Consider the following 72,089-nt stretch of genomic DNA (forward strand, 5'->3'; position numbering starts at 1 on the left):
CAACCTCTGGTTCCTTGATCTAAGTTGATTTTAATTTCATGCAATTTACATTTCTGCTATCAACCTCTGGTTCCTTGATCTAAGTTGATTTTAATTTCATGCAATTTACATTTCTGCTATCAACCTCTGGTTCCTTGATCTAAGTTGATTTTAATTTCATGCAATTTACATTTCTGCCATCAACCTCTGGTTCCTTGATCTAAGTTGATTTTAATTTCATGCAATTTACATTTCTGCTATCAACCTCTGGTTCCTTGATCTAAGTTGATTTTAATTTCATGCAATTTACATTTCTGCTATCAACCTCTGGTTCCTTGATCTAAGTTGATTTTAATTTCATGCAATTTACATTTCTGCTATCAACCTCTGGTTCCTTGATCTAAGTTGATTTTAATTTCATGCAATTTAAATTTCTGCTATCAACCTCTGGTTCCTTGATCTAAGTTGATTTTAATTTCATGCAATTTACATTTCTGCTATCAACCTCTGGTTCCTTGATCTAAGTTGATTTTAATTTCATGCAATTTAAATTTCTGCTATCAACCTCTGGTTCCTTGATCTAAGTTGATTTTAATTTCATACAATTTAAATTTCTGCTATCAACCTCTGGTTCCTCGATCTAAGTTGATTTTAAATTCTTGCAATTTTATTTTTCCGCAATTTAATTTTCCTGCTATCAACCTCTGGTTTCCTGATCTAAGTTGATTTTAATTTTCTAAGTATTCTAACTTCCGTTGCCAATTTCTAGGTCGTTAACTTAGGTACACCTAATCGTCCAAAATATGAGTCTGAATCTTTACATAATTCCTATACGGAAATTTTCCTTCAATAGAAATTATGTAAAGAGGGGCAGCTGTCGACACTATATTTTGGCCGATCCCCAAAATCAATAAAACTTTGAAGCCGATCTCCGGTACTAAGTCTCCTCTGGACAGTTAATTACATTTCCGATCCTTCCTTGATAGGTAGTCATTATTCCGATCTCTCCTTAAAAGGAAGTGAATCAACGCTAAGTCCTTACATTCGTCAAAGCTCCCGATCTCTCAAAACATTTACCGACCTCTCAAACCCGTTGTCGAACTTAGGACTGTCAAGTATATTCGATCTCTGTTGATAAATAAAATGAGCGGCACGAGATCTTTTCCTACAGTTTATTGCCGACCTCCTTTAGAAGGTTTAAGAGCTAAAGTTTTAGTTCGATTTAATGAGGATTCGATCTTAAGTGTTCAAGTTAAATTTTCAATCAAGTTAGTTCAGCATTTCTTCCCTACCGATCTCATGCTTAAAGTGCTTTCCGATCTCTCATACTTAGATTAATAATCACATTTAGTTTTTGTTTCTTTGTGCTCATACAATCAAATACTCGGACAAACAATGGTTTAAAATTTTCCGATCACAATCATTCATTGAACAAAGAGGCATTTCATTTCATGTCATAATCAGTACAAGTTATTGGTGAGGATCACCCCGGCTGATCTACATTGGATCACTCTCCTCTCTCCCTCACCTTGGCTTCCTCCTCACTATCTTCGCCTTCGCCTCGGAGCCGGTCATCCATCCGGAGAAGTCCTCTTGAGTAGCGCTTTTGGAGTTCGGCCAAGAGATCCTTATGAGCATTCACATAGGCTCGGCTATTCGACACCATCTCTTCATCTTTCTCCTTAAGCTCTTGGCCTTTCTCTGTAGCTCCTTATCCTTCGCGTTAAGCTCCTCTATAAGTTGAGCGACCGAGCGCCGTTGGCTGAAGTGCTGGACTTCTCTAAGAGCCCGTTCTCTTTCGGCCAGTCACGAGACTTCTCGGCGGTGGTCTTCATGGTACTTCGCTGTCCCTCGACTTGAGATATATAATCCGGCGGATGAGAGTTGGGATCGGAGGAAGCCAATTCATCATTGTTCTTCCCGACCTCCTTACCCAGACGTTGAATCTTTTCCCGAACCATGGTGCGCTTCACGGACACTCCACATTCAAGCTCATGGTTCGAGTCAAGATATCATCGAGACCATTCCGGATAGCTGTCGATCCTCTTGAAAGAAGATGGTAGATCCGGGACTTTGGCAAAATCGGAGTTCTCCCTAACGATCGGTTATTCTTCAAGCGATCGATCAAGATGTCGGCGCCACGAGAAGAGGTCCTCCCAGAAGATTGAGAAGGCTCCCTTTCCGTGCTTGGAATAACTGAGAGAGGCGGGTGCTGCTCTTAGATCTAGGAGGAGATCGGACGACTCGATGGTCGGCGGACAGAAGGTTGAGGCGGGTCTCTTTGTATCTCCCAGTTCGTGACCGAGTGTTTGAAGTCGTTCAACGCTTCATCTCTTTATCTTCGGAGATCTCTCTTTCTTTCTTTCGTTTCCTAGAACCTTCACCACCCGCCATACACGCAGTAAAAGAGGTTAGTGAGATCGCTAAGGTCACGAGCGAGATATAGAAAATACCAATGCCGAGTCGAGAGAGCGGAAGTTCGCGATCTCGGCGTGATCGATTGCATGGTCCAATGGTGCGATTCGCGATCACCGCATTTGGGCGAATATTTTAGAGTGGCGGCGACTTTTCAGCTCCATCACTATTAAGCTTTCCTCTTGACTCGGGGTAATGTGCCTCGAGCGAGGGCCCTGGTACCACCAAACGAGGAAAGTCCTCAAAGCGGCTCGGATCTTTACTCCTCGGAATGAAGAACCAGGTTCTTCCAATTCTTAAGGGATGAGGCGGATCGAAAAAGAGTCCGCAATGAGGCTTACTGAAAGAACCGATGTTCGTCATCCTTTGGCGAGTTAGTGCATGCATTTCGGCGAACACCTTAGCCGTAGGTCTGATTCCCTTAGCTCGGCATAGACCTCGGAAAGCTACCAAGATCCGCCACGAGTTGGGGTGGATTTGAACAATGGATGCTCGGTGAAGTTTTAGGACCTCCTTATAGAAATCGTCTAGAGGGAACCTCAGACCGGCCTTTAACTGTTCCTCGTACACCATAACCATGTCATCCTCTTCAAAAGAATGATCGACACGAAGATCGCCATGGCACTTGATCAGCTCATATGAATCAGGACAAATATTGTATTCTTGAACAAACGATTGCAGATCGGATTCTCGAAGAACCGACGGAAGCTCGTCTATAGGAAGGGTCTCTCTCCTTGAAGTAGGTGCAAGCCTTGATGGTATGACCCGCCCCCGACCTGGAGCAGAGACCCTAGGGGGTTTAGGTTGCGTGCTTGGCCCGACTACCTCTTCTTCATCGGAAGACCATGAGAACTGAATGGAAGGAGGGCTCGCCGCTCTCTGACCTTCGGCACCGCTCATTTTCAAAAGAAACAAAGAATTTAAACTAAAAAAAGGATCAAAGCCCTTACCGGAGTCTGATCGGCGTCGGAAGAACTTGAGAAAGCGAGAGAACTTCGAAGTTGTGAAAGGGGATTGAAAATGGAATGAGAGAACAACTGGCTAACCCTCCCACCCCTATTTATACTAGCCCGAGCATTTAATGCTCGCGAGGTTCTAGGCAGCGCATCGATTGGTGGGACTCGACAGCTGTTCTGACACTTCTCTCAAATATCCGAATGTTCAGAGATCGGATTAATTGGAGATCGGCATAATAAGTTAAATAAAGGATCAGTTAAGTGTCATTCAGATAAATAACCAGATCGGACAACCACATTAGAGATCGGAAAATAATCAATACAAAAATAAGATGATAGCCGACAAAATAAAGTCTTTATTTTCAAAAGATCAGATTACATCATTTGGGCGATCTCTAGGGATCGGATTACACTAAAATTGGATCACATCCTTTCTGTGATCTCAAGGGAACGGACTACAATAAAGTTCTAACTACATCATTTGGGCGATCTCTAGAGATCTGATTACATTTTAGGATTACATTATTTGGGCGATCTCTAGAGACCGGTGGAACATCCTATCTAAAAAGCCTATGTCAAAGCCTAGTCTCGTGGCTGAGTCAGAAGACGTGTTTGACCAGGAGACCGGCTATTGACATCGGATAGATGTACAGCTCAGATGGGGTGATTATGACTCCCATGAAGATGAGAGACATCGTCACCGATGTTACCACTCGAAACCGACCCGCTGTCGGAACACCCAATGTGGAGGAAAAACACTGTCGGAACACCCAATGCGATGGGAAGCCGAATGAACTCAGTTGAGCGACTCGAGATCGGTACAACCAAAGTCCGCAATATAGATCGGTCAAATCCAGTCCTTTCACCACCATCAGTAAAGGTCATTCGATCACCGAGATCGTGAATTTTCAGTCGGTAAGTAAAGAAGTTCATCGGAAAAAGATCAAAGCCACGATTATAGCGAACTTCCACCGAGGCGGCTAGAAACGAGGAAAGTAAGAAAAGAAGAGAGGAAAGTCAGATGAAGAAAATGTCTCCGTCGACAAGGGTATATATAGGGGGAAATGGGCATTTAATGCTGAGCGGAAAACGAAGCGGACGCTTCGAGAATCGGGATGTAATTAATGCTTGGACCGAATCGTGATTAAGGGATAATAGAGATCGGAGATAGGAGATCGGCATGAGAGATCGAGAATAGGAGCTAGGGGAGGATCGGAAGACAAAAGAATAAGACAAATCCCAATACCGTCGCCGAGAATCGGAGCGAGGTAGTTAAAGCGTGGCGACGAGATCTCCACCGCACGCCTAAGAATCGCCCGCATAATCTTGACAGTGCCGTGGTATGTCATGTGATCTGTACATCCCAATCTCCACCGTTGATCCCACTTGTAAGGACAAACCGGAACCCTTAGATCAAGAGAGAAGACGACAATACTGGCGTCTTTCGCTCTTAACCCTCGGTCGTTAGGACAAGGAAATTTGGGACCGTCGGATGGAAAGAAGAAAAGGACAAATATTATGAAGAGTGATCTCAACCATTCATTTTGATTCTCTTTAATTCCTGAACCTCCGATCATGTCCTTCAAATCTTGACCCTCCATCTCCTCAAAATAAATTGACCCTTCACGAAGAGCATCCGATTCCTATAAATACCGCATGAAAAAGCTGTTCAAAGGCGGACGGAAAAATAGACGAGAGGTATTATTATAGCAAGAGGAACTCAAAATTCATTTAGTTTGTTACTCGCTATTTAGGAGTGTTGATTAAAAGGACTTTGGAAACTAGTTTTCCAAGTGTTTTCTTGAAGAGATTTTGAATACTGGAACTCTATATTTCCAGTTTGTTCATTATCTGGTCATACTCTCACTTTCTGCCTTTTATTATCTCTGTTTTCACTGTCCAACCTCAATATCACTCGTTTCTTTTGATCGATTGCATTTTAGCTAAGTACTCTCAGTTCCACGAAGAACACGCCCTCAAAGCTAATCGGTCCTTTATCTTATCCCTGTTTGCCACCCCATAACTATTTTAGCAGATCCGGTTCCTCACAGGTAAGAGTCCATATTGCTGTTTACGTTATTTTCCACACTTTCTTTGTTCTTTATACATTCGTAACTTTCTTCAAGGTTATTTTGTACAAGAGAACCCAAGAGAAATGTTATTGTAAGAGTTCATGCTACTGTTTTATTAAGTGTCTACGTTTATTTCCCGCATTTTCCTTGTTCTTCTTACATCTGCGGTTTTCTTCAAGACCATTTCTGCACAAGCAAATCCCAAAGAAAGTCACTCTCAAACCATCTTTTAGTGATCAGTTCATTTTATTGATCTCCGTCATTTCTGAAAGCAAGTTTTCTAACTCCTAGTAATATGTAAATGGTTGGGTAAATGTAGGTAACTGCAACTTAGAGGTCTCCTTTAAAAGAAAGGACCTGAATAACACGTCTGGAAGATAGTCAAACTATTAGGTTGGCGTAAGCGACCACTCGACAAAGATGTCATAGAGTGGAATAAGACCAAAGTAAACAAGCGGAATAGGTCGGGCGTCAATAGATCTTTGGTAAAATGAATACGTGAGAGGTCGGTAAATCAAGTCTAGTTTTCCCCATCTAGCCAAAAGGTATTGAGAAATCTTATCCTCAACATCTTTAAACTTCAGGACCCTTATTTTTAGGTTCTTAGGATACCAAAATTCGGGACATCGGAAAAATCCCTTCCAGGCTCCTGTTAATCTGAAAGAGATCGGAAGAGAGTTCTTGTCCAGTCTCAATCCAAAATTTTAATAAACGTAAAAAGAGATCGGAGGAGAGTTCTTATCCGGTCTCAACTCAAAATTATAATTTAAAAGAGATCGGAGGAGAGTTCTTATCCGGTCTCAACTCAAAATTCTAATTTAAAAGAGATCGGAGGAGAGTTCTTATCTGGTCTCAATCCAAAATTTTAATAACTATTAAATAGAGATCGGAGGAGAGTTCTTATCCGGTCTCATCCTCAAATTTTAAATAAATAGCTTAAAGGGGATCGGAGGAGGTTCTTATCGGTCTCCTCTCAAAATACAATAAATAACTTAAAAGAGATCGGAGAAGAGTTCCTATCAGGTCTCAACCCCAAATTTTAATAAGCGTCTAAAAGAGATCCGAAGAGAGTTCTTATCCGATCTCATCCACAATTTTAAATAAATAACTTAAAGGTGATCGGAGGAGAGTTCTTATCCGGTCTCACCTCAAAACTTTAATAAATAACTTAAAAGAGGTCGGAGGAGAGTTCTTATCCGATTCTCACACTGCTCACTAAGGTTGTCTCATTTACTTATGTATCAGGTGATCCAAATTTAGTGAAAAATCAAATATTCCTTCTACCAAAAGGATTAACATTGCTGTCTAAGCCCTCCTAACTAATTTATAAAGGACGCAGAATTAAATCTACTTACCCTTATTAAGGGACGAGGTGGGGTGCCTAACACCTTCCCCACCCGTTTACGGACCCCGAACTTAGAATCTCTGTTTTGAAGTGGTTTCATTTTTAATTTAACTTCTCAAATGGTTTTCTTTAGTTTCCTTTAAAACTAAGGTGGCGACTCCTCACTCTTTCCCACTTCGGTGAGTGATCGTCCAGGCGACCGCAAAATCCCATTGCGACATGTAATATTCTCGATGTTTGTATTATAAGCTACAGATTACAGTATCGACATGGGATTGTTATATAGAGCTACGTGCTTCCTCGTGGTACAATAAACTAAGAATATTTATAAGTAATCTATAATTTGATACAGTTGTGCCCGAATAGAGTACTATTATGGGAAATAAATGTGAAAATTCTAGTAAGAAATTTCAAACTTCAGAACTAGCCTATCGAAAGACTACACTTGTAAGGTAGCTAGAGTCAGTGACTCAGTTCCATTAATGTGAACTAACTGTACCACAGTAATTGCTATAAGCTTAGAGATATCAGTACGACTTATCATCCTCAGACGGATGGACAGTCGAAATAAGTGATTTAGGTAGATTTTGAAACTCATTGAGTTTCTATAAATAATGAAATGAAATGATAATAATAACCTGTAAAATGTAATGAGCCCTCGAGAATATACTGAGAACTTGTGTCCTTGAATCAGAAGGAAGATGGGAATGATACCTTCCACTAACGAGAATTTGTATACAATAATAAGTGTCAAGCTAGCATACAAATGGCACCCTATGAGACATTGTAAGCGAATGGATAACTATGGATTTTGTGATGAGACTTCCGAAGACACAGAATAATCCTGATGTAGTATGGGTTATAGTTAATAGACTAACCAAGTCTTCTCACTTTTTGCCAGTTCGAATAGACTATAGTTGGAGAGATTGGCCAGATTGTACATAAATGAGATTGTAAAACTACATGGAGTGCCAATATCGATTGTATCAAACAGAGATCCTAAGTTCCTTTGCTAAATTCTAGGGTAGTCTTCAGAGAGCCCTAGGAACTAGATTGAACTTTAGCACGACATTCCACCCACAGATAGATGGCCAGTCAGAGAGGGTAATTCAGATATTGGAGGATATGCTACAGGCTTGTGTGATTGAGTTTGAAGGTAGTTGGGATACACATTTGCCTTTGATTGAGTTTGCTTATAACAATAGCTACCAATCAAGCATTGGGACGCCTCCATATGAAGCTTTGTATGGCAGAAAGTGTAGAACTCTCCTATGTTGGGATGAAGTAGGTGAAAGAAAGATGATTGGGCCAGAAATTGTTCGTGACGGAGGAAAGATCAGTTGATCAGAGATCGACTCAAGGCTGCATCATACCGTCAGAAGTCCTATGTTGATATGAAGAGAAGAGATATTGAATATGCAGTGGGTGAGAAGGTATTCCTCAAAGTTTCTCCTTGGAAGAGGATTATGAGATTTGGCAGAAAGAGGAAACTGAGTCCTCGTTTCATCGGACCATATGAGGTTCTAGAAAGAATGGGTCCTTTAGCATATCGGTTAGCATTTCCTCCAGAGCTAAAAAGGATACACAGTGCCTTCCATGTGTCCATGTTAAGGAGGTACAGATCTAACCCATCTCATGTACTATCGGTTGAAGAGATTGAGGTAAATCCAGACCTCTCATATGAGGAAAAACCCATAGAAATTATTAAACTGAGATTTTGGAGTTATGATCTGCAGAAGTGTCTGAAGTATTCAAGGTTATCACCTCCTCAGCAATGCATGTAGAGAGAGCCCATCTATTGTATGTTGTATAAAATGCTTAGTTATAGTATTGTAATATAGATTATGAAAATGTAATTAATAGGTATGTGATGTAAATTAATAAATCGGTTAGTTCATAAGTGATTAAATTGTATATCATGTAAATTAATAAAAATTAAAATTTTTTATATATGAGTTGAGCATGAATAGGAATGCATGGAAATGGATATGAATGAAATTGTATGGATTTCAATACGGAATTGAAATATATAGATGATGCATGAAATGATAAGATTTTTATTTTAAAATAATATGTTGAATTTCAAATAGGTGAATAGTGAAATAGGTCAAACGATAATAAAATAGGAGAAACTCCGCTGGTTTCTCTATAGAAAAATAATTAATATTAAAATATAACGAGAACAAAATTTTTAAAGGAATAAAGTAAGATAAAATTGGGTGCTCCGACACTGAATATAACATGCCTTGCTCGACTACACTATAGTCAGGTGAGGGTGTTACATTTGCTTATCTAATTGTATTTGGTTGGGACAATTTTAATTGCATCACTTGATGTCATTATTTGATTTTAATTTCCATTTAGTTTATTTTTCTTTCTTTTCTTCACTACTCATTTTTAATTTCCTTTTTAGCAATGTTTATTCATATTTTATGTCATATAATTTATTTACTTAATTGGACAAGTTGGTTAAAAATCATCTCTGAAGACAAAATAACCAAATTGCCCTCCATTTGGTTTAACGAGCTAAAATTGTGTGTACCAATTGATTAAAATTTCCTTGTGTTTTCTTAGCAATTTATTGTCATTGAGACCCCAATAACCCTTTCCTGAAATCTCAAAAATTATTTCATAGAGTTTTCCCAGTCTAGGGTTACTAACGTATGTAGTCACTTCTGTTAGGGTCACTCATCACTGTGGCTACGGCTCATTTAACCTTAGTGTATTTCATTTCTAAAAATTGTCCTTAATTTTTCTTATCATTATTTGGTTTATTTATAGCTCCTCACTCTAGTCTAATTATAATTCATGATATTTTAGCTGCTCGGACCGACATTGGTCACCTAAACAAGAGAAACGTCTGAGACTAGCTAAAGTGAGGATGTTATAGCTCTTCCTCTAATAAAAATTTCGTCCTCGAAATTTGCACGATGCAAACAGATTGAGGGAACTGTTGCCTCATCATCTTTTCACTTTCCCAAGTTGCCTCCATGGTATTATGGTGCCTCCAAAGTACTTTCACCAGTGGAATTTGTTTATTTCTCAGTTCCTTCACTTCCCGAGCTAGGATCCGTATGGGTTCTTTTTCATATGTCAAATCCGGTTGTACTTCAATTTCTTCCATGGAAATGACATGTGAAGGATCTGAGCGGTATCTTCTCAGCATGGATACAAAACACATTGTGGATCTTGTCCAGCTTTGGTGGTAAAGCTAGCTTATAGGCCACTGGTCCCACACATTCAATGATTTCATATAGGACAATGAACCTAGGGCTCAACTTACCCTTTCTTCCAAACCATAGTACCTTCTTCCACGGTGACACTTTGAGGAACACTTTGTCACCAACTGCATATTCTATCTCTTTTCTCTTCAGGTTAGCATAGGATTTTTATCTGTCTGAGGTAACCTTAATACTGGCTTTGATTAACTTTACTTTCTCCTCAGTCTGTTTCACCAAGTCTGGCCCTACCAGTTTATCTTTGCCCAATTCAGTCCAACACACTGGGGTTCTACATTTTCTCTCATACAATGCTTCATACGGGGCCATTTGGATGCTAGCTTGGTAGCTATTGTTGTATGCAAATTCTGCCAATGGGAGGTATCTATCCCAACTTCCCTCAAACTCAATGACACAACTCCTCAGCATATCCTCAAGGACCTACCATATATTTAATGTTATTATTATCATTTCAGTTCAATATTTGTATTAATTCAATTGGTTTCATTGTTTACTTAGATTACTTTTTCCGATTGCCCATTCGTCTGAGGATGAAAAGCTGTGCTAAAGTGGAGTTGTGTACCCAAGGATTCATGCAACTTCTTCCAAAATCTCGATGTAAACCTTAGGTCTCGATCAGATATGATGGAAAGTGGAATTCCATGCAGTCTAACTATTTCACTGATATACAATTCTGATAACTTCTCCAGTGAGTAGTCAATCCTAACTGGCAGAAAGTGTGCTGACTTCGTCAATCTATCCACCATCACCCATACTGCGTCATGCTTCTTCTAGGTGAGAGGTGTTAGTAGTATTTCTTAGAGCATATCATTTAGTATGTATCTTGCACATATTTTTATTAATAAAAGGCATTTCCACTTTTCCATTTACATAATATATTTATGTGTAATAGAAAATGTCCATTAATATTTTGTTAGAAATTCTATTCTTAAGTTGTTAAGAATATGAGTGATAGTATTTCTAGCACAAAGTATCATAAATAGGTTCACAATCGAGGATGTTTCATAATAAGGACATGACTTATCTAGAAAGATTGTATTCATGTTTGTTCCCAAGTTATTTATATGAGATATAGATAAGATGGAATGGTGAGTCTCCTGCCATATAACAAACATGATAGGCACTTATACATGATAAGTAGGCCGAACCAGTAACACTTATGACAAGCACATGGAGTTTACTCTTGTCAATGCATTGTCATAAATCATATCAGTGCATATAATCTTTAGATCTGAGATAGCACAGTTATCTTGTATATAGGTGGTTTGAGTTTGATACTACTTTCATACTTGTACTATGTATGGGTATATGGGCATGTGTTGGCTCCTACTAGTTATATATGGAGGTAGGTGTTGATCAAGATGGAATCTCTTCCTCTAAGTAAATAGAGATAAAATCCTATGTTCATTTAATTGTTCTTGATGTTTCAAGTTCTTGGCTAGGACAGATAGATTTAATCAGAAAAGAGTTTCTGATAAGAAAATCTTTTTAATCAAGAACTAGAATTAAAAGAGAACATAATATTCATAGCAAATGGAGTTTGACATAAACCATAACTCCAGCTTGAGTTGGGATTTTGTAATAGAGAGATTCTAGTGCATGGTAACATATGATTATAGGTTCATTTAAGGTAAACCTTATTACTAATTAGGTGGCCATGGCATGCTATGCTAGGTGTTAACCGTGGTCTATGAGTTGCAAAAAATGATTTAGAAAAATCATTTATGGTAAGAAAAAGTTCTGATGATATTAAGAGTTGATATCATATCTCATTGCCAATTAGTGATGAGCCTAGTAAGTCACACACATAGACAAGTTATCACATAATTAGATATGATTTAATTAATTAATTAAAGAGTTTAATTGATTAATTAAATAGGTTTAGCTTGCAATTAGATTGCAAAGTCCCTAGCATGACTTGAAACCAAAGCTAGGTTATTGGATGTACAGTATAAGTTAAATTTATATTTAAAGTATTTAAATAAGAATTTAATTAATGAGAAATTAATTAATAAAGATTAATTAATTAATTTATATTTGATATAAATTGATTAGATGAAGAGAAATAATTATTTTGGGTGGAGAACTCAAAATTAAGACATAGGGGCATTTTGGTCATTTCGTAGGGTGACATGTGGCATCTGAAAGAACGGAAGCGTGAAAAACACAAGATTATACCATTGAATTCAAAAATTTTCACCTAGGGTCACATGCACCATGCAAGATTTATTTTTATCTATTTGATTTCAATGATAAACAACATATTAAAACTCTTTTAATATGTTTTTGGATCTGTATTTGCCATTTAAGATTTTAAAATTAATCAGATTAATTTTAGAACCCTAGATTAAATCAAGAACGATTACACTAACCTCTTGATGTGCTGCAGCGTGTCTGCGCCTTTGAGATTCATCTTCAGGACACCAGATGTTGTCCCTCTAGTTTGTCCACACCAAGAACACCTATGGCAGCCCTTGAACAACTTCTAAAGCCTTTTCTATTAATTAGAAATTCAAGTTCTGCCTTTTAAGAGATTAGAGATGCAAACAGGACACTAGAAACAATTTCTAGCGTTCTTAATTCAAGAGATTGATGGCTAATCTCTTTGAATTGATGAGAGATGAAGAAGAATGGCTGGAGAGGCTCAAAGTGGCGTGACATATGAGAGGAGAGGCTGCTGGTTATGTTTTCTTTTCATAACCACACTTAAATAGCTAGGTTAACACATTAAACCCTAGCCACATGTCACCTTTTGATTAGCTCTAGGTTTAAGTGACCCAATCACATTGTGCCAAGTGTCAAACCTATATTTAATCTTGATTTTAATCATCTTACATGATTAAAAATATTTGTAAGCTTATGTGTTATGCCATGTGTCACCATCTCATGGTGCCACGTGTCACACAAAATGACCAAAATGCCCATGTGTCTTAATTTTGAGTTCTTAACCCAAAATAATTATTTTCTTCTTCTAATTAATTTATATCAAATATAAATTAATTAATTAATCTCTATTAATTAATTTCTCATCAATTAAATTCATATTTAAACACTTTAAATATAAATTTAATTTATACTACACATCCAATAATCTAGATTTGGTTTCAAGTCATGCTAGGGACTTTGCAATTTTATTGCAAACCAAATCTATTTAATTAATCAATTAAACTCTTTAATTAATTAATTAAATCATATTTAAATAGGTGATAACTTGTGTATGTGTGTGACTTACTAGGCTCATCACTAATTGGCAATGAGACATGATATCAACTCTTAATATCATCAGAACTCTTTCTTACCATAAATGATTTCTCTAAATCATTTTATGAACCTCATAGACCATGGTTAACACCTAGCATAGCATGCCATGGCCACCCAATTAGTAATAAGATTTACCTTAAATGAACCTATAATCATATGTTACCATGCACTAGAATCTCTCTGTTACAAAATCCCAACTCAAGCTGAAGTCATGGTTTATGTCAAACTCCATTTGCTATGAATATTATGTTCTCTTTTAATTCCAGTTCTTGATTAAAAGATTTTTCTCATCAGAAACTCTTTTCTGAATAAATCTATCTGTCCTGGCCAGGAACTTGAAACATCAAGAACAATTAAATGAACATAGGATTTTAACTCTATTTACTTAGAGGAACAGATTCCATCTTGATCAACACCTACCTCCATATATAACTAGTAGGAGCCAACACATGCCCATATACCCATACATAGTACAAGTATGAAAGCAGTATCAAACTCAAACTACCTATATACAAGATAAGCGTGCTATCTCGTGTCTAAAGATTATATGCATCGATATGATTTATGACAAAACATTGACAAGAGTAAACTCCATGTGCTTGGCATTAGTGTCACTGGTTCGGCCGACTTATCATTTATAAGTGCCTATCATGTTTGTTATATGGCATGAGACTCACCATTCCATCTTATTTATATCTCACATAAATAACTTGGGAACAAACATGAATACAATCTTTCTGGATAAGTCATGTCCTTATTATGAAGTATCCTCGATTGTGAACCTATTTATGATACTTTGTGCTAGAAATATTGTCACTCATATTCTTAACAACTTAAGAATAATATTTCTAACAAAATATCAATGGACCTTTTCTATTACACATAAATATATTATGTAAACGGAAAAGTGGAAATGCCTTTTATTAATAAAATATGTACAAGATACATACTAAATGATATGCTCTAGGGCATACTACTAACAATCTCCCACTAGCACTAGAGCCATTCATTACAATACCTTAGACCCATCTTCTCAAGATGTCGGTCTAAGCGAGCTTGTGACAAAGGCTTAGTGAATGGATCACCGGATTTTCACTAATGTTATTTTTTCTGCATGGCTATATCGCCTTGCCCAACTATATCTCTGATAATGTGGTAGTGCCTTTCTATGTGTTTGGATTTTTGGTGAGACCTTGGTTCCTTAGCCTGTATGACTGCTCCATTGTTGTCACAGTGTAGTGGAACTAGCGACTCAATGGAAGGAACTCTGTAAGTTACATCACGAACTTCTTTATCCAAAGCGACTTCTTTTGCGGCATTTGATGCGACAATATACTCGACCTCGATGAGTGGAATCTGCGGTGGTGCTCTGTTTGGAACTCTTCCAACGATTGCACCTCCATTACAAATGAACACATATCGGTAGACTTTCTATCATCGATATCGATTGGAAATCGAATCGGTATAACCATCCAATTGCAAGTCTCCACCTCCATAAATCAAGAATAAATCCTTAGTTCTTCTTAAGTACTTAAGAATATTCTTGTGACTATCGATGTTCCAAACTGGATTGGATTGATACTGCTAGTCAAACTAACGACATATGCGATATCAGGCCTAGTACACAACATTGCATACATTAAACTTCCAATAGCGAAGCATATGGAATCTGGCCCTCTTATCTCTTTCTTCAGGTGTCTTTGGAGACATCTCTTTAGAAAGGTGGATACCATGTCTCACTGGTAACAATCCTCTCTTGGAATCAAGCATGTTAAACCTCTTTAATACCTTTTCCAAGTATAGACTTTGGGATAAACCAATTATTCTTTTCGCTCTATCTCTATAGATGCGAATCCCAAGAATATAGGTTGCCTCCCCTAAGTCTTTCATGGAGAATGTATTTGACAACCATACCTTTATAGTCGTCAACATACCTGTATCATTACCCATCAACAGTATGTTATCCACATATAAGACAAGGAAAGTGATAGCACTGTCACTAACCTTCTTATATACACATGGCTCATCCTCATTTTTGATAAAACCAAAAGATTTAATGGCTTCATCAAAACGGATGTTCCAACTCCTCGAAGCTTGTTTCAACCCATAAATGGATCGCTTTAGCTTGCATACCTTGGAACCATCTTGGGATTCAAATCCCTTAGGTTGTTCCATGAAAATGTTTTCTTCAATGTTTCCATTAAGAAAATCTGTTTTGACATCCATCTGCCAAATCTCATAATCATAGTATGCAGTTATTGCTAATAAAATCCTAATTGATTTAAGCATGGCAACAGGCGAGAAAGTCTCCTCATAGTCTATTCCTTGCCTTTGGCGAAACCCTTTCGCTACTAGCCTTGCCTTATAGGTCTCTACCTTTCCATCAGAACCAATTTTCTTCTTGAAAACCCATTCGTTCCCTATAGGTACAATACCTTTAGGTGGGTCAACAAGATCCCAAACTTGATTCTTATACATGGAATCAATCTCGGATTTCATAGCATCAATCCATTTTGAAGAGTCTATATCTGATATAGCTTCTTCATAGGTAAGTGGATCATCTCCATGATCTACTTCTTCATGAGTAGACAACTCTTGTTCTTCTTCATGAAGAAAACCATATCTCACTGGTGGGTGAGATACCACAGTTGTTCTACGAGGAGCAGTGTAGATGTTTCATCAATGGGTATAGGTTGACTAGATGGATCTATATCCATCGATGCATTGGTTGGTTAGAATTCTCCAATTCTAACTCTATTTGCCTTCCTTTGCCTCCTTCTTGAACAAGTATTTGTTCAAGAAATGTGGCATCTCTACTGATCCCCACCTTTGGTGAAGTAGGCAAATAAAAATAATATCCAAAACTATTTTTTGGATATCCCACAAATCGACCTTTTTCTGATCTGGTCTCCAATTTATCAGTGTTGACTTTTTGATATAATTTGGACAACCCCAAATCTTAATATGCTTAAGACTTGGTTTTCTTCCATGCCATATCTCATAAGGTGTGGAAGAAAGCGATTTTGATGGAATCCTATTCAGAATATACAAAGTGATTCTAATGCAAATCCCCAAAGGAGATTGGCATATCGGTATAGCTCATCATACTACGTACCATATCCAATAGAATGCGATTTCTCCTTTAGATACACCATTCGGTTGTGGCGTTCTGGAGGAGTCGGTGAGAAACAATGCCATGCTCTCTCAAGTATTCATCAAATTCAGTACTCAAATATTCACCTCCACGATCTGATCGAAGAGCTTTAATATTTTTTTCCTGTTTGATTTACTACTTCAGATTTAAATTCCTTAAACTTTTCAAAGGATTCATGTTTGTATTTCATCAAATACAAATACCCAAACCTTGATTTATCATCAGTAAAGGTAATAAAATAATGAAAGCCCCCTCTAGCCATTTCTTTAAATGGACCACATACATCACTATGTATTAGCTCCAAAATATTTTCAGCTCTTAGCCCTTGTCCAACAAAGGGTGATCTAGTCATTTTGCCCTGAAGGCAAGATTCACAAGTTGGAGTAGGCTCAGAGCCCAATGAGGATAGAATCCCCATTTTCTCCAATTTTGCAATCCTATCTTCTGCAACATGACCTAACCTTAAGTGCCAAATATATTTTGAACTTGAGTTGGTTTTCACCATGGCATTGCATTCATTTAGATTGCTATACTCTGGCCAATGGAAACACTTTCTTACTGGCAATGGAAACACTTTCCTGTTGGTAATGGAAACACTTTCTGTTGGCGGTGGAGACACTTTCCTTTGCCTTTATCGACTTTAGTCTTCCTTTCTCTGTTTAGCTATTTTCTTGGAAGGACCAGAATCGAGGTTTCTTTTTCTTATTGCCCTTCTTCTTGTTGGACTTTCCAGTGAAGAAGATGCAACCAAAGCTACCTCTTTTCCTTTAGTGCCCGGCATATTCTTTTGGGCAATAACCAGTATGTTGAGTAAACCAGCTAAGGTGCATTCCTGTTTAGTCATATGGAAATTTGTCACAAAATTCCCAAAAGACTCAGGAAGGGACTGAAGGATCAAATCCGTCTATAGTTGGAAATCCATGTTGAAGTCAAGATGTTCCAACTGCTCAATCAGCCGAATCATCTTGTGGACATGATCCCCAACATTACATCCCTCGGACATCCTCATCTGGAATAGTGTCTAGATATCTCATACCTAGCATTCGTGCTGTGCTCACCATACAACTCTTGTAGGTGAAGGAGGATCTCACTCGCACTCTGCATGTTCTCATGTTGCTTCTGTAACTCATTACTCATGGAAGTAAGCATGTAACACTTAGCTCTCATATCATGCTCCTTCCACTTGTCCAAAGTTTCATGTTCCTCTTGTGTGGCCTCTGGAGGTAAGGGACTAGGAACATTTGAATCTAGAACATATCCTATATGTTCAAGGTTCAAGACAAGTTTCAAATTTCTTAGCCAATCGCAGATTAGGTCCTGTCAACCTATTGCGATCAAGTATGCTTGCAAGGATATTGGATGGTGGTAGTTGTTCTGTGCTCATTATTATCAGAAAATTAACTGCAGAAAATAACCAGATTAATTAGTAAATGTATCATATAATTAACCAAAATGATTATGGTCTTTTAATCAAATTGGTCCTCCCACTAACTTAGCGAATCCTACACTTCCAAAGTAGAAAACGGAAATCCTAGTTGGATGGATTTCTAGTGGGTGATTGAATTCTTATAATTCTATTGATCATCCTCAGGTACATCCATTATTGGAATTACAATAAACTATAAGTGAGCAACTCCTTGCCCATCACATCTCATGTGAGGTTCAATCCTTTTACTAGCCCCTAATGCTCAAAATCTCAGGTACATCCAATATTGACTTATCTTGCATTAGTTAAGTTGATCCCATTGAGCGATAATTATGCAAATAATTTTAATGTCCTCAGTACATCCAATATTGGCCACCAAACCATTTACATATTTACAACATCTCATGCTTAACAATTATTCTTAAGAAAATCTCTTAAATTAATTGCATCTCATGCAACTATTTAAAATTTCTTAAAATAATTGCCCCAATGGAGGGCTTATGTTATAATTACTTTAATTATAGCATTTCCAACTTAATCATTTGTTTGGAAGATTTTATAGCCATCCTAATTACTATTAAGGTCTCACTTTGCACATTATCCATTTAGCATGCATATATCATATAATTGCATACATTCCCATACATCTCATGCATTCATGGATAAGCAGTAAATATGGTATGATCATGGACTTTCTAAGAGATTCAATTCTGAGCCACCAAGAATTGAATCTGGGCATTCCTAGGTGCATTTCATTCATTCATTTTACAAGAGTTGCTGAAGGAGTACATAATCAACACTTTATATTGAATTCCTCCTTGGTCCCACCAATGCTCTTGACCTCCTTGAACTTCTTGCAATCCAATATTACATAGTAATCCTTGGCATACCAAGGCGAATTTACAAGAACTTAAATAAATGAAATTACAACCCAAAAATATTACAAACTTAATAATACATGCCCAAAATAAATTAAAATAAATTAATTGATTTACAATCCCAAAGAAACATAAAAGAAATAAATCCAATCACATTGGTCTTTTATAGTCCATGATCATCCATCATGCATATCACTATTTAACAATTAAATAAAATATACATACTTAAATTAAATTGAATATCTCATATTCAACTTAAAAATCAGATTTGAATATGATTCAAATAAATTTAAAAATTCAGATTTGAATCTCATTCAAACAAATTTAAAAATTCAGATTTGAATCACATTCAAACATCTTCAAAAATTCAGATTTGAATCACATTCAAATATTTTTTAAAAAATCAGATTTGAATCACATTCAAATATTTTTTTAAAAATCAGATCTGAATTTTATTGAATCAATTTTAAAAACTCAGATTTAAATATGATTCAAACAACTTTAAAAATTCAGATTTGAATCACATTCAAACAACTTTTAAAATTCAGATTTGAATCACATTCAAACATTTTTTTAAAATTCTGATTTGAATCATAATTTAATTGTGTGATTAAAACAACTAATTAAACACTTTAATTAGTCAAAGAATAGGCCTTAGATCATACAACAATTGCAGAATTAAAAGCCAAACCTTGAATCACCCATGGAACCATTGTTGCCGCCACCATTGGTGGCTTCACCATGTGTGACGCCACACCTCTTAATCCAACCAGCAATGAATCAATCATCTTATGATCAAATCACACAATTAAATCATATAATCAACAATCTAAATGGCAAATATAGTGGCTCGATACCAATTGAAAGAACAGGCGTGAAAAACACAAGATTATACCATTGAATTCAAAAATTTTCACCTAGGGTCACATGCACCATGCAAGATTTATTTTTATCTATTTGATTTCAATGATAAACAACATATTAAAACTCTTTTAATATGTTTTTGGATCTGTATTTGCCATTTAAGATTTTAAAATTAATCAGATTAATTTTAGAACCCTAGATTAAATCAAGAACGATTACACTAACCTCTTGATGTCTTTGCAGTGTCTGCGCCTTTGAGATTCGTCTTGAGGACACGGATGTTGTCCCTCTAGTTTGTCCACACCAAGAACACCTATGGCAGCCCTTGAACAACTTCTAAAGCCTTTTCTATTAATTAGAAATTCAAGTTCTGCCTTTTAAGAGATTAGAGATGCAAACAGGACACTAGAAACAATTTCTAGCGTTCTTAATTCAAGAGATTGATGGCTAATCTCTTTGAATTGATGAGAGATGAAGAAGAATGGCTGGAGAGGCTCAAAGTGGCGTGACATATGAGAGGAGAGGCTGCTGGTTATGTTTTCTTTTCATAACCACACTTAAATAGCTAGGTTAACACATTAAACCCTAGCCACATGTCACCTTTTGATTAGCTCTAGGTTTAAGTGACCCAATCACATTGTGCCAAGTGTCAAACCTATATTTAATCTTGATTTTAATCATCTTACATGATTAAAAATATTTGGCAAGCTTATGTGTTATGCCATGTGTCACCATCTCATGGTGCCACGTGTCACACTGCAAAATGACCAAAATGCCCCTGTGTCTTAATTTTGAGTTCTTAACCCAAAATAATTATTTTCTTCTTCTAATTAATTTATATCAAATATAAATTAATTAATTAATCTCTATTAATTAATTTCTCATCAATTAAATTCATATTTAAACACTTTAAATATAAATTTAATTTATACTACATCCAATAATCTAGATTTGGTTTCAAGTCATGCTAGGGACTTTGCAATTTTATTACAAACCAAATCTATTTAATTAATCAATTAAACTCTTTAATTAATTAATTAAATCATATTTAAATAGGTGATAACTTGTGTATGTGTGTGACTTACTAGGCTCATCACTAATTGGCAATGAGACATGATATCAACGCTTAATATCATCGAACTCTTTCTTACCATAAATGATTTCTCTAAATCATTTTATGAACCTCATAGACCATGGTTAACACCTAGCATAGCATGCCATGGCCACCCAATTAGTAATAAGATTTACCTTAAATGAACCTATAATCATATGTTACCATGCACTAGAATCTCTCATTACAAAATCCCAACTCAAGTGAGTCATGGTTTATGTCAAACTCCATTTGCTATGAATATTATGTTCTCTTTTAATTCCAGTTCTTGATTAAAAGATTTTCTCATCGAAACTCTTTTACGAATAAATCTATCTGTCTGGCCAGGAACTTGAAACATCAAGAACAATTAAATGAACATAGGATTTTAACTCTATTTACTTAGAGAGCAGATTCCATCTTGATCAACACCTACCTCCATATATAACTAGCAGGAGCCAACACATGCCCATCTACCCATACATAGTACCAGTCTGAAAGCAGTATCAAACTCAAACTACCTATATACAAGATAACTGTGCTATCTCAGGTCTAAAGATTATATGCACTGATATGATTTATGACAAAACATTGACAAGAGTAAACTCCATGTGCTTGTCATAAGTGTCACTGGTTCGGCCTACTTATCATTTATAAGTGCCTATCATGTTTGTTATATGGCATGAGACTCACCATTCCATCTTATTTATATCTCATATAAATAACTTGGGAACAAACATGAATACAATCTTTCTGGATAAGTCATGTCCTTATTATGAAGTATCCTCGATTGTGAACCTATTTATGATACTTTGTGCTAGAAATATTGTCACTCATATTCTTAACAACTTAAGAATAATATTTCTAACAAAATATCAATGGACCTTTTCTATTACACATAAATATATTATGTAAACGAAAAAGTGGAAATGCCTTTTATTAATAAAATATGTACAAGATACATACTAAATGATATGCTCTAGGGCATACTACTAACAGCATCATGAGATGGTGACACATGGCATTACACATAAGCTTGCCAAATGTCTTTTAATCATGTAAGATGATTAAAATCAAGATTAAATATAGGTTTGACACTTGGCACAATGTGATTGGGTCAATTAAACCTAGAACCAATCAAAAGGTGACATGTGGCAAGGGTTTAATGTGTTGACCTAGCTATATAAGTGTTATTATGAAAAAACAAAAATAAAACAACCAGCCACTCCTCATCCTTGTTGGCACCACCCAAGTGTCTCCCTTCTCTTCCTCTTCATCTCTCATCTATTCCAAGAGATTAGCAAGCAATCTCTTGAATTAAAAATACTAGAAATCGTTTCTAGTGTCCTGTTTACATCTTTAATCTCTAAAAAGGCAGAACTGGATTTTCTAAATAATAGAAAAAGTTTTAGAAGCTGTTCAAGGGCTGCCATATGTGTTCTTGGTGTGGACAAGCTAGAGGGACAACATCTGGTGTCCTAAAGACGAATCTCAAAGGTGCAAATACACTGTAGTGTATCAAGAGGTTAGTCTGTTTGTTCTTGATTTAATATAGGGTTCTAAAATTAATCTGATTAATTTTAAAATCTTAAATGATAAATACAGATCCAAAAACATATTAAAAGAGTTTTAATATGTTGTTTATCATTGAAATCAAATAGATAAAAATAAATCTTGCATGATGCATGTGACCCTAGGTGAAAATTTTTGAATTCAATGGTATAAACTTGTATTTTTCATGCTTTCGCTCCTTTAATTAGTATCAGAGCCACTATATTTGACATTTAGATTGTTTATTATATGATTTAATTATGTGTTTTGATCATGAGATATAGATCCATTGCTGGTTGCAATGGATATGTGGTGGCCTGATTAAAGAGCACCAACATGGTGTGTAAGGTTTGTGGCTTCATGGGTGGTGCAAGGTTTGGCTTTTTAATTCTGCAATTGTTGTATGATCTAAGGCCTTTCCTATGACTAATTAAAGTGTTTAATTAGCAGGTTTAATCACACAATTAAATTTTGATTCAAATCAGAATTTTAAAAATTATTTGAATGTGATTGAAATCTGAATTTTAAAAGTTGTTTGAATGTGATTCAAATCTGAATTTTTAAAATTGTTTGAATCATATTTAAATCTAATTTTTTAAAGTTGTTTGAATAATATTCAGATCTGAATTTTTTAAAATTGTTTGAATGTGATTCAAATCTGATTTTTTAAAAATTGGTTGAATGTGATTCAAATTTGAATTTTTAAGGTTGTTTGAATGTGATTCAAATCTGAATTTTTAAATTTGTTTAAATGAGATTCAAATCTAAATTTTTAAATTTATTTGAATCATATTCAAATCTGAATTTTTAAGTTGAATATGAGATATTCAATTTAATTTAAGTATGTATGTTTTATTTATTTGTTAAATAGTGATATGCATGATGGATGATCATGGACTATAAAAGACCAATGTGATTGGATTTATTCTTTTATGTTTCTTTGGGATTGTAATTTAAAATAATTTATTTTAATTTATTTTTGGGCTTGTATTATTAAGGTTGTAGTAATTTTGGGTTGTAATTTCATTTATTTAAGTTCTTGTAAATTCGCCTTGGTATGCCAAGGATTACTATGTAATTGGATTGTAAGAAGTTCAAAGAGGTCAAGAGCATTGGTGGGACCAGTGGGAGGAATTCAAGATCAAGTGTTGATTATGTACTCCTTCAGCAACTCTTGTAAAATGAATAAATGAAATGCACCTAGGAATGCCCTAATTCAATTCTTGGTGACTCAGAATTGAATCCCTTAGAAAGTCCATGATCATACCATATTTATTTATTGTCCATGAATGCATGAGATGTATGTGAATGTATGCAGTTTATGATATATGCATGCTAAATGGATAATGTGCAAAGTGAGACCTTAATAGTAATTAGGATGACCATAAAATCTTCCAAACAAATGATTAAGTTGGAAATGCTATAATTAAAGTAATTATAACATGGGCCCTCCATTGAGGCAATTATTTTAAGAAATTTTAAATACTTGCATAAGATGCAATTAATTTAAGAGATTTTCTTAAGAATAATTGTTAAGTATGAGATGTTGTAAATATGTATATGGTTTGGTGCCCAATATTGGACGTACCTGAGGACATTAAAATTATTTGCATAATTACTGGCTCAATGGGATCAACTTAACTAATGCAAGATAAGTCAATAATGGATATACACAGATTTTGAGCATTAGGGGCTAGGTAAAGGATTGAACCTCACATGAGATGTGATGGGCAAGGAGTTGCTCACTTATAGTTTATCGTAATTCCAATAATTGATGTACCTAAGGATGATCAATAGAATTATAAGAATTCAATCACCCACTAGAAATCCATCCAACTAAGATTTCTGTTTTCTACTTTGGAAGTGTATGATTCGCTAAGTTAGTGGGAGGACCAATTTGATTAAAAGACCATAATCATTTTGGTTAATTACATGACACATTTACTAATTAATCTGGTTATTTTCTGATTAATTTCACGATAATAATGAGCATAGAACAACCATACCATCCAATATCCTTGCAAGCATACTTGATCGCAATAGGTTGACAGGACATAATCTCTCTGATTGGCTAAGAAATTTGAAACTTGTCCTGAACCTTGAACATATAGGATATGTTGTAGACTCAAATGTTCCTGGTCCCTTACCTCCAGAGGCCACCCAAGAGGAATATGAAACTTTGGACAAGTGGAAGGAGCATGATATGAGAGCTAAGTGTTACATGCTTGCTTCCATGAGTAATGAGTTACAGAAGCAGCATGAGAATATGCAGAGTGCGAGTGAGATCCTCCTTCACCTACAAGAGTTGTATGGTGGAATGCTAGGTATGAGATATCTAGGCAATTTGTTTCGCATGAGGATGTCGAGGGCGAGAATGTTGGGGATCATGTCCACAAGATGATTCGGTGATTGAGCGGTTGGAACATCTTGACTTCAACATAGATTTCCAACTACAGGCAATTTGATCCTTGATCCTTCACGAGTCTTTTGGAAATTTTGTGACAAATTTCCATATGACTAAACAGGAATGCACCTTAGTGGTTTACTCAATATGCTGGTTATTGCCCAAAAGAATATCTTTGGGCAATAAAGGAAAAGAGGTAGCTTTGATTGCATCTTCTTCTCTGGAAAGTCCAACAAGAAGAAGGGCGAAGAAAAGAAACCTCGATTCACAGTCCTTCTAAGAAAATAGCTAAGCAGAAAGGAAGACCAAAGTGACAAAGGAAAAGGAAAGTGTTTCCACCTTAGCGGAAAGTGTTTCCATTGCGATGAAAGCTGTTTCCAGGCTAGAGAAGTATAGCAATCTAAAAGAATGCAATGCCATGGTGAAAACCAACTCAAGTTCAAAATATATTTGGCACTTAAGGTTATGTCATGTTGTAAAAGATAGGATTGCAAAATTGGAGAAAATGGGGATTCTATCCTCATTGGGCTCTGAGCCTACTCCAACTTGTGAATCTTGCCTTGAGAGCAAAATGACTAAATCACCCTTTGTTGGACAAGGGCTAAGAGCTGAAAATATTTTAGAGCTAATACATAGTGATGTATGTAGTCCATTTAAGGAAATGGCTAGAGGTAGTTTTCATTACTTTATTACCTTTACTGATGATAAATCAAGGTTTAGGTATTTGTACTTGATGAAATACAAACATGAATCCTTTGAAAAGTTCAAAGAATTTAAATTTGAAGTAGAAAATCAAACAGGAAAGAGTATTAAAGCTCTTCAATCAGATCGTGGAGGTGAATATTTGAGTACTGAATTTGATGAATACTTGAGAGAGCACGGCATTGTTTCCCAACTGACTCCTCTAGGAACACCAGTCCTAAAAATATTTTCCAGGGTTCCCCGCAGTCCAGGGCTAGTCAATGGTCCACGCCGTGACTTCCCGGTGCGGTCACCCATCGCTAGGGTTCTCGGCTCGCTTAACTTGGTTACCTTTCTTTGCTATTATTTTTCCTTTGTTTTTCTTGTATTTTCTTTTCTTGTGTTTCATTATTTTATGTCTCCTCACTCATAACGAAGTGTAGTTCTAGGCATCCTAGCTGTCCGGATAACACTGGTTACCGGAACAGTAGAACGCACTACCGAACATAGGGGTGTTACACAGTTCATCAACACTTTAATCTACCATTTACATGCAAGGATAACTGTTCTTATGGAGTTTTCATGGCTGCCAAAAATATACATCTCCCTTAAAACATCAAACTCCAAAAATCTTTCCACAATTCAACTACACATAACATCCACACAAACTTTAATGAAACAAGCATTAAAAATACCTACTTACCACTTTGGAAACTCTTCAAAACCTTGACTAAACTTGATCTTCTTGCTGCCTATCTACTGCCCAAGTGGTGTAGAGCAATTTTAGTGAAGGGAACTAGTGGAAAAATGGCTTGGATCATACTTGCATGAAGGTAGAAGGTGGGACGGCAATGGTGGACTCTTCTTCACCATTTTCGGCTGGATTTTGAGAGGTGAGGAAGAAGATGAACAATCTGTCCAAATGAAGGTGTAGTGGTCCACTTAGGTGAGTTAGTGGAGCACTATGTGCTAATTTAATGTTTATTTATCCTAAGGTTTCATATTCCCACATTTAACTCTCAATTTTTGCTATTTAAACTATGTGCCACCAATTTAATTTTTCATGACATTTTCCAAGTGTAATATCATTTATTTTTTATTGAAATTTAGCTTAAAAGACTGCTCGGGGTGTCAAATGACCACAATGCCCCTGTTCGGGTTGCATTCCCGATTTTTCGGTAATACCGAGTTTTGTCCGTTTTCTCGATTTCTCACTTTTCTTTGTATTAATCAATTTTTTTTTTGATATTTCTAATGGTATTTATACTTCAATAGACATTTATTTAAGTCCTAAAAATATTTTTCAGGGTTCCCCGCGGTCCAGGGCTAGTCAACGGTCCACGTCGCAACTTCCCAGTGTGGTCACCCATCGCTAGGGTTCTCGGCTCGTTTAACTTGGTTACATTTCATTGCTATTATTTTTCCTTTGTTTTTCTTGTATTTTATTTTCTTGTATTTCATTATTTTATGTCTCCTCACCCATATCTCAGTGTAGTTCTAGGCATCCTAGGTATGCAGACGGACAACATCCAGGGCTGATAAACGCACTACCGAACATAGGGGTGTCACAATTCTCCCCCCCCCCCCCTTAAAATAAATTTCGTCTTGAAATTTTACCTGGCATTAGTCTCTGAACAGCTGTGGGTACTGTCTTCTCATATTCTCTTCACGTTCCCAAGTAGCTTCCTGGCCTGAATGATGGCTCCACAGCACTTTATCTAGGTGTATCTGTTTGTTCCTCAGCTGCTTCACCTCATATACCAGAATTTCTATGGGTTCTTCCTCATATGAGAGGTCTGGATTTACCTCAATCTCTTCAACTGATGGTACATGAGATGGGTTAGATCTGTACCTCCTTAACATGGATACATGGAAGGCACTATGTACCCTTTCTAGCTCTGGAGGTAATGCTAACAGATTTGCTAAAGGACCCACTCTTTCCAAAACCTCATATGGTCTGATGAAACGAGGACTCAGTTTCCCCTTTTTGCCAAATCTCATAATCCTCTTCCAAGGAGAAACTTTGAGGAATACCTTCTCACCCACTGCATATTCAATATCTCTTCTCTTCATATCAACATAGGACTTCTGACGGTCTGATGCAGCCTTGAGTCGATCTCTGATCAATCTGATCTTTTCCTCTGTCTACTGAACAATTTCTGGCCCAATCATCTTTCTTTCACCTACTTCATCCCAACATAGGAGAGTTCTACACTTTCTGCCATACAAAGCTTCATATGGAGGCGTCCCAATGCTTGATTGGTAGCTGTTGTTACAAGCAAACTCAATCAAAGGCAAGTGTGTATCCCAACTACCTTCAAACTCAATCACACAAGCCCGTAGCATATCCTCCAATATCTGAATTACCCTCTCTGACTAGCCATCTATCTGTGCGTGGAATGCCGTGCTGAAGTTCAATCTAGTTCCTAGGGCTCTCTGAAGACTACCCCAGAATTTAGAAGTGAACTTCGGATCTCTGTCTGATACAATCGATACTGGCACTCCATGCAGTTTTATAATCTCATTTATGTACAATCTAGCCAATCTCTCCAACTATAGTCTATCCGAACTGGCAAAAAGTGAGCAGACTTGGTTAGTGTATCAACTATAACCCATACTGCATCATGACTATTCTGTGTCTTCGGAAGTCTCATCACAAAATTCATAGTTATCCGTTCCCTTAAAATGTCTCATAGGGTGCCATTTGTATGCTAGCTTGACACTTATTATTGTACACAAATTCTGTTAGTGGAAGGTATCTGTGCCATCTTCCCTCGGATTCAAGGACACAAGTTCTCAGTATATTCTCGAGGGCTTATTACATTTTACAGGTTATTATTATCATTTCATTTCATTATTTATAAAAACTCAATGAGTTTCAAAATTTACCTGAATCACTTGTTTCCACTGTCCATCCATCTGAGGATGATAAGTCGTACTGATATCTCTAAGCTTATAGCAATTACTGTGGTACAGTTAGTTCACATTAATGGAACCGAGTCACTAACTCTAGCTACCTTACAAGTGTAGTCTTTCGATAGGCTAGTTCTGAAGTTTGAAATTTCTTACTAGAATAATAGTACTCTATTCGGGCACAACTGTATCAAATTATAGATTACTTATAAATATTCTTAGTTTATTGTACCACGAGGAAGCACGTAGCTCTATCTAACAATCCCATGTCGATACTGTAATCTGCAGCTTACAATACAAACATCGAGAATATTACATAGTCACTACGTTATAACCTCAAGGACTAGGTTTTCTAACATCTTATCTTTCTCGAATCCACTAATATCCTAAACTGATTCTGATTACAATATCCCTTGACAATTACTAATAGTAACATCTTTGCCCTCATCTAGAGCAATTCTATTACTGTAACTTACTTTTAGGTCCTCTTGCCTTACATTAAGTAGGCTGGCCAATTAACTTTATACTTTATGGTGTGTTAGAAAATACTTTTAGCTAACATTTCTTCCAAAATTAATGTCAATCATACTTGTTATTATAGTTTTTATCCTAAAAGACTAGTCACTAATATATCAAAATTCATTCCCATGTAAAGAAATGGCAACAGAACATATAGTTCTAACACTAACATACAACTAAGTAGTTTTGGGATCAAATAATAACTAATTGTTTCTTTCAAAATTTAAGAACTTACCAGCAGCTACATCTGAAGTTTCTGCTCTTTCTCCTTGACGCATAGTGGACGCTCTGACTGGTGCGCTACTATATTCGGGTTGATTCACTATGTTATGGTTGTGAGGAGTACCAACTCTATTTCTATCTCGACCTTTACTGACTGTCTGTGAACTTTGGAGAGTAGATCGAGGTGGTCTAGTACAATCTCTAACAAAGTGTCCAGGCTTTCCACAATTGTAGTAGGCTCCAAAGGCCTTACGACAAATACCTCCATGTAGCTTACCACAAACATGGCAGAAATGGGTAGAATAGGAACTTCTTGTTGTTCGACGACTAGAACTTGGTGTTCTCTGTCCTGATGGTCCGCCTTTGTCATATCCCTGAGCTTGGGGTTCCTTAAATTCTTTTCTCTTCCCCAAATTACTGTTTGAGCTCTGACCCATATGTTTCTCCCTCTTCTCCATTTCATGTTGTCCTTGTGGGGGTTGGGTTTGTGCTTGAGCTTGAGCTAACAGAGTATCAGCCATTTGTTGAAAGAAAGTGGCCATTTGCTAGGCCATTTGTGCAGTAATTTGTACCGGTAAAACTGGTACAGTCAGGCCTTCGACATTCTGAGGAGCTGGGGCCTCAACTTGTAATTCTGCCATCACGGACTATTCTATTATCTCATTCTTCTCTTCCATATCTTTTCACAAGATTTTCTATTCCTGTACAACCAACACAAGAAGATTTCTCTCCATTAGTTCATATTTATGATGTAAATGTACTATATGTATCATACATTTGAGCAGTTGTAGTAATCGACAAAAAGATTTCAAATTCACAGTTTGAAATTTACTTTAAAACCATTGCTCTGATACCACAAAACATGTCACACCCTACTCCCCCGTAAGATGTAACATGATCCCGTAGTACACCTAATGAATTACCGTACTTCGCCTACCAATAACCCATTAGATATACTACAAGGGATTTTAAAACAATTTTCATGAAATTTAACTCATCGATTAAAATCTGGTGTTATAAATTTTTTTTCAAGATTTCGGCAAAGTGCCGGCTATATTTTTAGAAAACAGTTCTTCAATCCTGCAAAAGAAAATACTCCCAATATGTTTTCTCAAATACAACTCCAATAAACTTCATTTCATCTCACAATTCAATCTCATTAATCAATTATTTCATTTTCAAACCAATCTCATCATAAAAGAAATATTTCATTGATTACAAGACTCAAAAATTAATATTACAAAACTATTCAGGTAAATGAAATCTCAAATTTACATTTACAATAATTTACATTTAATTGCATACCAAAATATTTTACAAGAGTTTTTATACAACTGTTCAAATAATTTACATACATATTATTACATGCATACATCAAAACCTGTGTACATGGTTATACCTGGAGCTGATTTGAATGTCTCTTCAAAGAAGTTTACTCAATTGCTCTATGCTCTTTTCACCTGCGACAGCAAACAAAGCTATCACAGAGTGATGAACTCAGTGGTGCACAACTATAATTTAAAACATAGTACAATACACATTGACAAAATTTACAGCAAATAATTTTGAAATCTGAATACTCATCAAATTCCAAAACTCAAAGTATTCATTGCTAATAATATAAATCATTTGTAGAAAATGACTTTGATCATAGAATTCAATTTATCAAATCATAACTAACCATTTAAGGTAATTCCAACAAAATCAAATATACATAAATCATAATTGAAATCACAATTCTTTACTATTCAAAAACATTATGTATCTCAAAAATCATTCTATATCTCAAAAACCATTCTGTATCTAAAAAATCATTCTGTATCTCAAAAGCCATTCTTTATCTCAAAAACTATTCTTTATCTCAAAAGCCATTCTTTATCTCACTAACTATGCAAGACTAATCCGAAAGGGCCATCTTCGGGGTAATTCTAACTCCCTATGGTCGGGGAGGTCGAATCAGATTCTAACTCCCTATGGTCGGGGAGGTCGAATCAGATTCTAACTCCCTATGGTTGGGGAGGTCGAATTATCATGCACAGTTCACACAACAATAATGAATCTTCCGAAAGGGCTATAACATAAAAAAAAAAAACTTAGATCTAACCTCTAATAAGAGGAGAATCTAAGCCTGTGCACGTACCATGGTTATCAAAACACAACTAACTCCATTGTCTTCTCAACAAATGAGAGAGACAGGTAATAACCTAGTCAAGCATCTATAGTGAGATATAAAACAATATCACAATCCTTTCAGTGAGCATAAATCACAATACAATTCGATTCAAAGTCAATTCCAATATCCAATAATTTTTATGCTCATCACAATTCAAATTATAAATTTACATTTTTCCATGCAAATTGCCCATCACAATTCAAAACATGTTCTATCACCATTTTCCAAAACATAAGTTATTCAATTCACAACAATGCTTAATACTTGTGGAAATACCATTTCACAAAGCTAAATTCATATATACTATAACAATTTCAATAATCATTGAATTAAATCCAATGCTTGTAAAACATAATACATAAGAAAAATATGTCATTTAATCATTTGAAATATTCAGAACAAAATCAGTTAAAAACTAGTTGTGCACAAACCTCTGATAACTGTCTCTTGGCTCTGACTCAGTGTTTCTTCCCCTTCCCTGAGTCTTTGCTAACTGAGAAACACAATTTGAAGTGTTTCAGTACTCATTTAAATTGTCTCTAAGGATAAAGCTTAATAATTACTTTATTGAATTCTATTATTTCCTTAGTTAACCTAAGATGTTGACTCTCGATGCAGTCGAGGTGAATTAGGTTTTAATGTCACTAATATGTCACATTTGTAGCCTTTTAGTATTGGTACATGTTACCAAATTCATTTCCATGTATATTGCGTTTTATTGCAATTTGTCGGATTCCGGTATACAAATTTGACTTAGCCGGATGACCTAGTTCCCTCGGTTTTCGGGTTGCGGTCAAAACTACAAACTTGTAGATCTATGTCTTATTGCACGCGAGGCAAATTTCAGGTCATTATGAGTTTACTAGACCAAGTTATGGTCATTTTACTATTGCTGGTCAGAATGTACCAAAATTGGTCACTTTAAGTCATTTTAGGTCACTTTTGGTTCGGCCAGTTTTTGGACCTGAACTTATGCAAGCTATTTGAATTGCTTATGGTCATTTCTGAGCTTTGGTGTCTTCGTAAGACTTGTAGATATATGTCTCAAATATTCATGGTAAAAATTTCAGGTCAATTGGACCTGTTTTGAGTGAGTTATGGCCAAAACACTAACTGCTGCCCAAATGGTCAATTTTCAGGCCTTAAATGCACTAATCCGGATTTGGTCATTTTTCAAGTTACCTTCCAAGCAGAATTTTAGTAGGCTTCCTTCATGAAAGTTGGCACTTTTTGTGCCTAGTTTCACCTCCAATTGGTCTCATACCAATTGGAGCCACACACTTAAGGTTCTAAGCCAAAATATACACTGCCCTGCAACATACTCTTCATTACATACCAAATGACACATTCAACACTCACCAAGTCACTTCCTTCATGCCATTTCTGTTTTGTACCATAACATAAACACATTTCACAACACATTTTCGGTCATTTTAGCAGCTTATAACCACACTCGATATGCACATTATAGTCTAGAATTTTCCAAGTTCAAATTATAACCAATTTAACCATATAACCTAACTCATTTACATGTCCAAACTCAAACCTTTATACACATGTACAAGCTGCCATAACAAGCACCATAATTCAACCATATAATTCCATAAACCAAACCATGAAATAACATATTTTGGTTCACACTTCAAGTTGCCAATTCATACATCTCTCTCAACTAACTTCCAAGCTTCCAAAATTAAGTGTACATTCACATACATTTAGTATACGTCACCCAATTTATTCCTACATGCATAAACACTTTATCAACACTTTAATCTACCATTTACATGCAAGGATAATTGTTCTTATGGAGTTTTCATGGCTGCCAAAAATATACATCTCCCTTAAAACATCAAACTCCAAAAATCTTTCCACAATTCAACTACCCATAACATCCACACAAACTTTAATGAAGCAAGCATCAAAAATACCTACTTACCACTTTGGGAACTCTTTAAAATCTTGACTAAACTTGATCTTCTTGCTGCCTATCTACTGCCCAAGTGGTGTAGAGCAATTTTAGTGAAGGGAGCTAGTGGAAAAATGGCTTGGATCATGCTTGCATGAAGGTTCAAGGTGGGACGGCAATGGTGGACTCTTCTTCACCATTTTCGGCTGGGTTTTGAGAGGGGAGGAAGAAGATGAACAATCTGTCCAAATGAAGGTGTAGTGGTCCTGTGACACCCCGTACCCGTGTATAGTATACCCGAGTAAGTAATGTCACACGGTGTACCGGCACACTCTAATATACCCTACTTAATTTTCATCATAATTTTGAATATAACTTGTAAAATATAACTCATTTAAGTCATTTATTGAAATCATAATTTATTTGAGGTTCCGTAAAGTTTAAAGAAAATCCGGTAGAGTACCGGCTAAAAATGGAGAAAATAGTTCTTCGGAACCTGTGAAAAACACTTCCAATAAACAAATTCATTCATTCTCAACTCCAATATCATCACAAAACTCAATATCAAGATCTCACATTTCAATTTCAATTCTCAACCATCCATCACATGTGATGATCACATATAATTCATAAATAACCATTTACTTTTCCATTCACAAATACAATTTTCATAATTTACATAAACCTCAATATACATTACACAAGTTTAATTACATATGAGAAAATCAAAATTAAGTTACAAAATGTCAAAATGACACCTAGTGTCCTACCAATGCACTGCAGAAGTTGAGGTGACACGGACCGTGCAGAGTCTGCAGGATGGACTCACCCGATGCGTGGTCTCTTGGGCTCACGATCTGTATCTCCAGTACCTACGCATGGCAAAAGCAACGCGTAAAGCAATAATGCTTAGTGGTGCAATAATATAATAAAAGAAAATAGCAAGAAATTAAATGTGTAGTGAATGTGTACGTTTTATTTGTTTGGTATTTGTATATCATTTACTTTGTTCACTTTTATTCATTTGGTTGCCCCAAGTAACCTACACTAGGCACTGGATGGATAGCAGATGGCACTTTGGGTATCTAGTACCTCGGGCGTCACACCATCGGTCACATATGCATCTCCCGTGTGTGCAGCGACTACCAAGCTGTAAATAATCTAAGGCACAAGGCCAATTATAAATGCAAAGTCAGAATGGCTAAAAGCCATGAAATCACAGAATGGCATATTGCCATGTGCGATCGCTAATCGAACCCTATTGGCATGCCAAACTATCCAAACCAATCATGTTAGGTATACTAGGGCATTTGAAACTTTTAAATTCTTCAATTTGTGCATTTCAAGTTTTGGTGTCACTATTCACCTCATTGGTCAACAAAAATGTTGACTTTTGGATAGAAAATTTGTACATTGACTTTGGCACTCCCAACATACCACATTTTACATTTAAAACTTGTTAGAATTGGTCACCATTACCATTTCTAACTTAAAACCAAGAGGGCAGAAAATTTCAGTTTTTGAGTCTAAGTTCACTGTTCCATTAAACACTGTTACAGTGGAAATTTGAAGAAATGAAAAACATGAAAGTTGTTCATTATTTTGTCTAGTTGAATTTCCTTTTTTGAATCACTCCATTTGGAGTTTTGTAACTCCAGATATGGTCCAAAAACCACAGCTGGCCGGATTTCCATTCTGCAGAAATTACCATATCTACAGTAACATGAACAGTGACTGCCACTGCCATTTGGGTTAGGTTCTGGCCATAATTTGGGGGAGGTTCCTTCATGAAAGTTGTTTTTCTATGTCTTAACTTGTTGCTGTAAAAATTTCAGGTCAATTGACCATATCTACAGTGAGTTATGGCCAAATGAACAGTTACTATTCATTTGGTCAATTATGCAGAATCAGTTGCAGGGTATCCGAATTGGGGCCAAGTTTTGGTCCTCTTGCTTTGGTCTTTTGGGCATGGTTTCTTCAGCAAAAATGTGCCATTGTAAGCCTAGTTTCATGTCCAATTGGCCAAACACCAATTGGACTAACACAGCCAAAGTTATGGCTGTGTAATTGGACTGAAATTTCAGTCCATTGCTGCTGTCCTAGGGCATATTACACCTTCACTTTGCCATACTATTTTTCAGTCCAATTTATAGTCAACATACCTCAAATGGTCACTTATTGACCATTAGAGTGTTCTTTAACAGTTTGATAAGACAATTCAATTTTTACTTCTCAAAACCCTAATGTCCAATTCAATTTACCCATAAACCTCAATTAGCACACTAGTTCAACATCCATGCATATTCATACCTTAAACATCATTTCTATCCACTCTAAATTCATTTAAACAATCAAACTCATCCTTCCTTAGGGCTGCCGAAAATTTGAAGATGCCCTAACATATATAATTTACTTCATTTTCTTACAATTTTTTAACTTAAAATGATGCTCTAACAAGGATTAAAGGAGTGAGAGTGAAAGTATAGCACTAACCTCTTGGCTCAACATATTGAGCTTATGAAAACTCTAGAATTCCTCTTCTTTGTGGCTGCCTAGAGCTTGCTTAGGGTGTGTAGATTAATTTTTGTGAAGATAACTTAGTGTTTTGGGGTGAGGCTTGAGAGATCTTCAAGCTTGAGTGAGGAAGAAAAATGGAGGTTTGCTTCTTGGCTATGGTGTGGCTGAAATGGAGAAGGAGATTGCTGCCCACATTTTTTTCTTTTCCTTTGGTCTTTATTTACCTCTTTTATTAGTTAGATAAATGATAGTTTAAATGTGATTGGTGGCCAATTTTAAATGACATCACATTGATGTCATAATTTGCATATATTGTATTTTTCTTTTCTTTTCATCACTACTAACTTTCAATTCATTTTTCATCAATATTAATTCATATTTTAGTTCATAATAATTATTTACTTAACTGGACAAGTCGGTCAAAAATCACCTCCATTTGGCTTAACGGGTCAAAATTGGCTGTACCGATTGAAAAATTTTTCTAGGTATTTTCTTGGCATTCTAATGCCATGGGAACCTCAATAACCCTTTTCTGGAGTCCAAAAAATTATTTTATAATTTTTCCCCCGGGTCTAAGGCTCCTCGTTGCGAGAACCGCAACTTCCCTCTGATTACCCTTCGCTTGGGCACCGGCTCATTTAACTTGGTTGTATTTTATTTCTAAAATTTTTACTAAATTTTTCTTATTAATATTTGAGTTAATTATGGTTCCTGACTTTAGTTTAAATATTTTTTCGGACGTTCTAGCTGTCCGGACCGACACCGGTCACCAGAACAGTAGAATGTACGGAGTTACTACCGGGAGGGTGTTACAGGTCCACTTAGGTGAGTTAGTGGAGCACTATGTGTTAATTTAATGTTTATTTATCCTAAGGTTTCATATTCCCACATTTAACTCCCAATTTTTGCTATTTAAACTATGTACCACTATTTTAATTTTTCATGATATTTTTCAAGTGTAATATCATTTATTTTTAATGGAAATTTAGGTCAATAGACAACTCGGGGTGTCAAATGATCACAATTCCCCTGTTCGGGTTGCATTCTCGATTTTTCGATAATACCGAGTTTTGTCCATTTTCTCGATTTCTCACTTTTCTTTGTACTAATCAATTAATTTTCTTTGATATTTCTAATGGTATTTATACTTCAATAGACATTTATTTAAGTCGTAAAAATATTTTTCAGGGTTTCCCGTGGTCCAGGGCTAGTCAATGGTCCATGCCGTAACTTCCCGGTGCGGTCACCCATCGCTAGGGTTCTTGGCTCGTTTAACTTGGTTACATTTCATTGCTATTATTTTTTCTTTATTTTTTTTTTGTATTTTCTATTCTTGTATTTCATTATTTTATGTCTCCTCACCTATATCTTAGTGTAGTTCTAGGCATCCTAGCTGTCTGGACAGACACTGTCACCGAAACAATAGAACGCACTACCGAACATAGGGGTGTTACAAATACCCTATTGGCATGCCAATCTATCTAATCTGACACACGTGTCTAGGCAATACATGGGCACATAATACCATTAAGAGTTCATAAGTATTATTATTTCATTATATGTTTCAATTATAATTTATATGTTCCAAGTATAAATTTCCTAAAATACAATTTTACATAAATTATGCATTCATCATAATTTATATATTCATTATATTATCCATATTGATCACAATTCATAACAATTATTCTCATATACAATTGTACTCAAAGCATTTTCTCTTCTCCAATAATGAGAACTAATGTCTCATTCTCACACTCATTTATTTATTATACTATTTATATAATTATCATTATCATTCATATTTCAAGTAATCCATGACCATTTCATGGATTTTAAATTTAGCTTAAATTTTCTTTATATCCTAGAGCCACTCAAATTCAAAAATTAAAATTCATTAATCACATTATATATTAATGATCATATTAGCTTCTCTAATTTATTTTATTATTTCCTAAATTATTGGGGTCACTATTCACATCATTATTTACTTAAAATGTTGACTTTTTTCTATATAATAGGTGTGTTAATTCCAATTGTACTAAGATCCCACATTTGGGTTCTAAATTTGTTGGCATTGATTGCCAATTGCAATTCAAAGCCTCCTAAAAATATTTTCAAAAATTCAGTTTTTATGTCCTAGGTTTACTGTTCCATTGGTTTATGCTAAAGTGAGAATTTGGCTAAACTTTCTTCATGAAAGTTGTTTCTTTATGTATCTAATTTAATTTCCTTTTTTAATCACTCCATTTGGAGTTTTGTAGCCCAAGTTATGATCAAATAACCATAACTGGTTCTTTTCCTAATTCTGTCTCTTTAATTAGGCAGATTTTAGCATTACCCTTTACCAATTTAATTGGACATATTATAGTTACTTTTAGGCTTAGCGTTCTTCATATAATTTGTTGTCCTGTGTCTTATGGTCATTCAAAAATTTTAATTACAATTTTCCAAGTTTTATAGAATTAATCATACCAATTTAATTGGCCTATACTCCAGTACCCTGTGCCTTCAAGGTCCAAGTTCGGGTCAGTAGCTTTGGCCTCCATTTTAGGGTTCTTATGTGAAGGAGTGGAAGCATGAAAAACATAAGTTTAGATCATTGAATTCAAAAATTTTCTTCTATGGTGTCATGTATCATGCACGATTCATTGTTTATCTATTTGATTTCAATGTTAAACAGTATATTAAAGCTCTTTTAATATATTTTTGGACCTACATTTGCCATTTAAGATTTTAGAATTAACAGATTAATTCATTAGAACCCTAGATTAGATCAAGAACAAATGCACTAACCTTTTGATGCACTGCAGTTGTGTCTGGCACCTTTGGGATGTGCCTAGGACACCAGATGTTTCCCCTCTAGCTTGTCCACACCAAGATCACCAATGGCAGCCCCTTGAATAGCTTCCCAAGCCTTTCCAATTAATTAGAAAATTAGGTTTTGCCTTCAGAGAGATTACAGATGTATACATGACACTAGAAATGATTTTTAGCAATTTTAATTCAAGAGAATATTGGCAATTCTCTTTGAATTGATAAAAGATGAAGAAGAAGAGAGGAGAGAGACTCAAAGGTGGAGGCACCAAAGAGAGAATAAGCAGATTGTATTTTTTCTTTTCATCCTTTCCCTTATATAGCTAGGTCACCACTTAAAACCCTTGCCACATGTCACCTTTTGATTGCCTCTAGGTTTAATTGACCCAATCACATTGTGCCAAGTGTCAAACCTAGATTTAATCTTAACTTTGATCATCTTACATAATTAAAAGACAATTGGCAAGCTTATGTGTAGTGCCATGTGTCATCATCTCATGGTGCTACATGTCACCCTTTGAAATGACCAAAATACCCCTGTGTCTTAATTTTGAGTCCTCAACCTAAAATCATTATTTCTCTTCTTCTAATCAATTTATATTAAATATAAATTAATTAATTAATCTTTATTAATTAATTTCTCATAATTAAATTCATATTTAAACACCTTAAATATAAATTTAACTTATACTATACATCCAATAACCTAGATTTAGTTTCAAGCTATGCTAGGGACTTTGCAGTCTAATTGCAAACCAAACCTATTTAATTAATCAATGAAACTCTTTAGCTAATTAATTAAATCACATTTAATTTGGTGATTACTTGTGTATGCGTGTGACTCACTAGGCTCATCACTAATTGGCAATGAGATATGATATCAACTCTTAATATCATCAGAACTCTTTCTTACCATAAATGATTTCTCTAAATCATTTTAGGCACCTCATAAACCATGGTTAACACCTAGCATAGCATGCCATAGCTACCCAATTAGTAATAAGGTTTACCTTAAATGAGCCTATAATGATATGTTACCATGCACTAGAATCTCCCTGTTACAAAATCCCAATTCGAGCTAGAGTCATGGTTTATGTCAAACCCCATTTGCTATGAATATTATGTTCTCTTTTAATTACAGTTCTTGATTAAAAAGATTTTCTCATAAGAAACTCTTTTCTGATTAAATCTATTTGTCCTAGCCTTGAAACATCAAGAACAATTAAATGAACATAGGATTTTATCCCTATTTACTTAGGGTAACATATTCCATCTTGATCAACATCTACCTCCATATATAACTAGTAAGAGCCAACACATGCTCATATACCCATACACAGTACAAGTATGAAAGCAGTATCAAACTCAAACCACCTATATACAAGATAACTGTGCTATCTCAGGTCTAAAGATTATATGCACTAATATGATTTATGACAATGCATTGACAAGAGTAAACTCCATGTGCTTGTCATAAATGTCACTAGTTCGACCTACTTATCATGTATAAGTACCTATCATATTTGTTATATGGCATGAGACTCACCATTCTATCTTATTTACATCTCATACAAATAACTTGGGAATAAATATGATTACAATCTTTCTGGATAAGTCATGTCCTTATTGTAAAGTATCCTTGATTGTGAACCAATTTATGATACTTTATGCTAGAAATACTGTCACTCATATTCTTAACAACTTAAGAATAGGATTTCTAACAAAATATCAATGGACCTTTTCTATTACACATAAATATATTATGTAAACAGAAAAGTGAAAATGCTTTTTATTAATAAAACATGTACAAGATACATATTAAATGATATGCTCTAGGGCATACTACAAACAATCTCTCACTAGCACTAGAGCCATTCATTACAATATCGTAGACCCATCATCTCAAGATGTTGGTCTAGCTGAGTTTGTGTCATAGGCTTAGTGAATGGATCAGCTGGATTTTCAGCTGATGCTATTTTCTGCATGGCTACATTGCCTCGCCCAACCATTTGTCTGATAATCTGGTAGTGCCTTTCTATGTGTTTGGATTTCTAGTGAGACTAGGGTTCCTTATATCCAAACAACTTCTTTTGCAGCATCTGATGTAGCAATATACTAGGCCTCTATAGTGGAATCAGCAGTCATACTCTGTTTGGAACTCTTCCAACTAATTGTACTTCCATTACAAATGAACACAAACCTAGAGGTAGACTTTGTATCATCGATATCTGATTGGAAATCAAAATCAGTATAACCATCCAATTGCAAGTCACCACCTTCATATATCAAGAATAAATCCTTAGTTCTTCTCAAGTACTTAAGGATGTTCTTGACAACTATCTAGTGTTCCAAACCTAGATTGGATTGATACCTACTAGTCAAACTAACATCATATGCAATATCCGGCCTAGTACACAATATTGCATACATCAAACTTCCAATAGCCGAAGCATATGGAATCCTGGCCATTTTATCTCTTTCTTCAAGTGTCTTTGGAGACATCTCTTTAGAAAGGTGGATACCATGTCTCACTGGTAACAATCCTCTCTTGGAATCAAGCATGTTAATCCACTGTAACACCTTTTCCAACTATAGACTTTGAGATAAACTAATTATTCTTTTCGCTCTATCTCTATAGTTGTGAGTCCCAAGAATATAAGTTGTAACACCCCTATTTATATAGCCTGGTATATTTCACTGTTCTAGTGACCGGAGTCGGCCCGGACAATTAAGGGGATTAGAACCACACTAAAGACAACTAGAGAAGCCATAAATACAAATAATTAGTAATTGCCAATTAGTTAAGTATAAATAAGAAAAACATAACACAAGAAGTTAAACGAGCCGAGAGTCATAGCGATGGGTGACCTTCTCGGGAACGACTGCGAAGTTGATTTAAACTCAAATTTCAAATCATAAAATGTGACGCTGCGGTCCTTAAGACCATTACGAACACAGTGGAAAAGAGAAAATCACAGAAAAAGGTTGTTAAGCCACTCAAATAATTAGGTCAGAGATCCGGAAGAAATATTTAATTATTTGCAAACCAGGTTGAACGGGCAAGAGTGACCGGAGTCGGCCCAGACAATTAAGGGGATTAGAACCACACTAAAGACAACTAGAGAAGCCATAAATACAAATAATTAGTAATTGCCAATTAGTTAAGTATAAATAAGAAAAACATAACACAAGAAGTTAAACGAGCCGAGAGTCATAGCGATGGGTGACCTTCTCGGGAACGACTGCGAAGTTGATTTAAACTCAAATTTCAAATCGTAAAATGTGACGCTGCGGTCCTTAAGACCATTACGAACACAGTGGAAAAGAGAAAATCACAGAAAAAGGTTGTTAAGCCACTCAAATAATTAGGTCAGAGATCCGGAAGAAATATTTAATTATTTGCAAACCAGGTTGAACGGGCAAGGGGCAATTTGGTCAATTGACCCCGAGAGCTGACTCCTGACCTAAGTGTCAAATAAAATCGGAGAAAAGAAAATTTCGGAGTCGGAAATTAAATTAAAGAACTAATAAAAATATAAATGAAAAAAAAAATGAAAAGGTTAAGGAAGATGACATCATGAATGACATCATGCATGATGCCATAAATGTTGTCATTAATAAATTTAATTAAATTGATTTATGGTCTTCGTAAGACATAAAAAAAGAAAAGAAAAGAAAAAAAAAATAATAAAAGTCTTCTTCTTCTTCCTTAAGTGCCGCCCTCACTCTCTCTCTCCCTCTCCATGGTTGTCCTCCATTGAAGCTTGCACTCAAGCTTAAATTCCCTCACTTAACCTTAAGATTTTCTATAAACACCTCATCAAAGCTTGTTACCTCAACCTAAGAAGAAGATTAAAGGAGCAAAGAAAAAGAAAAAAGAAGAGAATTAAAGAATTGGACATCAAAGGTTGAGGTTAGTGATTTAAGTTGCAAAATTAGTTTATTAGTTGTGTTTATAACTTAATTAATTTAGAAATAAACTTAAAATGAAATGAAATTAATTGTTGAAGGACCAAACCTAAATTTCAGCCAGCATGGTAGGGAGTGTGATTTGCATGGTTTGATTGATTTGGATGGGAATATGAACCTCAAGTAGTTGAGTGATTATGGTTAAAGGCTTTGAATTAGCTAAATGCAAGAATTGGTGAACTAGGGTTTTGGACATTTAGGGTGTAGAGACAAAAATGTGAGAAATTGTTAAATGATGTCTTTGACCTAGTTTGAAGTGAGAAATGGTCATTTGTGACCAAATGAAGTGTGCTAGAAGTGTTTGAACCAAAAGCAAATTCGGATTCAATGTGGTCATCTTTGTGGCAAGGGACCAAGGTCCCTTTGAGGGACCGAAACTAAAAATTTACAAGTCCAATTGGTATGAGACCAATTGGGAATGAAAATAGACACTAAATGACACAATTTTCATTTAGGAACCATGCTCAAAAAGTGACCAAAACCTAGTGAACAAATTAACCAAATCCGGAAATTCTCAGTCTGCCCTGTACAAACTAACCAAATGAATAGTGTTTGTTCATTTGGCCATAACTTGAGCTAGGCAGGTCTAAATGACCTGAAATTTTACCAGTGAACAGATGAGATATAGACCTAAAACTTTTATGAAGAACATAAACCCAAATTATGCCATTAACCAAGTCATTTGGCCACCCAAATTTGGTGACCTAAAACTGCCAGAACCAAAATTTGCCCGGAAATCTGGGTTAACTCCAATCCGGCAGCCATGGTTCAAATGGCTATAACTTGAGCTACAAAACTCCAATTGGAGTGATTCAAAAAGGAGAATAAACTTAAGACAATAGGGAACATTTTATATGAAGGAAGTTTTGCCAAATTCTAATAGAAAAATGACCAATGGAATAGTGCAACTTAAGACACCAAAACTGAAAATTTACAAAATTGCCTAAAAGACTTAGAATTTGAGTAAACAACCAAAACCAACAAATTTAGTGACCAAAATGTGGTATGTGGGTGAAGTTGGAATTCCCATACCTATTAAGTCTTAGAAAGTCAACAAATTGACTTGAATAGTGTAGTGAATAGCAACCCCGAAACACAAATTTTAAAAAACGTCAAGTTTAGCAGATATAAGCTAGATAAAAGTGAATTTGAATTTACTTTTGGATTTATGCTAAGTTATGGTACTGAAACACTGTGAAATTGTGTGTTTTAGCTGAAAAAGACTCGAAAGGTCTGAGAGACTGAGTCAAGGCCTAGAGGTGACTCACGTCAGGTTTGTGCACAATAAACCTTACTTGAGCGTTTTGTCATTGAAAAAAGAAATTGATTTGGTATGATTTATGAAAATTTGGTGTTAATCATGAATTGTGTGGCCACTTTGTGTATGAAACGATGACTTTGGAAATCTATCGGATTTCTCATGAATTATTTAAATAAAATATTTGAAATAGATTTTTATTTCACACTTAGCATGACAGTGCCTTATTATTCCTCCTCCATTCATGGGGTGAGATCGATTATTTTTCCTCCATCTCTGGTTTACCAGTTGAGGTTGTAGATCGGATAAGTACTCATTAGTTAGCTAGCCACCTCCCTCATTGATTTCAATTAGTGGGGTTGTAGATTGCTTTGTCGTGGTGTACAACGCGACATTGATCGAAAATTTTGTGTCATGGCTTAAGTTGTATATGAATTGGCAACACTGTGTTTATTAAATTATTTGACCCAAAAATTTTGTTATAATGAGTTTTGATAATTGGTGAAATATAATTGTGCAATATTTAAATTGTGTTTTGTCAATGAATGATTTATGTATTGTATTTCAAATTTTTATTGTGCACCACTGAGTATTTTTATACTCAGCGATAGCTTATTTTGCTGTCGTAGATAAGAGCAAGGAGAAAGCAGTAGAGTGAGCTGCTACTGATATTGTGGACTACACTGATATTTTTGTACTGGTATTTTTTTATACCCTTGTAGTTATTTTGATGTAAATATTATAATGTTTTATGTACCAATGTAAAGTTGAGCAGTTGTATAATAAATTGTAATAATACTATTTTGGATTTTCTTTTTGTAAATTAAGATTTGTATTTGTGAATTTCATACTATATGCACTGTGAATGAAGTTATGAAATATTTTGAGTTGATAAATTTTTGGTTGAATTGTGGAATGAAGTGAATTGTGTTGACTTGAGATTATTTGAAGGTTGGGAGTTGTGGAAAATTTATTGGAAGTGTTTTTCTCAGGTATTTGAAGAACTATTTTCTCAAAATACAGATGGCACTCTACCGAAATTTTTATAAAATTTACGGAAAAATAAAAATGGAAAAAAATTTTTACTAGTTTTTAAGCTTTGAATAAATGATTTTAATTCCTAACAAAATGCTCACCACTTCCAAAATGTAAGAAAATGATTTTAAAATCCCTTATAGGGTACTTAATGAATTATCGGTAGGTGAAGTTCGGTAATTCATTAGGTATTCTACGAGATCATGTTATGCCTTACAGAGGGGTAAGGTGTGACATGTTTTAGTGGTATCAGAGCATAGTTTTGCAATAAATTTTGACTATGTATGTGAATATTTCTTTGATAAGTACAACTGCTCAAGTGCCTTTAATTGATACATATGACATATTTACATCATGAATATGCACTAACGGAGGTCAACCTCCTTGTGTTTAATCTCAGGAAGTAGAAATTTCGGGAAAACGGAATGGAAGAAGGAGATCATTCTGTAGAACAATCTGTTGAGGCTGAGGTTCAAGGGGAAGCCCCAACACTCCAGAACATAAGTGGGTCAGCTACTCCAGCTCCTACTTCAGCACCACAGTTTCCTGCTCAGTTTGCACAGTAGATGGCTGTGTTTTTCTAACAAATGGAGGGAAATGTGCCACCCCAAGCTCAGATGCAAGCACTTACAGCACAACCACAGCCCTCAGCTCGGCAATATGAAAAATTGATGAAATTTGGGGCCACCTAGTTTAAGGGCACTGTGGATCCACTGGAGGCAGAACAGTGGTTAGAGCGAATGGAATGGGTTTTCAAGAAGCTACAGTGTGCAGAAGAGCAAAAGTTCGAGTATTCTGTTTCCTTCTTGCAAGGGGATGCGTATGAATGGAGGAAGACCATCCCCCACAGCCTGGTAGAACCTCCAGTCCTTACTTGGTCAGACTTTTTGAGGGAGTTTCAACAATAGTGGGTCCCCGATGCATATGTGGATATGAAGTTACAAGAATTCCTGAGTTTGAAACAAGGGGACAGAACCATAGCAGAATATGAGAAGGACTTCTCTCGACTGAGCCACTATGCTGGAAGCTTAGTCTCCACCCTAAGAGATAGATGTAAGAGGTTTGAGGTCGGGTTAAGGCCGAATCTGAGAATGCAAGTTGTGGGTTTTCGACATCAAAATTTCTCTGAGTTGATCTCACAGGCCCTAAAATTGGAAAGGATAGAATCAGAAGGGGTAGTGAAGAAGGGTACACAAGAGAAAGAGAATACTGAAAAGACTACTGGACAAGCACCTGAGAGTGGTTCCGGGAAGAGGAAATAGTTTAGGGGATCTAGCTCTTGTAGATCTGGCAGAGGCAGATTCTCTGGCCAAAGACCACCCCGGTCTAGTCAGTAGACCCAGCAAGCACCCCGAGGAGCTCTATCAGTACGGCAGTGTGAAACTTGTGGCAGAACACACAGTGGGGTTTGTTTTAAGGCCACCGGTGCATGTTTTAACTGTGGAGGGAGCGGACATTTCACTAAGGATTGTACTAGTCTGTGCCGGTCTGGACCTTCTGCTAAATCTGAAGGATCAGCCCAAGTCTCTACACCTAGAGGGTCATAGCCAGCTAGTAGAGGTAGAGGCAGAGGTAAGGGTCCTGGTAACACTCTTGAAAGTCAAAGCACTGTTAACCAGCCAGTATCCAGTGGCGCACCAGTCAGAGTGTATACCATGCGTTAGAGGGAAGAGGCTGAAACATCAGACGTAGTAACTAGTATTTTCTCCATCCTTGACCAAGATGTACATGTGTTATTTGATCCTGTCTCCACACATGCGTATGTTAGTGCTAGTATGATGTGTTCTACTGCTATTCAGTGTGTACCAATGGACTATGATGTGCTAGTAACTAGTCCATTAGGCCAGGAGGTCAGGGTAAATAGACTATATAAGGATTGTCCTTTGGTGATCCAAGGACACACTTTTCTGTCCGATTTGATTGAAATGCCCTTCTGAGATTATGACATTATCTTGGGCATGGATTGGTTAGCCAGGCATCATGCGATGATTGACTGTAGACTGAAGACAGTCACTTTTGGTCTCCCTCAGTATGGTGATGTGGTAATACATGGGGAGAGGCAGTTATTGCCTTCAAACAGCTTTTCGGTTGCACTAGCCAGAAGGATGATCAAAAAGGGGTGTGAAGCATATTTGGCACATGTGATAGACACCCAAGTGGGGAGTCCAGCACTTAGGGATATTCCTACTGTATGTGACTTTCCGGATGTGTTTCCTAATGAATTGCCAGGATTACCTCCAGAAAGAGAAGTGCAGTTTGAGATTGATGTTATGCCTGGTGTGGACCCAATCTCCATAACGCCATATAGAATGGCACCTGCAGAATTGAAAGAGTTAAAAGTGCAGTTGCAAGAATTGCTTGACAAGGGCTTTATCCGCCCTAGTGTGTCACCTTGGGGAGCACCAGTGTTGTTTGTAAAGAAGAAGGATGACACTCTCCGCTTGTGTATTGACTATAGGCAGTTAAATAAGGTGACAATAAAGAATAGATATCCATTGCCCTGCATTGATGACTTGTTTGATTAGTTGAGGGGTGCAGTTGTGTTCTTCAAAATGGACCTGAGATCAGGTTATTATCAGTTGAAAGTACAAGAGCAGAGTATTTCTAAAACTGCCTTTAGAACCCGTTATGGCCATTATGAATTCTTGGTTATGCCATTCGGGTTAACTAATGCTCCAGCTACTTTTATGGATCTGATGAACACTATCTTCAGACCATACCTCGACTAGTTTGTTGTGATATTCATAGTTGATATATTGGTCTATTCGAGGAGTGCAGAAGAGCATGATAGACATCTGTGGATTGTACTACAGACTTTGAGGGAGAAATAGCTATATGCCAAATTGTCGAAGTGTGAATTTTGGCTGAAGGAAATATCTTTCTTGGGGCATGTAGTATCAGAAGAGGGCATCAAGGTAGATCCAAGTAAGATAGAAGCTGTCCTTAATTGGAGGCCACCCAGAAATGTCACAGAGATTCGCAGTTTTCTGGATTTAGTGGGATACTACCATAGAATTGTGAAGGGATTCTCTATGTTGGCATCTCCATTAACCAAGCTGCTTAGAAAGGATGTGAAATTTCAGTGGACGGACAAATGCCAACAGAGTTTTGATGAATTGAAGAAATGTTTGACTGAAGCTCCAGTCCTGACTTTACCTACTCCGGGTAAAGAATACACAGTTTATAGTGATGCTTCTCACAATGGGTTAGGCTGTGTATTGATGCAAGATTGAAATATCATTGCCTATGCATCACGCCAGCTAAAACCGCATGAGAGGAATTACCCGACACATGATTTGGAGCTTGCAATTATTGTGTTTGCTCTTAAGATCTGGAGGCACTATTTGTATGGGGAGAAATGTTACATCTACACAGATCATAAGAGTTTGAAGTATTTGGGCACTCAAAAAGAGTTGAATTTGAGACAGAGGAGATGGTTAGAGTTGATAAAAGACTACGATTGTCTGATAGACTATCAGCCAGGGAAAGCTAATGTTGTGGCTGACACCTTAAGTCGCAAGATTATGGCAAGTCTACGAGTTACTCCTTTGTCTGTGGTACATGAATTGAGATCATTACATGCCAGCTTAGAGATTAATGATGATGGGCAGATAGCAGTTGCATGGCATGTACAGCCAGTGTTGATTGATCAGATCAGAATGGTTGCTTAGGATGATGGAAGGTATCAGAAGCTGTTAGAAGAAGTCTAGCAGAGCAAGAAACCATAATTCTCAATTAGAAATGATGGTCTACTGCTACACCAGGGCAGAATATTTGTTCCTAATGATATCAATTTGAGGCAAATCAGGTTGAAGGAAGCATATGAGTCTCCTTTTGCCATGCACCCTGGTGGTACAAAAATGTATAGAGGGCTAAAGGAGCATTACTGGTGGATGGGTATGAAAAGAGATGTGGCAGAATTTGTTTCCAAATGCCTAACTTGTCAGCAAGTGAAGGCAGAGCACCAAGTACCAACTGGGTTATTACATCCACTACCAGTGCCAGAATGGAAATGGGAGAGAATAACTATGGATTTTGTGATGGGACTTTCGAGGACACAGAAGAGTCATGATGCAGTATGGGTCATTGTTGACAGACTGACCAAGTCTGCTCATTTTCTGCCAATTTGGATGAACTATAATTTAGAAAGATTGGCTAAGTTATACATTGATGAGATTGTGAGACTGCATGGGGTGCTAGTATCCATTGTATCAGACAGAGATCCTAGGTTCACTTCTAGATTCTGGGGTAGTCTTCAGAAAGCCCTAGGAACTAGATTGAACTTCAGTACTGCATTTCACCCACAGACAAATGGCCAGTCCAAGAGGGTAATTCAGATCTTGGAGGACATGCTACGGGCTTGTGTGATTGAGTTTGAGGGTAGTTGGGACACACACTTTCCTTTGATTGGGTTTGCTTACAATAATAGCTACCAATCAAGCATTAGAATGCCTCCATATAAAGCTTTGTATGGTAGAAAATATAGAACCCCGTTGTGTTGGGATGACGTAGGTGAAAGAAAGATGATTGGGCCCGAAATTGTTCAACAAACTGAAGAGAAAATCAGGATGATCAGAGATCGACTTAAGACTGCATCAGACCGTCAGAAGTCCTACATTGATCTGAAGAGAAGGGATATTAAGTATGCAGTGGTGAGAAAGTATTCCTCAAGGTTTCCCCTTGGAAAAGAATTATGAGATACGGCAGAAAGGGGAAACTGAGTCCTCATTTCATTGGGCCATATGAGGTTCTGGAAAGAGTGGGTCCTTTGGCATATCGTTTGGCACTACCTCCAGAGTTGGAGAAGATACATAATGTCTTCCATGTGTCAATTTTGAGGAGGTATCGATCAGACCCATCTCATGTACTACCAGTCAAAGAAATTAAAGTGAATCCAGACCTCACATATGAGGAAGAACCCATAGAGATTCTGGCTTATGAGGTGAAGCAGCTACGGAACAAGCAGATACCGTTGGTAAAAGTGTTGTGGAACCATCATTCGGGCCAGGAGGCTACTTGGGAACGAGAGGAGGACATGAGGAGACAGCACCCACAGCTATTCAGAGATTGATACCAGGTAAAATTTCGAGATGAAATTTATTTTAAGAGGGGGAGAATTGTAACACCCCTATTGGTATAGCCTGGTATATTTCACTGTTCCGGTGACCAGAGTTGATTCGGACAATTAAGGGGATTAGAACCTCACTTAAGACAACTAGAGAAGCAATAAATACAAATAATTAGTAATTGCCAATTAGTTAAGTATAAATAAGAAAAACAGAACATAAGAAGTTAAACGAGCCGAGAGTCACAGCGATGGATGACCTTCTCGGGAATGACTGCGAAGTCGATTTAAACTCAAATTTCGAACCGTAAAATGTGACGTTGCGGTCCTTAAGACCATTACGAACATAGTGGAAAAAAAAATTACGGAAAAAGGTTGTTAAGCCAGTCAAATAATTAGGTCAGGGATCCGGAAGAAATATTGAATTATTTGCAAACCAGGTTAAACCGGCGAGGGGCAATTTGGTCAATTGACCCCGAGAGCTGACTCCTGACCTAACTGTCAAATAAAATTGGAGAAAAGAAAATTTCGGAGTCGGGAATTAAATTAAAGAACTAATAGAAAAATAAATGAAAAAAAAAGAAAATGAAAAAGTGAAGGAAGATGACATCATGCATGATGCCATAAATGTTATAATTAATAAATTTAATTAAATTGATTTATGGTCTTCCTAAGACATAAAAAAAGAAAAGAAAAAAAAAATAAAAGTCTTCTTCTTCTTCCCTAAGTGCCGCCCTCACTCTCTCTCTCCCTCTCCATGGTTGTCCTCCATTGAAGCTTGCACTCAAGCTTAAATTCCCTCACTTAACCTTGAGATTTTCTATAAACACCTCATCAAAGCTTGTTACCTCAACCTAGGAAGAAGATTGAAAGAGCAAAGAAAAAGAAAAAAGAAGAGAATTGAAGAATTGGACATCAAAGATTGAGGTTAGTGATTTAAGTTGTAAAATTAATTTATTAGTTGTGTTTATAGCTTAATTAACTTAGAAATAAACTTAAAATGAAATGAAATTAATTATTGAAGGACCAAACCTAAATTTCGGCCAGCATGGTAGGGAGTGTGATTTGCATGGTTTAATTGATTTGGATGGGAATATGAACCTCAAGTAGTTGAGTGATTATGGTTAAAGGCTTTGAATTAGCTAAATGCAAGAATTGGTGAACTAGGGTTTTGGACATTTAGGGTTTAGAGACAAAAATGTGAGAAATTGGTAAATGATTTCTTTGACCTAGTTTGAAGTGAGAAATGGTCATTAGTGACCAAATGAAGTGTGTTAGATGTCTTTGAACAAAAAGCAAATTCGGATTCAATGTGGTCATGCTGCTGGCAGAAGGACCAAGGTCCCTTTGAGGGACCAAAACTGAAAATTAACAAGTCCAACTAGTATGAAACCAATTGGGAATGAAAATAGACACTAAATGACACAATTTTCATTCAGGAACCATGCTCAAAAAGTGACCAAAACCTAGTGAACAAATTGACCAAATCTGGAAATTCTCAGTCTGCCCTGTACAAACTGACCAAATAAACAGTGTTTGTTCATTTGGCCATAACTTGAGCTAGGCAGGTCTAAATGACCTGAAATTTTACCAGTGAACAGATGAGATATAGAACTAAAACTTTTATGAAGAACACAAACCCAAATTTTGCCATTAACCAAGTCATTTGCCCACCCAAATTTGGTAACCTAAAACTGCCAAAACCAAAATTTGCCCAGAAATCTAGGTTAACTCCAATTCGGCAGCCATGGTTCAAATGCTATAACTTGAGCTACAAAACTCCAATTGGAGTGATTCAAAAAGGAGAATAAACTTAAGACAATAGGGAACATTTTCTATGAAGGAAGTTTTGCCAAATTCTAACAGAAAAATGACCAATGGAATAGTGCAACTTAAGACATCAAAACATAAAATTTACAAAATTGCCTAAAAGACTTAGAATTTGAGTAAACAACCAAAACCAATAAATTTAGTGACCAAAATGTGGTATGTGGGTGAAGTTGGAATTCCCATACCTATTAAGCCTTAGAAAGTCAACAAATTGACTTGAATAGTGTAGTGAATAGTAACCCTGAAACACAAATTTTAAAGAACGTCAAGTTCAGCAGATATAAGCTAGATAAAAGTGAATTTGAATTTATTTTTAGATTTATCCTAAGTTATGGTATTGAAACACTATGAAATCATGTGTTTCAACTAAAAAAGACTTGGAAGGTCTGAGAGACTGAGTCAAGGCCTAGAGGCGACTCACGTCAGGTTTGTGCACAATAAACCTTACTTGAGCATTTTGTCATTGAAAAAAAAATTGATTTGGTATGATTTATGAAAATTTGGTGTTAATCATGAATTGTGTTGCCACTTTGTGTATGAAACTATGACTTTGGAAATCTATCGGATTTCTCATGAATTATTTGAATAAAATGTTTGAAATAGATTTTTATTTCACACTTAGCATGACAGTGCCTTAGTATTCCTCCTCCATTCATGGGGTGAGATCGATTATTTTTTCTCCCTCTCTGGTTTACCAATTGAGGTTGTAAATCGGATGAGTACTCATTAGCTAGCTAGCCACCTCCCTCATTGATTTCGATTAGTGGGGTTGTAGATTGCTTGTCGTGGTGTACAACGTGACATTGATCGGAAATTTTGTGTCATGGCTTAAGTTGTGTATGAATTGGCAACACTGTGTTTATTAAATTATTTGACCCAAAAATTTTGTAATAATGAGTTTAGATAATTGGTGAAATATAATTGTGCAACATTTAAATTGTGTTTTGTCAATGAATGATTTATGTATTGTATTTCAAATTTTTATTGTGCACCACTGAGTATTTTTATACTCAGCGATAGCTTATTTTGTTGTCGCAGATAAGAGCAAGGAGAAAGCAGCAGAGTGAGTACTCACGTCTTGAGGACTACACTGATATTTTTGTACGGGTATTGTTTTATACCCTTGTAGTTATTTTGATGTAAATATTGTAATATTTTATGTATCAATGTAAAGTTGAGCAGTTGTATAATAAATTGTAATAATACTATTTTGGATTTTCTTTTTGTAAATTAAGATTTGTGTTTGTGAATTTCATACTATATGCATTGTGAATGAAGTTATGAAATATTTTGAGTTGATAAAATTTTGGTTGAATTGTGGAACGAAGTGAATTGTGTTGACTTGAGATTATTTGAAGGTTGGGAGTGATGAAAAATTTATTGGAAGTGTTTTTCTCAAGTATGTAAAGAACTGTTTTCTCAAAATATACACGGCACTCTGCCGAAATTTTTATAAAATTTATGGAAAAATAAAAATGGACAAAAATTTTTACTAGTTTTTAAGCTTTGAATAAATGATTTTAATTCCTACCAAAATGCTCACCACTTCCAAAATGTAAGAAAATGGTTTTAAAATCCCTTGTAGTGTACTTAATGAATTATCGGTAGGTGAAGTTCGGTAATTCATTAGGTATTCTACGGGATCATGTTATGCCTTACAGAGGAGTAAGGTGTGACATAGGTTGCCTCCCCTAAGTCTTTCATAGAGAATGTATTTGACAACCATACCTTTATAGTTGTTAAAATACCTGTGTCATTACCTATCAGTAGAATATTATCCACATATAAGATAAGGAAAGTGATAGCACTATCACTAACCTTCTTATATACACATGGCTCATCCTCCGTTTTGATAAAACCAAATGACTTAATGGCTTCATCAAAACGGATGTTCCAACTCCTCAAAGGTTGTTTTAACCCATAAATGGATCGCTTTAGCTTGCGCACTTTGGAACCATATTTGGATTCATACTATGCTGCTATTGCTAATAGAATCCTAATTGATTTAAGCATGGCAACAGGCGAGAAAATCTCCTCATAGTCGATTCCTTGCCTTTGGCGAAACCCATTCGCTACTAGCCTTGCTTTATAGGTCTCCACCTTTCCATCATAACTAATTTTCTTCTTGAAAACCCATTTGTTCCCTATAGGTACCATACCTTCAGGTGGGTTAACAAAATCCTAAACTTGATTCTTATACATGGAGTCAATCTTGGATTTCGTAGCACCAATCTATTTTGAAGAGTCCATATCTGATATAGCTTCTTCATAGGTAAGTGGAGCATCTCCATGATCTACTTCTGTATGAGTAGACAACTCTTGTTCTTCTTCATGAAGGAAACCATATCTCACTGGTGGGTGAGATACGCTGGTTGATCTACGAGGAACAACTGTAGATGTTTCATCAATAGGTGTAGGTTGACTAGATGGATCTATATCCATCTGATCTGTTGGTTGGTCAGAATTCTCCAATTCTAACTCTATTTGCCTTCCTTTACCTCCTTGAACAAACTGTTGTTCAAGAAATGTGGCGTCTCTACTCATCACAACCATTTGTGATGTAGGCAAATAAAAATAATATCCAAAACTATATTTTGGATATCCAACAAATCGACCCTTTTTTTATTTGGTTTCCAATTTATCAGTGTTCAGCTTTTTGATATAAACCGAACAACCCCAAATCTTAACATGCTTAAGACTTGGTTTTCTTCCATGCCATATCTCATAAGGTGTGAAAGATACTGATTTTGATGGAATCCTATTCAGAATATACAAAGCTGATTCTAATGCAAATCCCCAAAAGGAGATTGGCATATCAGTATAGCTCCTCATACTACGTACCATATCTAATAGGGTATGATTTCTCCTTTTAGAAACACCATTCAGCTGTAGCGTTCCTGGAGGAGTCGACTGGGAAACAATGCCATGCTCTCTCAAGTATTCATCAAATTAAGTACCCAAGTATTCACCTCCATGATCTGATTGAAGAACTTTAATACTTTGTCCTATTTGATTTTCTACTTCAGATTTAAATTCTTTGAACTTTTCAAAGGATTCATGATTGTATTTCATCAAATACAAATACCTAAACCTTGATTTATCATTAGTAAAGGTAATAAAATAATAAAAACCATCTCTAGCAATTTCCTCAAATGGCCCACATACATCACTATGTATTAGATCCAAAATATTTTTAGCTCTTAGTCCTTGTCCAACAAAGGGTGATCTGGTCATTTTGCCTTGAAGGCAGGATTTACAAGTTGGAGTAGGTCCAAAACCTAATGAGGATAAAATCCTCATTTTATTCAGCTTTGCAATCCTATCTTCTGCAACATTACCTAACCTTAAGTGCCAAATATATTTTGAACTTGAGTTGATTTTCATCACGACACTGCATTCTTTTAGATTGCTTGCATTAGATTTGTATTTAACATTATTATCTAGACAATAAAGTCCAACATGCTTATAACCCGAACTAATATATTTATTTCCTAAATAAATATTGCAATTATGAACTGAAATTCATAACTATCTCTAGTCAAACTAGATATAGAAATGATGTTCTTAAAAGGCATCAGGTACATGCAAAACCTTGATTTAAGCAAAACCTTGATTTAAGTACAAAACATGTCCACACATGTATAAAGATTTAGATCCTATGGCCAAGGCTTCAACAGTTGAGCCATTGCCAACCCGGAGTCTAATATCTCGTTACTGCAAGTTGGTACTACTTGCTATACTCTGGGCAGTTCCTATTACTGTGCCCATCTTACTTGCAGTGGAAACACTTTCCTTTGCCTCCATTAGCTTTAGTCTTCCCTTTCTATTTAGCTATTTTCTTAGAAGGGCCACGTCACAACCTACTCCTCTGTAAGATGTAACATGATCCCGTAGTACACCTAATGAATTACCGTACTTCGCCTATCAGTAACCTATTAAATATACTACAAGGAATTTTAAAACAATTTTCGTGAAATAAAATAGTGGTGGGAACGTTGAATATTTCTTACAAAGCCTTTAAGTGAAATTTTGGTTATGGATAAAATCATCGATTAAAATCTAGTATTACAAAAATTTTTCAAAATTTCGGCAGAGTTCCGGTTGTATTTTGAGAAAACAGTTCTTCAAACCTGAAAAGGAAAACACTCCCAATATGTTTTCTCAAATACAATTCCAATAAATTTCATTTCATCTCACAATTCAATCTCAATAATCAAATCAATTCATTTTCAAACCAACCTCATCATAAAAAAAACATTTCATTGATTACAAGACTAAAAAAAATTAATATTATAAAACTATACAGGTAAATGAAATCTCAAATTTACATTACAATAATTTACATTTAATTACATACCAAAATATTTTACAAGAGTTTTTATACAACTGCTCAAATAATTTATATACATATTATTACATGCATACATCAAACCTATGCACATGGGTATACCTATGATGTACCTGGAGCTGATCTGAATGTGTCTTCAGGGCGTAGCTACAGGAATTCTCACTTAGTTGCTCTATCCTTACTTTCACTTGCGACAGCATACAAAGCTATCGCTGAGTAGTGAACTCAGTGGTGCACAACTATAACTTAAAACATAGTGCAATATACCTTAGCAAAATTACAGTAAACAATTTGGAAATCTGGATACTCATCAAATTTCAAAAATCAAAATATTCATTGCCAATAATATAAATCATTTGTATAAAATGACTTTGATCTCGAAATTCAATTTATCAAATCACAACTAAACATTTAAGGTAATTCCAGCAATTTATGGAAATAAAGATTAATTCCAATAAAATCAATTATGCATAAATTCCATTTGAATTCGAAATTCTTTACTATTCAAAAACCATTCTTTATCTTACTAACTATGCAAGACTAATTCGAAAGGGCCATCTTCTGGGTGATTCTAACTCCCTATGTTTGGGGAGGTCGAATCAGATTCTAACTCTCTATGGTCGGGGAGGTCAAATCATCGTGCATAGTACACACCACAATAATGAAACTTCTGAAATGGCCATAACAAAAAAACTTAGATCTAATCTCTAATAAGAGGAGAATCTAAGCCTGTGCTCATACCATGGTAATCAAAACAAAGCTAACTCCATTGTCTCCTTAACAAATGAGAGAGACGGTAATAACCTAGTCAAGCATCTATAGTGAGATATAAAACAATATCATTAATCTCTTTGTCCTTTTTGTGAGCATAAATCATAACACAATTCGATTCAAAGTCAATTCCAATATCCAATAATTTTTATGCTTATCACAATTGAAAACATAAATTTGCATTTTTCCATGAAAATTGCCCATCACAATTTAAAACATATTCTATCATAATTTTCCAAAACATAATTTATTCAATCCACAACAATGCTTAATACTTGTTGAAATACCATTTCACAAAGCTAAATTCATACATACTATAACAATTTCAATAATCATTGAATTAAATCCAATACTTGATAAACATAATACATAAGGAAAATACGTTATTTAGTTATATGAAATATTCTGAACAAAAGCAATTAAAAACTAGTTGTGCACAAACCTCTGATGAGTCGCTTCTTGGCCTTGATTCAGTGGGTCTTTTCCCTTCCCAGTGTCTCTTCTAACTGAAACAAACAATTTAAAGTGTTTCAGTACTCATTTAAATTGTTCCTAGTAATAAGGTTCAATAATTAAATTTTATTGATACTATTCCTTTTATTAGTCAACCTATAATGTTGACCTTTAATGCACACTAGGTGAATTAGTTTTAATGTCACTAATATGTTCCATTTTACATTCCTCACATGTTGACATATGTTGCCAATTTCATTTCAAAGCTTATTGCATTTTATTGCAATTATTCAGATTTCATAGCCAATGTTTACTATCTATTGGACCAAGCTACAATATAAATTTAGCAGATTTCTCTTCATTAAATTGTTTCTCATTGTGTCTTCTTTAATTTCCTTTTTGAATCACTCTATTTGGAGTTGTATAGCTCAAGTTATGGTCAATTGACCATAACTAGGTCAAATCTAAATTATAGTTTCCTTTTTAAACATTGTCAGTTCTGAATTTACTTATTTATTTGGACCGTTTGTAATCATATTAAGGTCTAGCATTCTTCATAAGCATTGTTGCTCTATGTCTTAGGGACAACCAAAAATTTTGCTTACTATTTTTCAAGTCTTATAGAATTCTTTATAGATATATGTTTAACTTGGACTCAAAGGTCCTATATTGGCATGGTCCTCAATTAGGTCAATGGTTTTGACCTTAAATTCTAACCCTATACACTTATAATTTGAGGAAGTTGTCTAAAACAAAGTTTTAGGTCTCTTTCTTAGCTTTCCAAATTGGTGTGGCTCATTTAAATTGGACACTTCTTGTGAGAGATATGCTTATTTGAATTTTTTGGATTTTATGGTTAAATGTGCCAATTCCAAATTTAGTGTGCCAATTTAATCAAGTTAATTGACCTAGTTCCCTTGATTTCTGGGTTTTGTTCAAATTACCAATATTGTAGATCTATGTCTTATTGAAATTTTGGGACTGATTTCATGTCATTTGGAGTTTTATGGACTAAGTTAAGGTCATTTTACTATTGCTGGTCAAGTTGCACTTATATTGCAAAGTTTAGGTCATTTCCAATTCTGGAAATTTTGGTACCCTAAATTAGGCAAGCAATTTGCCTTGGTTCTGGTCATTTCTGGGCTTTGGTGTCTTCATAGGAGTTGTAGCTCTATGTCTAAGCTTTCCATGGTATAAATTTTAGGTCATTTGGACTTGTTTTGAGTGAGTTATGACCAAAAGACTGACTATTGTTCATATGATCAAATTATGGGTTCACATTTTAGGCAATCCGGATTTAGTCACTCTTAAGGTCAGTTTTCGGACAGAATTTCGGCAACATTTCCATATGAAAGTTGGCCTATTTATGCCTAGTTTTACCGCTAATTGGCGTCATACCAATTGGGGTCACAATTATGTACTTATAACCTAATTTATACAATGCCAATAATACACAACCTGCATAAGAGAATTTACACTCCCAATTTGGTCATTCTCCTCCTCCCAATACTTCAACATTCATTCATAGCACTTCTATATATATATTCAACACAATTCTAGCAAGCAACTTTGGGCAGAACACTCAAGAGTTCAAGGCACACAATACACCATTATTGTTCAACAATTAATTTAACCCAAATTCAATATACCTCAACACTTAATTTACACCATACACTTCCATGGCAATTACACATACTGCCCCCAATTCAATACCATCATAATTCATCAATAAATTTCATAAATTCACACACAATTTCATGAGATTAAAGGCTGCCAAACATGGTAGTTTACTAAAGTATCAAATTTCCCTTTCAAACCCCTAATTTCAAGTACTAACATACACATACATGGATATTAATTTACTATAACTTCATAGTGACTTAATTAACCCAATTTTCCATCCATTAAAGGTAGAGAAAGCTCAAGCACATTAAGTTTCCATGGCTGCCAAAATTAGCCAAGTCCAATTACCCAACAATTCATCAATTTTTCTTCATTAAACACCATCCCTCACCTTAAACATCATTTTGCCTAAAGAAAGGAGGACTAATTGGACACTTACCTCTTTTGGAGCTTGCTAAAAACTCACTAAATCCCTTCCTTCTTGCTCCCAATATACTACCCAAAGTGTGTAGTTTAACTTTAGTGAAGGAAGATGGGTGAAACCATGGCTTGATCACTAGGAAGGGAGCTTTGCATGAGTGGCCATCTATGGTGAATTTGGGAGAAGAAATGGGTTCGGCAATGTTATGGAAATGAAGAAGAAGATGCTGAATGGTTAATACACATGGCCATTTGAGTATTTAAATATCCCTTAGTGCTCCACTTATGTGAATTTAATTATTTAAATAATTAACTTTGATTAATTATAAGTCCACCCTTTAATTTCTCTATAATTCCACTTCATTCCAATTTCAATTTTTCATGGCATTTTCAAAATTCAACACTAATTATTTTTAATGGAGATTTAGGTCAAAAGCCAACTGTAGGTGTCAAATGACCAAAATGCCCCTCTTCGGGTTGTATTCCCAATTTTTCGGTAATACCGATTTTTGTCGATTTATCAATTTTTTCATTTTTTCTTTGCACTAATTCATTAATTTTTCTTGGATATTCCTAATGTCAATTATACTTCAATAAGTCTTTAATTATATCTCGAAACTTAATTCCGAGGGTTCCCCGCAGTCCCGCGGTCAACTATTGCTTGCTCCGTAACTTCCCGATGCAGTCACCCATCGCTTCGGTATCGGCTCGTTTAACTTAGTTTCACTTTCTCTCTTTTATTTTTCTTTAATTTTTCTTGTATTTTCTTTTTATTTCTTTCAACATTATATGTCTATTTACTATCACCGGAGTGTAGTTTCAGACATCTTGACTTACCCGGACTGACTTTAGGTCACCGGAGTAGTCGAATATACGGACTACATAAAGTAAGGGCGTTACAGGCTAGGAATCTGAGGTTTTTTTTTTTTCTTATTGCCCTTCTTCTTGTTGGACTTTCCATCAGAAGAAGATGCAATCAAAGCTACCTCTTTTCCTTTATTGGCCAACATATTCTTTTGGACAATAACCACCATGTTGAGTAAACCAGCCAAGGTGCATTCCTGTTTAGTCATATGGAAATTTGTCACAAAATTCCCAAATGACTCAGGAAGGGACTGAAGGATCAAATCCGTCTGCAGTTGGAAATCTATGTTAAAGTCAAGATGTTCTAACTACTCAATCAGCCGAATCATTGCCACACCCTACCCCTCTGTAGGGCATAACATGATCCCGTAGTATACCTAATGAATTGCCAAACTTCATCTACTGATAACCCATTAAATACACTACAAGGGATTTTAAACCTTTTCTTACTTCTTTTTGTAGTGTGAGCACTATTTACAGGTGTTAAAAAAGAATTTTTTAACTGAAGTGAAACCAGATAACACATTTGAAGTATTAATAATTTCTATAAAAATTTTGGCAGAGTGCCCATCTGTATTTTTGAATAAAACATTTCTTTAAAAACCTGTAAAAAAGCACTTCCAATATTTTATTCAATCCCCAAACTCCAATATCCAATCAACACAATAAGTTTCTCAACATTGTCAACTCAAATCCATAATAATTTTTCAGTGTTTTCAAAAGCTGAGATGAAAGAGATATGTCATAATATTTAGAAGCCAAAATAATTTACAATTTTAGTTTATAAATTCAATGTACAATTTTAATTTACAACTGCTCAAAACCAAGAACAATATATACATATAGTGAACATACATTACAATACAAAATGCAAAATATGGTATACTCAATATACCCGATGAACTCTCAATGTAGCACTAGCAGCCTAGTCTGCTGCCCTGTCAGTCTGTCTACCTGCGAGAGCAATGAAAAGCTATCACTGAGCCAATGTCTCAATGGTGCACAACATTAACAAAATGCAACTTTAAATCATAAATCATAAGTCGTATAAATAGTAGATACTTAAAACCATAGTTAAATTCAAAAAATAGTGAATGTTAATAAGAATTTAAACTCTATTTCACAATATCACAATAAATATCAATAAATCATACACACAGCTTAATCATGTTCCAAAGTCCAATTCGTCCCAAAAGCCGATGGCTAATGAGGAATAGCATAGCTAGCTAGCAATAATATGAGTACTCATTCTATTCGTTCTCAACAGACACACACATCAACACTTCAGCCAGAGAGGGAATTCAAAGTCAATTCATCCCACTAGACAAGCTAGTGAGGAATTCAATCAAATATACATGATAGCTGCAGTTTCAAACCAATTGCAATATTTTCAAACCATAAGTATCCATTAAATTTCCAGTCAAACAATTTTTCACAATTCAAAACAATAATATATAAAATTCTCATAATTTATTTCAATTGAAAAGTCAAAAGAAATAACTGTTGTGCACAAACCTCTGGTAAATGTCTCTTAGTCCTGACTCAGTGTTTCCTTCCATTTTCCTGAGTCTTTGCTAATTGAAACACACAATGTAAAGTGTTTTAGTACTCATTTATACTGTCTCTAACAATAAGGTTCAATAATTAATTTATTTAATTCTATTGTCTTTAGTAGTCAACCTTTAATGTCGACCTTTAATGCATTGTAGGGGAATAAGTTTTAATGTTACCAATATGTCACATTTTATAGCATTTTATTGCCTCAGTTTCGAGTTCTGGTCCAAACAACAAACTTGTAGGTCCATGTCTTATTGCACACGAAGAAAAATTTTAGGTCATTCTGAGTTGTGTATACCAAGTTATGGTCAATTTACCAATGCTGGATAGAATGCACCAAAATGGTAGGTTTAGGTCATTTTCACTTTGGCCAGTTTTGGTATCTGAACTTGTGCAAGCTATTGGGCTTGGTTCTGGCCATTTCTAGGCTTTGATGTCTTCATAAGAATTGTAGATCTATCTCTAAACTATTCATGGTAAACATTTCAGGTCATTTGAATATGTTTTGAGTAAGTTATGGTTAAAACACTAACTGATGCCCAATTGGTCAATTTTCAGGCTTTCAAGTCACTAATCCGGATTTGGTCATTTTTCAAGTCATCTTCTAGGCAGAATTTAGGTAAGCTTTCTTCATGAAAGTTGGCAAATTTTGTGCCTAGTTTCACCTCCAATTGGTCTCATACCAATTGGAGTCACACACTTAAGGTTCTAAGCTAAAACATACACTACCCTACTACACACTCCTCATCACTTACCAATTACATATTCAACACTTACCAAATTACTTCCTTCATACCAATTATGGTTTGTACCTTACCATTAACATATTTAACAATACATTTTGGTCATTTTGGACAGCTTGTAACCATTATCAATATGCACACTATAACACAAAATTTTTTAAAGTCCATTTACACCATTTAACCACATGAACATACCCCATTTACATACCCAATTCCAAACCATTATTCACATACACATGCTGCCACCATAAGCAATATAATTCAGCAATATTTCACGAACTTAAACACTTCAATCTTCTTCATGAGGCTGCCACAAGTTTACACATACCCATCAACTTCCATTTTCACTTTTCAAGCTTACAAATCAAACCTTACACATGGAATTCAACTTCAATACAATTAAACATTTAAATCATCATCCAAACAACCATTTACAAGCAAGGACAAGCTGTTCATGGTGAGGTTTCATGGCTGCCGAAATGGTGTACCACCAATAAAACATCAAACTTCAAAAATTCTTCCATAAATCAACTACCCACAACATCCACTCAAAGTTTAATGAAGCAAGATTAAAAAATACACACTTACCTCTTTAGGACTTCTTCAAAACTTGACCAAAATTTATCTTTCTTACTCCTAGTATGCTGCCCAAGGTGTGTACTTTAACTTTAATGAAGAACTCTTGTGCAAACCATGGCTTGAACATAGGTGGATTTGAGTTTAATGGTGGACGGCCATGGATGGACCTTGGGAGAGCATGGTTTCAGCAATGAAGAAGAAAGGATGAGGAAGAAGGCTGTTTTATGGAGGTGGCTGTCCAAAGCTTGGATAGGTGTCAATTATCACAAGTTAGTGGAGCACTAATGACGATTATAATTGTTGTTTATTCAAAGTTTCAAATTTTTGCAATTTGGCCACCATACTTTCACTATTTACATAATGTATTTTCTTTTAATTTTTCATGACATTTTCTGTTAGTAGTATGCCCTAAAGCATATCATTTAGTATGTATCTTATACATATTTTTATTAATAAAAGGCGTTTCCACTTTTCCGTTTACATAATATATTTATGTGTAATAGAAAAGGTCCATTGATATTTTGTTAGAAATATTATTCTTAAGTTGTTAAGAATATGAGTGACAATATTTCTAGCACAAAGTATCATAAATAGGTTCACAATTGAGGATACTTCATAATAAGGACATGACTTATCCAGAAAGATTGTATTCATGTTTGTTCCCAAGTTATTTATATGAGATATAAATAAGATGGAATGGTGAGTCTCATGCCATATAACAAACATGATAGGCACTTATAAATGATAAGTAGGCCGAACCAGTGACACTTATGACAAGCACATGGAGTTTACTCTTGTCAATGTTTTGTCAAAAATCATATCAGTGCATATAATCTTTAGACCTGAGATAGCACAGTTATCTTATATATAGGTAGTTTGAGTTTGATACTACTTTCATACTTGTACTGTGTATGGGTATATGGGCATCTGTTGGCTCCTACTAGTTATATATGGAGGTAGGTGTTGATCAAGATGGAATCTGTTCCTCTACGTAAATAGAGATAAAATCCTATGTTCATTTAATTGTTCTTGATGTTTCAAGTTCCTGGCCAGGACAGATAGATTTATTCAGAAAAGAGTTTCTGATGAGAAAATCTTTTAATCAAGAACTGGAATTAAAAGAGAACATAATATTCATAGCAAATGGAGTTTGACATAAACCATGACTCCAGCTTGAGTTGGGATTTTGTAACAGAGAGATTCTAGTGCATGGTAACATATGATTATAGGTTCATTTAAGGTAAACCTTATTACTAATTGGGTAGCCATGGCATGCTATGCTAGTTGTTAACCATGGTCTATGAGGTTCATAAAATGATTTAGAGAAATCATTTATGGTAAGAAAGAGTTCTGATGATACTAAGAGTTGATATCATGTCTCATTGCCAATTAGTGATGAGCATAGTAAGTCACACACATACGTAAGTTATCACCTATTTAAATATGATTTAATTAATTAATTAATTAAAGAGTTTAATTGATTAATTAAATAGGTTTGGTTTGCAATTAAATTGCAAAGTCCCTAGCATGACTTGAAATCAAATCTAGATTATTGGATGTATAGTATAAGTTAAATTTATATTTAAAGTGTTTAAATATGAATTTAATTAATGAGAAATTAATTAAAAGAGATTAATTAATTAATTTATATTTGATATAAATTAATTAAAAGAAGAAAAATAATTATTTTGGGTTGAGGATTCAAAATTAAGACACAGGGGCATTTTGGTCATTTCACAGTGTGACACGTGGCACCATGAGATGGTGACACATGGGATTACACATAAGCTTGCCAAATGTTTTTTAATCATGTAAGATGATTAAAATCAAGATTAAATATAGGTTTGACATTTGGCACAATGTGATTGGGTCACTTAAACCTAGAGCTAATCAAAGGGTGACATGTGGCAAGGGTTTAATGTGTTAACCTAGCTATTTAAGTGTTGTTATGAAAAGAAAAGCAACCAGCAGCCACTCCTCTCCTTGGTCACGCCACTTTGATGGTTTTCATCTATTCTTCTTCATCTCTCATCAATTCAAAGAGATTAGCCATCAATCTCTTGAATTAAGAACACTAGAAATTGTTTCTAGTGTCCTGTTTACATCTCTAATCTCTTAAAAGGCAGAACTTGAGTTTCTAATTAGTAGAAAAAGCTTTAGAAGCTGTTCAAGGGCTGCCATAGGTGTTCTTGGTGTGGACAAGCTAGAGGGACAACATCTAGTGTCCTGAAGACGAATCTCAAAGGCGCAGACACGCTGCAGTGCATCAAGAGGTTAGTGTAATCGTTCTTGATTTAATCTAGGGTTCTAAAATTAATCTGATTAATTTTAAAATCTTACATGGCAAATACAGATCCAAAAACATATTAAAAGAGTTTTAATATGTTGTTTATCATTGAAATCAAATAGATAAAAATAAATCTTGCATGATGCATGTGACCCTAGGTGAAAAATTTTGAATTCAATGGTATAAACTTGTGTTTTTCACGCTTCCGTTCCTTCAATTGGTATCAGAGCCACTATATTTGCCATTTAGATTGTTGATTATATGATTTAATTGTGTGATTTGATCATGAGATGATTGATCCATTGCTGGTTGGATCAAGAGGTGTGGCGGCATGCTTGATGAACTCCAACATGGTGCGCATGGCTTGGGAAGATCATGGTGCGCATGGTTGTTATTAAATTCTGCAATTGTTGCATGATGAAAGGTTCATCATATGAATAATTAAAATGTTTAATTAGGATTTTTAATCACACAATTAAATTATTATTCAAATCAGAATTTTAAAAATTTTTTGAATGTGATTCAAATCTGAATTTTAAAAGTTGTTTGAATGTGATTCAAATCTGAATTTTTAAAGTTGTTTGAGTCATATTTAAATCTGATTTTTTAAAATTGATTGAATAAAATTCAGATCTGATTTTTTAAAAAATGTTTGAATGTGATTTCAAATCTGATTTTTTAAAAAATGTTTGAATGAGATTCAAATCTGAATTTTTAAAGTTGTTCGATTGTGATTCAAATCTGAATTTTTAAATTTGTTTGAATGAGATTCAAATTTGAATTTTTAAATTTATTTGAATCATATTCAAATATGGATTTTTAAGTTGAATATGAGATATTCAATTTAATTTAAGTATGTATGTTTTATTTAATTGTTAAATAGTGATATGCATGATGGATGATCATGGACTATAAAAGACCAATGTGATTGGATTTTTTTCTTTTATATTTCTTTAGGATTGTAAATTAATTAATTTATTTTAATTTATTTTGGGCATGATTATTAAGTTTGTAATAATTTTTGGGTTGTAATTTCATTTATTTAAGTTCTTGTAAATTCGCCTTGGTATGCCAAGGATTACTATGTAATATTAGATTGCAAGAAGTTTAAGGAGGTCAAGAGCATTGGTGGGACCAGTGGGAGGAATTCAATATCAAGTGTTGATTATGTACTCCTTCAGCAACTCTTGTAAAATGAATGAATGAAATGCACCTAGGAATGCCCTGATTCAATTCTTGGTGGCTCAGAATTGAATCCCTTAGAAAGTCCATGATCATACCATATTTACTGCTTATCCATGAATGCATGAGATGTATGGGAATGTATGCAATTATATGATATATGCATGCTAAATGGATAATGTGCAAAGTGAGACCTTAATAGTAAGTAGAATGACCATAAAATCTTCCAAACAAATGATTAAGCTGGAAATGCTATAATTAAAGTAATTATAACATAGGCCCTCCATTGGGGCAATTATTTTAAGAAATTTTAAATAGTTGCATAAGATGCAATTTATTTAAGAAATTTTCTTAAGAATAATTGTTAAGCATGAGATGTTGTAAATATGTAAATGGTTTAGTGGCCAATATTGGATGTACCTGTGGACATTAAAATTATTTGCATAATTACTGGCTCAATGGGATCAACTTAACTAATGCAAGATAAGTCAATAATAGATGTACCTGAGATTTTGAGCATTAGGGGCTAGGTAAAGGATTGAACCTCACATGAGATGTGATGGGCAAGGAGTTGCTCACTTATAGTTTATTGTAATTCCAATAATGGATGTACCTGAGGATGATCAATAGAATTATAAGAATTCAATCACCCACTAGAAATCCATCCAACTAGGATTTCCGTTTTCTACTTTGGAAGTGTAGGATTCACTAAGTTAGTGGGAGGACCAATTTGATTAAAAGACCATAATCATTTTGGTTAATTACATGATACATTTACTAATTAATCTGGTTATTTTCTGTAGTTAATTTTCTGATAAAAATGAGCACAAAACAACCACCACCATCCAATATCCTTGCAAGTATGCTTGATCACAATAGGTTGACAGGACCTAATCTGTCTGATTGGCTAAGAAATTTGAAACTTGTCCTGAACCTTGAACATATAGGATATGTTCTAGATTCAAATGTTCCTAGTCCCTTACCTCCAGAGGCCACACAAGAGGAACATGAAACTTTGGACAAGTGGAAGGAGCATGATATGAGAGCTAAGTGTTACATGCTTGCTTCCATGAGTAATGAGTTACAGAAGCAACATGAGAACATGCAGAGTGCGAGTGAGATCCTCCTTCACCTACAAGAGTTGTATGGCGAGCACAGCAGGAATGCTAGGTATGAGATATCTAGACAGCTATTCCGTATGAGGATGTCTGAGGGACAGAATGTTGGGGATCATGTCCACAAGATGATTCGGCTGATTGAGCAGTTGGAACATCTTGACTTCAACATGGATTTCCAACTATAGACGGATTTAATCCTTCAGTCCCTTCCTGAGTCTTTTGGGAATTTTGTGACAAATTTCCATATGACTAAACAGGAATGCACCTTAGCTAGTTTACTCAACATGCTGGTTATTGCCCAAAAGAATATGCCAGGCAATAAAGGAAAAGAGGTAGCTTTGGTTGCATCTTCTTTTGTTGGAAAGTCCAACAAGAAGAAGGGCAGTAAGAAAAAGAAACCTCAGATTCCTGGTCCTTCCAAGAAAATAGCTAAACAGAAAAGGAAGACTAAAGCTGATGGAGGCAAAGGAAAGTGTTTCCACTGCCAAAAGGATAGGCCTTTGGAAAAGGAACCGCCTGCAGTATCTTGCTTATCGAAGGACAAGAAGGATACACCTTCGAAGGTATGTCCATATCTTGTTATTTAGATTCGATGATACTCATAGTTCATCTGACTTGGGTTTTAGATACTGGTGCCAGTTCTCACATTTCTAATGATATGCAGGAACTAGCAAACAGTAGCAGCTTGTGTTCTCAAGCTATTAGAGTCCAGATTGGCAATGGCTCAACTTTTGAAGCTTTAGCCATAGGATCTAAATCTTTTTACATGTTTGGACATGTTTTGTATTTGGATAATATTTTATATGTACCTGATGCTTTTAAGAACATCATTTCTATATCTAGTTTGACTAGAAATAGCTATGAATTTCATTTCACAGATGATGTTTGCAATATTTATTTTGGAAATAAATATGTTGGTTCGGGTTATATGAATGATGGTCTTTATTATTTGGATAATAATGACAAACACAAACTGAATGCAAGTGATCTAAAAGAATGCAATGCCATGGTGAAAACCAACTCAAGTTGAAAATATATTTGGCACTTAAGGTTATGTCATGTTGCAGAAGATAGGATTGCAAAACTGGAGAAAATTGCGATTTTATCCTCATTGGGCTCTGAGCCTACTCCAACTTGTGAATCTTGCCTTCAGGGCAAAATGACTAAATCACCCTTTGTTGGATAAGGGTTAAGAGCTGAAAATATTTTGGAGCTAATACATAGTGATGTATGTGGTCCATTTAAGGAAATGGCTAGAGGGGGCTTTCATTATTTTATTACCTTTACTGATGATAAATCAAGGTTTGGGTATTTGTATTTGATGAAATACAAACAGAATCCTTTGAAAATTTTAAGGAATTTAAATCTGAAGTAGAAATCAAACAGGAAAGAGTATTAAAGCTCTTCGATCATATCGTGGAGGTGAATATTTGAGTACTGAATTTGATGAATACTTGAGAGAGCATGGCATTATTTCTCAGCTGACTCCTCCAGGAACGCCACAACTGAATGGTGTATCTGAAAGGAGAAATCGTACCCTATTGGATATGGTACGTAGTATGATGAGCTATACTGATATGCCAATATTCTTTTGGGGATTTGCATTAGAATCAGCTTTGTATATTCTGAATAGGATTCCATCAAAATCAGTTTCTTCCACACCTTATAAGATATGGCATGGAAGAAAACCAAGTCTTAAGCATGTTAAGATTTGGGGTTGTCCAGCTTATATCAAAAAGCTAAACACTGATAAATTGGAGACCAGATCAGAAAAAGGTCGATTTGTTGGATATCCAAAAGATAGTTTTGGATATTATTTTTATTTGCCTACTTCACAAAAGGTTGTGATAAGTAGAGATGCCACATTTCTTGAACAAACAGTTTGTTCAAGAAGGAGGCAAAGGAAGGCAAATAGAGTTAGAATTGGAGAATTCTGACCAACCAACAGATCAGATGGATATAGATCCATCTAGTCAACCTATACCCGTTGATGAAACATCTACAGCTGTTCCTCGTAGAACAACCAGGGTATCTCACCCACCAGTGAGATATGGTTTTTTTCATGAAGAAGAACAAGAGTTGTCTACTTATGAAGAAGTAGATCATGGAGATGATCCACTTACCTATGAAGAAGCTATATCAGATATAGACTCTTCAAAATGGATTGATGCTATGAACTCCGAAATTAATTCCATGTATAAGAATCAAGTTTGGGATCTTGTTGACCCACCTGAAGGTATTGTTCCTATAGGGAACAAATGGGTTTTCAAGAAGAAAATTGGTTCTGATGGAAAGGTAGAGACCTATAAGGCAAGGCTAGTAGCGAAAGGGTTTCGCCAAAGGCAAGGAATCGACTATGAGGAGACTTTCTGCTTTGTTGCCATGCTTAAATCAATTAGGATTTTATTAGCAATAGCTGCATACTATGATTATGAGATTTGGCAGATGGATGTCAAAACAGCTTTTCTCAATGGATACATTGAAGAAAACATTTTCATGGAACAACCTAGGGGTTTTGAATCCCAAGATGGTTCCAAGGTATGCAAGCTAAAGCGATCCATTTATGGGTTGAAACAAGCTTCGAGGAGTTGGAACATCCGTTTTGATGAAGCCATTAAATCCTGTGGTTTTATCAAAAATGAGGATGAGCCATGTGTATATAAGAAGGTTAGTGACAGTGCTATCACTTTCCTTGTCTTATATGTGGATGCATACTGTTGATGGGTAATGACACAGGCATGTTGACAACTATAAAGGTATGGTTGTCAAATACATTCTCCATGAAAGACTTTGGGGAGGCAACCTATATTCTTGGGATTCGCATCTATAGAGATAGAACGAAAAGAATAATTGGTTTATCCCAAAGTCTATACTTGGAAAAGGTGTTAAAGAGGTTTAACATGCTTGATTCCAAGAGAGGATTGTTACCAGTGAGACATGGTATCCATCTTTCTAAAGAGATGTCTCCAAAGACACCTGAAGAAAGAGATAAGATGGCTAGGATTTCATATGCTTCGGATATTGGAAGTTTAGTGTATGCAATGTTGTGTACTAGGCCGGATATCGCATATGCTGTTAGTTTGACTAGCAGGTATCAATCCAATCCAGGTTTGGAACACTAGATAGCTTTCAAGAATATCCTTAAGTACTTGAGAAGAACTAAGGATTTATTCTTGATTTATGGAGGTGGAGGCTTTCAATTGGATGGTTATACTGATTCTGATTTCCAATCAGATATCGATGATAGAAAGTCTACCTCTAGATATGTGTTCATTTGTAATGGAGGTGCAGTCAGTTGGAAGAGTTCCAAATCGAGCACGACTGCAGATTCCACTACAGAAGCTGAGTATATTGCTGCATCAGATGCTGCAAAGGAAGCTGTTTGGATAAAGAAGTTCGTGACAGAACTTAAAGTAGTTCCTTCCATTGAGTCAGCAGTTCCACTACACTGTGACAATAATGGAGCAGTCATACAGGCTAAGGAACCAAGGTCTCACCAGAAATCCAAACACATAGAAAGGCGCTACCACATTATCATAAATCATATTAGTGCATATAATCTTTAGACCTGAGATAGCACAGTTATCTTGTATATAGGTAGTTTGAGTTTGATACTGCTTTCATACTTGTACTGTGTATGGGTATATGGGTATCTGTTGGCTCCTACTAGTTATATATGGAGGTAGGTGTTGATCAAGATGGAATCTGTTCCTCTAATTAAATAGAGATAAAATCCTATGTTCATTTAATTGTTCTTGATGTTTCAAGTTCCTGGTCAGGACAGATAGATTTATTCAGAAAAGAGTTTCTAATGAGAAAATCTTTTAATTAAGAACTGGAATTAAAAAAGAACATAATATTCATAGCAAATAGAGTTTGACATAAACCATGACTCCAGCTTGAGTTGGGATTTTGTAACAGAGAGATTCTAGTGCATGGTAACATATGATTATAGGTTCATTTAAGGTAAACCTTATTACTAATTGGCTGGCCATGGCATGCTATGCTAGGTGTTAACCATGGTCTATGAGGTTCATAAAATGATTTAGAGAAATCATTTACAGTAAGAAAGAGTTTTGATGATATTAAGAGTTGATATCATGTCTCATTGCCAATTAGTGATGAGCCTAGTAAGTCACACACATACGCAAGTTATCACCTATTTAAATATGATTTAATTAATTAATTAAAGAGTTTAATTGATTAATTAAATAGGTTTGGTTTGCAATTAAATTGCAAAGTCCCTAGCATGACTTGAAACCAAATCTAGATTATTGGATGTATAGTATAAGTTAAATTTATATTTAAAGTGTTTAAATATGAATTTAATTAATGAGAAATTAATTAATAGAGATTAATTAATTAATTTATATTTGATATAAATTAATTAGAAGAAGAAAAATAATTATTTTGGGTTGAGAACTCAAAATTAAGACACAGGGGCATTTTGGTCATTTCACAGTGTGACACGTGGCACCATGAGATGGTGACACATGGGATTACACATAAGCTTGCCAAATGTTTTTTAATCATGTAAGATGATTAAAATCAAGATTAAATATAGGTTTGACATTTGGCACAATGTGATTGAGTCACTTAAACCTA

This window comes from Hevea brasiliensis, chromosome 3 (assembly GCF_030052815.1).
Source record: "Hevea brasiliensis isolate MT/VB/25A 57/8 chromosome 3, ASM3005281v1, whole genome shotgun sequence".
NCBI classification, from domain to species: domain Eukaryota; kingdom Viridiplantae; phylum Streptophyta; class Magnoliopsida; order Malpighiales; family Euphorbiaceae; genus Hevea; species Hevea brasiliensis.